This window comes from Phyllobates terribilis, unplaced genomic scaffold (genome assembly GCF_046119375.1).
Source record: "Phyllobates terribilis strain yellow unplaced genomic scaffold, ASM4611937v1 Scaffold_335__1_contigs__length_2066515, whole genome shotgun sequence".
Taxonomy (NCBI): Eukaryota; Metazoa; Chordata; class Amphibia; order Anura; family Dendrobatidae; genus Phyllobates; species Phyllobates terribilis.
The window spans coordinates 468,564-525,657 of record NW_027363095.1 but is presented as its reverse complement, the minus strand read 5'-3'; the positions used below and the strand labels follow the sequence as shown (position 1 = coordinate 525,657).

General features: G+C 44.8%; 2 protein-coding genes across 4 annotated transcripts in view; both read left to right on the top strand.

Annotated features, from left to right (window-relative positions):
• Positions 1-18,729: 18,729 nt before the first annotated feature.
• Positions 18,730-42,730, top strand: LOC141221828 (uncharacterized). Its single transcript, XM_073666594.1, has 5 exons — positions 18,730-18,794; positions 33,129-33,489; positions 33,573-33,670; positions 33,868-33,958; positions 36,985-42,730. The coding sequence occupies exons 2-5, from the start codon at positions 33,405-33,407 to the stop codon at positions 37,326-37,328; spliced, it is 618 nt and encodes a 205-aa protein (XP_073522695.1). The 5' UTR covers positions 18,730-18,794; positions 33,129-33,404; the 3' UTR covers positions 37,329-42,730.
• Positions 42,731-52,670: 9,940 nt separating this feature from the next.
• LOC141221821 (uncharacterized) overlaps positions 52,671-57,094 on the top strand; it is an 11,127-nt gene continuing 6,703 nt past the window's right edge. Inside the window, exons 1-6 of one of the 3 annotated variants that reach the window (XM_073666586.1) lie at positions 52,671-53,032; positions 53,245-53,394; positions 53,524-53,703; positions 53,787-53,910; positions 53,994-54,091; positions 54,294-54,384. In XM_073666586.1, the coding sequence (XP_073522687.1) occupies positions 53,317-53,394; positions 53,524-53,703; positions 53,787-53,910; positions 53,994-54,091; positions 54,294-54,384 (571 nt within the window). In that variant the 5' untranslated portion in view covers positions 52,671-53,032; positions 53,245-53,316. Of the gene's footprint in view, positions 53,102-53,244; positions 53,395-53,523; positions 53,704-53,786; positions 53,911-53,993; positions 54,092-54,293; positions 54,385-57,094 lie in introns of all 3 variants that reach the window. The other 2 variants (XM_073666584.1, XM_073666585.1) reach the window with 2 other exon arrangements.

The following is a 57,094-nucleotide window of genomic DNA, read 5'->3' as shown; positions in this document are numbered from 1 at the left end:
GCGTCCCAGTACTAATGGTGCTGGTGCGGCGAGGAACCACAGAGACGAGCAGTTGCAGTTTTTAATGCTTTACTCACAGTTGTTGTTCAGGTCAATGCTGCAGGCGATGACTGCCCAAGCCGTGCTGCGTCCACCAGGTGAGGGACTCGGTCAACTCCCAGGCAATTCCAGAGTGTGGTTCAGAGCTCCCTTCTTTTCCCTTTCTCTGGCCGTCCCCACCAGTGACCCACCTTTGTCCAGCTTCCTCGGGCCTTCTGTTGGCGAAACCTCTCCCGGTTTCCCTGACCCTATACGGTATGCCTTTCTGGTGGATGTAGTGAGGGGTCGCACCAAGATGTGGTAACAACCTCCGGTCTTTGGCTGAGGAATCTGTTGCCTCCACCAATTTGGGTTCCGGTACCCTGTTCTGCCAACCCGTCACCCGCAATCTCCTGGGTCCTTAGGGTTCCTTCTCCCTTCGTGTCTCTGGGCCTTTCTCTGTGTTCCTGTTCCTTGCTTCCTTTCTTACTGTCCTTTCTGTTCATTCTCCTTTCTCTCTCTCTCAGGCTCCAGCCTCCTGACAAGGCCTGCCTGCAGAGCAGAGCCCATGCAGGGGCTCTGCTTCCTGTCTTCTCCTCTCACTGCACTGGCTGAACTGAACACTGTCCTAAGATGGTGCCCACCTTATATACCTCCTTCTGACACCCGAGCCCAGGTGACTAGCAACCAATGGGCTCCTACCTATGCCCAGAGACCCACCCCTATCTGCTCCTACACCACTGGGTTTTCCTCCCCCTCCCCACTCCAGCCAGGAACAGAAGCTGTCGTGCCTGCACTTCTGTGGGAGCACCGTTGAGCTGTCCCTCGGAAATGGGGTGTGTGTGGTGCATGCAGCCTAACGAGCCCTGGTCCACACTCCATCCTTACCCGGGAGTGGAATATCACACCTCTGGTCTGAGGTGCAATACCTCTGTAGCAGCCAAGCCCTCGGGGTGCTACACAGGATGTCCCCCCCTCTCTTTATAATGCCCCATGCAGGATGTTCCCCACCTTATAATGCCCCATGCATGCTGTCACCCCTCCTCTTTGTAATGCCCCATGCAGGATGTCCCCCCCTCCTCTTTATAATGCCCCATGCAGGATGTCCCCCCCTCCTCTTTATAATGCCCCATGCAGGATGTCCCCCCTTCTCTTTATACTGCCCCATGCCTCCATACATTAAAAAAAAAAAAAATCAAATACTCACCTCCCTTCTCCTCACCTGCTACCTGCTGCCCGCTGCTCGGGTCCGAACTCCAGCGTTGTCGGCGTCTTCCCGCTCAGCGCTCCCTGTGACGGCTCAGGGGAGGGCCCGGTGTAAAGGCGTCACCGCGCCCTCTGACCTGAGACGTCACAGGGAGCGCAGAGCAGGAAGACTGCTGATCTGCGGAGGCACGGGGAGAGGTAAGTATCCAGCTGCCGGGGCCCTGAGCAAGCGGCGGAGAAGGGCGAGCGCTGACACCGCTCTCCTCCGCCCATAGCCCAGCGGGGTGCGCGACCGCCAGTGGGCCCCTTTGCCTGCTCAGGGCCCCGGCATTTCCCCGGGTGCTGACGCCGGCCCTGCCCCCGGCGTGTTAGGAGCAGACGGGGTCTTTGTCCCTGGAGCTTCTCCGCTCGGTATAATGAGACTCTGATCTTGTTCTTATAAAGAGGGTTGGAGTAAAATAGAAGCTGCCTGAATATGAGGACCTTGTCTGATCTCTATGTCCTTGTGTACAGAGCTATGGAGATAGCGCTATTCTCTGTATAATAGATGTGATGTCGCTGGAGCCCTAATATTCCTCTACAGGGGTCTCTGTAGAGATAATCTTACCCCAGCATTATGGATTGGGAGACGGAGAAAAAGGGATTAGGGGCATTTTATTGTAATTTCCCCTTAAAATTAAAACTGTAATAAAAAATAACTGATTATAGAAAGTGTTTCGTTTTCCCACCATGTTGTCTGTAGAAGTACAGAGCCGAGGCTGAAGATACTTTATCTCCAGAAGTCTACAAAAGAGGGAGGATTGGCAACTCTGAATGTCCTTGTCTATTTTGGGATTGGGAGTTAGGAAAAGGGGCAGGAGGACATTTTGGGATTTGTTTTGGGGGCAAGAGATGCAATATTTGTCCATATAGTGTAAATATATGAATACAGTTCGGTCCAGAAATATTTGGACAGTGACTGAATCTTTGTGATTTCAGCTCTGCAGGCCATCTGGATTGAAAATAAAACAACTGAGAGAATAAACAAAAATATCCTGTGAAACATTTAGGAATTATAATCATTTTTCTCCTCGTTTCAGGGACTCAGAAGTAATTGTAGAAATTAACTTCACCATGAATGTTCACGTTTAATACTTTGTAGAGAATCCTTTGCAGCAATGACGGCCTGAAGTCTGGAAGCCATGATGGGGTTGAGATCTCGTGACTGACGCGGCCATTGCAGAATATTCCACTTCTTTACAGTAAAAAATTCCTGTGTTGCTTTCGCACTATGTTTTGGGTCATTGTCCATCTGTATTGTGAAGCGGCGATCATGTGACTGCTGTCCATGTGATCTTCTTCTCCTCCCAGCCACATGACCGTGACTATAATGATGTGATTGTACATCACTTCCCATTATGCCACCACATTACTCATTATCATGTGATTTTTTTTTATGTGCTAATTACGTCAGCACTTCCAGTATTGGCGCGTCAGGGTGAAATGACTACTTCCTCCGATGTGTTGGTCACATCACTGGCCACATGAAAGCGGCATCATCAGTCATGCGCATTGTCACCTTGTTTTCAGTGTGCGGACCATCTGATGATAGCATCTGAAGTCACAACAGCTTCTTGAATGATGTTCCATTCATTTTGTATGTGAAGGAATCCACATGTGTTACAACTGTTTTGATTGGGTCCTACATGTAAATAGCCTGGTTGTTCAGTCCACCATCAACCCATGACAAAGCCAGGTGCAAAACGCGCGTCGGGTGCGTTTTTTTCGTTTGGACTGATGAGGTTACTTTATGCCACTGTGCATTTCTTACACTTTAATATTAATATAATATAATGATGGTCTGCTTCACCTCCATTGAGAGCTCTTTTCTGTGTTATGTGTTCACAACAACAGTTTCCAAATACAAATGCCACACCTGGAATCAGCTCCAGAGTCCAGACCTTTTTACCTGCTTAATTGATGATGGATTAATGAGGGAAGAGCCCATAAAGCCAATGAAAGAGCTTTTGAGATACTTGTTCAATTTCTTTTGGTCCCTTGTAAAAGATACTGCTCCGTATTAAAGAGCTGTAATTCCTAAACCCTTACTCAATAGGATGTGAATACCCTCAAATTAAGGCTACGGCCCCACTATCAGTTTTTGTTCAGTATTCGGTCAGTATTTTTTCTCAGGAGTGGGAGCTAAAACCAGGTGAGGAATAATCAGAGAAACGGTATAATAGAAACAAGTCACCAATTCTGCATTTATCACCCACTCCTGGTTTTGGCTCCCACTCCTGAGAAAAAATACTGACCAAATACTGATAGTGGGGCCGTGGCCTTAAGTGGAGAGTCAACACTCTAACCCCATCCAGCGGTCAGCGCTCATAGCCAGTGAGCATTTCTGCTACACACAGACGACATGATGATCGCAATTTCTAGTCTCCTATAGAGACTATTGAAGTGTAAAGTAAAAAAGATGTTTTTAAAAATATTACAAAAATATAAAAGTTTAAATCTCCCCCTTTCGCCTTATTCAAAACAAAACAATAACAAAAAAAAACAAATATACACATATTTGGTATCTCCGCGTTCAGAGTTGCCCAATATATAAATATATAAAAAGAATTAATCCGATTGGTAAACGGCGTGAGTAGAAAAAAATCAAAATGCCAGAATTACGTTTTTTTGGTTGCCGCAACATTGCAATGAAATGCAATAACGGGTGATCTAAACATCGTAACTACCCCAAAATGGTATCAGTAAAAATGTTTGGTGCACAAAAGAATAACCCCTTACCCGGCCACAGATCCTGAAAAATTGAGACGCCATCAGTCTCGGAAAATGGCAACTTTTTTTTTCACCACTTTGGATTTTTTTTCATCACTTAAATAAAAAAGAACCTGTACATGTTTGGTATCTACGAACTCGTAATGACCTGGAGAATAATAATGGCAGGTCAGTTTTACCATGTAGTGAACATGGTAAAAAATATAATAAATTCTGAAATTGCACTTTTTTTGCAATTTCACCACCCTGAATTTTTTTCCCATTTTCCAGCACACGTTTGGTAAACCCAATGGTGTCGTTTAAAAGTACAACTCATCCTGCAAAAAACAAGCCCTCACATGGCCATATTGACGGGAAAATCAAAAAGTTATGAGAAGAAGGGAAGCGAGAAACGAAAACGCAAAAATTGAGAAACTCAAAAGGGGTAAAGGGGTTAATATAAAATATTTCTAAAAAAAAAAAAATATATAGAAAAAAGTTAGAAAATATATATATTTTTTATTTCTTTCACATAGGCATGTAAGAAAACTAGCGTATGGATCTTTTCCAGCCTGGGTGCCGGGTTATCTGACCCATCCATCCGGTGTTGTTCATATGGTGCGAAATCCCTTCCCAGATTCCCTGAATTCCTACATGGGATGTAAATTCCCTCACAACCGACCCGCTGAATTCACGGCTTATCAATGAACATTTACATTTTGTTCATATTTATCTAGAACTTTGGTTTTACTAATTATGTCGGAAAGCTGTTTAAATGGTTAACATTTCTGATGAATTGTATCATTTACTTTAGTTAAATGTACAATAAAGATTTTTGGCAATGTTCACACTCTGCATCTGAGGCTGAATGGTCCACAATGTACAGTATATAATCAATGTCTTATAGCATTTTATAGAGAAATTCATAAACATTTAGATATATATACAGTGAGGGAAATAAGTATTTGATCCCTTGCTGTTTTTGTAAGTTTGCCCACTGACAAAGACATGAACAGTCTATAATTTTAAGGGTAGGACGGATGGACTCTAGATGCCTGGTTCCCACCGTGAAGCATGGAGGAGGAGGTGTGATGGTGTGGGGGTGCTTTGCTGGTGACACTGTTGGGGATTTATTCAAAATTGAAGGCATACTGAACCAGCATGGCTACCACAGCATCTTGCAGCGGCATGCTATTCCATCCGGTTTGCGTTTAGTTGGACCATCATTTATTTTTCAACAGGACAATGACCCCAAACACACCTCCAGGCTGTGTAAGGGCTATTTGACCAAGAAAGAGAGTGATGGGGTGCTACGTCAGATGACCTGGCCTCCACAGTCACCAGACCTGAACCCAATCGAGATGGTTTGGGGTGAGCTGGACCGCAGAGTGAAGGCAAAAGGGCCAACAAGTGCTAAGCATCTCTGGGAACTCCTTCAAGATTGTTGGAAGACCATTTCCGGTGACTACCTCTTGAAGCTCATCAAGAGAATGCCAAGAGTGTGCAAAGCAGTCATCAAAGCAAAAGGTGGCTACTTTGAAGAACTTAGAATATAAGACATATTTTCAGTTGTTTCACACTTTTTTGTTAAGTATATAATTCCACATGTGTTAATTCATAGTTTTGATGCCTTCAGTGTGAATGTACAATTTTCATAGTCATGAAAATACAGAAAAATCTTTAAATGAGGTGTGTCCAAACTTTTGGTCTGTACTGTATATATATATATATATATATATATATATATATATATATATATTGATTCACAATCAGTGTTGCTTCATAACTGGACAGGTAGATTTCACAGAAGTGTTATTGACTTGGAGTTACATTATGTTGTTTAAGTGTTCCCATTATTTTTTTGAGCAGTGTGTATATATATATATATATATATATATATATATATACATATATATACAGTATATATGTATATATATATATATATATATATATTATATATGTATATACACTGCTCAAAAAAATAAAGGGAACAATTAAACGACACAATGTAACTCCAAGTCAATAACACTTCTGTGAAATCTACCTGTCCAGTTATGAAGCAACATTGATTGTGAATCAATTTCTTCTGCTGTTGCGCAAATAGAACTGACAACTGGTAGAAATGATAGGCAATTAGCAAGATACCCCCTATAGAGGAGTGGTTCTGCAGGTGGTGACCACAGACCATTTCTCTGATCTCATCCTTTTTGGCTGTTGTTTTGGTCACTTTTTCATTTTGCCATTTGCCAGTAGCATGAGGCGGTGTCTACAGTACAACCCACAGAAGTTGCTCAGGTAGTGCAGATCATCCAGGATGGCACATCAGTACGAGCTGTGGCAAGAAGGGTAGCTGTGTCTGTCAGCGTAGTGTCCAGAGCATGGAGCAGATACCAGGAGATGTGGAGGGAGCCATAGGAGGGCAACAACCCAGCAGCAGGACCGTTACCTCCTTTGTGCAAGGAGGAACAGGAGGAGCACTGCCAGAGACCTGCAAAATGACCTCCAGCAGGCCACAAATGTGCATGCGTCTGAACAAACGGTTAGAAACCAACTCCATGAGGGTGGTATGAGGGGCCCAACGTCCACAGATGGGGGTTGTGCTCACAGCCCACCACCGTGCAGGATGCTTGGCATTTGACACAGAACACCAGGATTGGTAAAGTACATGTGACAGATGTGACAGAGTCTGGAGACGCCGTGGAGAGCGATCTGCTGCCTGCAACATCCTTCAGCATGACCGGTTTGGCAGTGGGTCAGTAATGGTGTGGAGTGGCATTTCTTTGGAGGGCCGCACAGCCCTCCATATGCTCGCCAGAGGTAGCCTGACTGCCATTAGGTACCGAGATGAGATCCTCAGACCCCTTGTGAGACCATATGCTGGTGCGGTTGGCCCTGGGTTCCTCCTAATGCAGGACAATGTCAGACCTCATGTGGCTGGAGTGTGTCAGCAGTTCCTGCAAGATGAAGGCATTGAAGCTATGGACTGGCCCGCCCATTCCCAGACCTGAATCCGATTGAGCACATCTGGGACATCATGTCTCGCTCCATCCACCAACGTCACGTTGCACCACAGACTGTCCAGGAATTGGCGGATGCTTTAGTCCAGGTCTCGGAGGAGATCCCACAGGAGACCATCCACAACCTCATCAGGAGCATGCCCAGGCATTGTAGGGAGGTCATACAGGCACGTGGAGGCCACACACAATGCTGAGCCTCATTTTGACTTGTTTTAAGGACATTACATCAAAGTTGGATTAGCCTGTAGTGTGTTTTTCCACTTTAATTTTGGGGGTGACTCCAAATCCAGGCCACCATTGGTTAATAAATTTGATTTCCATTAATGATTTTAGTGTGAATTTGTTGTCAGCACATTCAACTTTGTGCAGAACAAAGTATTCAATGAGAATATTTCATTCATTCAGATCTAGGATGTGTTATTTGAGTGTTCCCTTTATTTTTTTGAGCAGTGTGTGTGTGTGTATATATATATATATATATATATATATATATATTTATATATATATATAGTGTGGAGACACGAGGGTCAGTGGGTGCTGGCCCGGCTGTCTTTAGAAAACCATATGCACCAGGGATCATCCCACTGAATGCCCGCTCTCCTTTCCCGTGGGCAGTACGCTACTCAGACCAAACAGTGTGAGGGTAACAAGGTGTGGCAATAATTTATTGCACCAACACCAGCCAGTCACATACAGTACAACCCCAGCAACTACATGAAATAATGCAGATGGCATAGGCTCACCTTTCCGCTGGCTGTCAGCAGCTGTGACTTCGGAGCATCCAGGGCCGACTACCCCAAGTTTTGGCCGCCAACCACAGAGAGAAGGTAGCCGCAAGCTTAGGAAGCTGAGCGAGTGAAGTGAGTTACATGGCCAGGTGACCTGATTGTCCTAACCTGGATTCTCCAAGCATCTTTGAGGGTTCAGTGATGGTCAGTAGAGCAGATCTGTGTTCCTCTAGCTTGTCAGTGGCTTGCTGTAGAGTGTGTGGAATAAGTGGCAGATCCTAATTTTCTAGGTCACTACTTGTATTCAGCGATTTTTTCTACAGGATTGGGAAAAGGTCCTCTCTAATTGCTTCAGTGTTCATAGTTTGTCCTTCAATATTTGCAGGACAACAACCTTGAATGCACATAGATAATACAATAGGTAGACAGCAAAACTAACAATGATCAGTTGTTCTATGAAACTATCAAAATGGCCAGAAAAAGAGAACTTTCATGTGAAACTCAAAAGTCTATTCTTGTTCTTAGAAATGAAGGCTATTCCATGCGAGAAATTGCCAAGAAACTGAAGATTTCCTACAACAGTGTGTACTACTCCCTTCAGAGGAGAGCACAAACAGGCTCTAACCAGAGTAAAAAGAGAAGTGGGAAGCCCCTCTGTACAACTGAGCAACAAGACAAGTACATTAGAGTCTCTAGTTTGAGAAATCGACGCCTCACAGCTCCTCAACTGGCAGCTTCATTAAATAGTGCACGTAAAACGCCAGTGTCAACGTCTACAGTGAAGAGGCGACTCCGGGATGCTGGCCTTCAGGGCAAAGTGGCAAAAAAAAAGCCATATCTGACACTGGCTAATAAAAGGAAAAGATTACTATGGGCAAAAGAACACAGACATTGGACAGAGGAAGATTGGAAAAAAGTTTTATGGACAGACGAATCAAAGTTTGAGGTGTTTGGATCACACAGAAGAACATTTGTGAGATGTAGAACAACTGAAAAGATGCTAGAAGAGTGCCTGACGTCATCTGTCAAGCATGGTGGCAGTAATGTGATGGTATGGGGTTGCTTTGGTGCTAGTAAAGTGAGAGATTTGTACAAGGTAAATAGGCTATCACTCCATTTTGCAACGCCATGCCATACCCTGTGGACAGTGCTTGATTGGAGCCAATTTCATCCTACAACAGGACAATGACCCAAAGCACACTTCCAAATTATGCATGAACTATTTAGGGAAGAAGCAGGCAGCTGGTATTCTATCTGTAATAGAGGGGCCAGCGCAGTCACCAGATCTCAACCCCATTGAGCTGTTGTGGGAGCAGCTTGACCGTATGGTGCGCAAAAAGTGCCCATCAAGCCAATCCAACTTGTGGGAGGGGCTTCAGGAAGCATGAGGGGAAATTTCTCAAGATTACCTCAGCAAATTAACAGCTAGAATGCCAAAGGTCTGCAATGCTTGAATTGTTGCAAAGGGAGTTTAAGGAGAAAATTATTTAAGTTTTAAGGAGAAAATTATTCTTTCAAATAAAAATCATTATTTCTAGCCTTGTCAATGTCTGGACTATATTTTCTAATCATTTTGCAACTCATTTGATAAATAAAAGTATAAGTTTTCATGGAAAACACAAAATTGGCTGGGTGACCCCAAACTTTTGAACGGTAGTGTACATCTATACACCGCGTGCAGAATTATTAGGCAAATGCGTATTTTGATCACTTTGATACTTTTTATACTCCAAGCTGCATAGGCTTGAGAGCCAACTACCAATTAAGTAAATCTGGTGATGTGCATCTCTGTAATGAGGAGGGGTGTTGACTAATGACATCAACACCCTATATAAGGTGTGCTTAATTATTAGGCAACTTCCTTTCCTTTGGCAAAATGGGTCAGAAGAGAGATTTGACGGGCTCTGAAAAGTCCAAAATTGTGAGATATCTTGCAGAGGGATGCAGTAGTCTTGAAATTTCCAAACTTTTGAAGCGTGATCACCGAACAATCAAGCGTTTCATCGCAAATAGCCAACTGGGTCGCAAGAAGCGTGTTGGCCAAAAAAGGCGCAAAATAACTGCCCATGAATTGAGGAAAATCAAGCGTGAAGCTGCCAAGATGCCATTCGCCACCAGTTTTTCCATATTTCAGAGCTGCAATGTTGCTGGAGTATCAAAAAGCACAAGGTGAGTGATACTCAGGGACATGGCCTAGGTAAGGAAGGCTGAAAAACTACCACATTTGAACAAGAAACATAAGATAAAACGTCAAGAATGGGACAAGAAATATCTTGAGACTGATTTTTCAAAGGTTTTATGGACTGATGAAATGAGAGTGACTCTTGATGGGCCAGATGGATGGGCCAGAGGCTGGATCAGTAAAGGGCAGAGAGCTCCACTCCGACTCAGACAGCAGCAAGGTGGAGGTGGGGTACTGGCAGGGCCGGCTCCAGGTTTTTCTGGGCCCCGGGCGAAAGAGTCTCAGTGGGCCCCTTTAATACATACCACGATTCATGATGCACAGATACTGCAGAGAAATATATATATATAAAGTACAATGCAAAGATTTCACTTCTTACATGAGCGATATCTATTGTAAATTCTACAATAGCTCAGAAACCGGCGAATGGCTCCACACAGAATACTGGCCCCCATATAAGGCCCCATACGGAATACTGGCCCCCATATAAGGCTCCATACGGAATACTGGCCCCCATATAAGGCCCCATACGGAATACTGGCCCCCATATAAGGCTACATACGGAATACTGGCCCCCATATAAGGCTCCATACGGAATACTGGCCCCCATATAAGGCTCCATACGGAATACTGGCCCCCATATAAGGCTCCATGCGGAATACTGGCCCCCATATAAGGCTCCATCCGGAATACTGGCCCCCATATAAGGCTCCATACGAATACTGGCCCCCATATAAGGCTCCATACGGAATACTGGCCTCCATATAAGGCTCCATACGGAATACTGGCCCCCATATAAGGCTCAATACAGAATACTGACCCCATATAACGCTCCATACAGGATACTGGTCCCCTTATAAAGCTCCATACAGGATACTGGTCCCCTTATAACGCTCCATACAGGATACTGGCCCCCATATAATGCTCCATGCAGGCTGTTACCCCCCACATAATGCCCCATACAGGCTGCCCCCCCCCCTTATAATGTTCCATGCAGGCTGTTCCCCCCACATAAAGCACTATGCAGGCTGTCTTCCCCCCCTTATAATGCCCCATGCAGGCTGTTCCCCCCCTTATAATGCCCCATGCAGGGTGTCACCCCCCCCTTTATAATGCCCCATGCAGGATGTCACCCCCCCATATTATGCCCCATGCAGGATGTCACCCCCCATATTATGCCCCATGCCTCCATACATTAAAAAAAAAAATCAAATACTCACCTCACTCCTCACCTGCTGCAGCTGCTCGGGTCCGTACTCCAGCGTCGCCGGTATCTTCCCGCTCTGCGCTCCCTGCGACGGCTCAGGGGAGGGCGCAGTGTAAAGACGTCACCGCACCCTCTGACCTGAGACGTCACAGGGAGCGCAGAGCAGGAAGACAGCGGATCTGCGGAGGCATGGGTAGAGGTAAGTATCCGGCTGCCGGGGCCCTGAGCAAGCGGGAGAGAAGGGCGGGCGCTGACACCACTCTCCTCCGCCCATATCCCGGCGGGGTGCGCGTTCGCCAGTGGGCCCCTCTGCCTGCTCAGGGCCCCGGCAGTTGCCCGGGTGCGCCGGGTGCTGACGCCGGCCCTGGGTACTGGTATGGGCTGGTATCATCAAAGATGAACTTGTGGGACCTTTTCAGGTTGAGGATGGAGTGAAGCTCAACGCCCAGACCTACTGCCAGTTTCTGGAAGACAACTTCTTCAAGCAGTGGTACAGGAAGAAGTTGGTATCGTTCAAGAAAAACATGATTTTCATGCAGGACAATGCTCCATCACATGCATCCAACTACTCCACAGTGGCCAGTAAAGGTCTAAAAGAAGAAAAAATAATGACATGGCCCCCTTGTTCACCTGATCTGAACCCCATAGAGAACCTGTGGTCCATCATAAAATGTGAGATCTGCAGGGAGGGAAAACAGTACACCTCTTGGAACAGTGCCTGGGAGGCTGTGGTGGCTGCTGCACGCAATGTTGATCGAAAACAGATCAAGCAACTGACAGAATCTATGGATGGAAGGCTGTTGAGTGTCATCAAAAAGAAAGGTGGCTATATTCATCATTCATTTTTTTTGTTTTTGTTTTTGCATGTCAGAAATGTTTATTTCTAAATTTTGTGCACTGACATTGGTTTACATGGTGAAAATAAACAAGTGAGATGGGATTATATTTGGTTTTTATTAAGTTGCCTAATAATTCTGCACAGTAATAGTTACCTGCACAAACAGATACCCTCCTAAGATAGCCAAATCGAAAAAAAGCCCACTCCAACTTCCAAAAATATTAAGCTTGGATATTTATGAGTCTTTTGGGTTGATTGAGAACATAGTTGTTGATCAATAATAAAAATAATCCTCTAAAATACAACTTGCCTAATAATTCTGCACACAGTGTAGATATAGACATAAAGTTCAAATGAAAAGACAATTTGAGGTATAAATTTCCACAATAACACAAGTGTTGTGTGTATAAAGTCTTATTGTGAAGGATGTGTTCTTGTTAATCTCTGAGACTATAGGAGCAGAACAGAATCTTCAGGCCGGAGTCACACTACACGTAGACAAAATTGTCCCAATCCTCACTGATGAGAGTCGCACGAGTGTTCTCCGTATGGTAATCCATGTGTAATGCTATTACAATGCGATGATGTGATATATTGTCACCCATCATCAGTATGCAACACGTTTTTTTTTCTCTGCAACTAATTCTCCAATCATTTACAGGACCATTTATTTTCTATGCTACAGAATGATGATAATGTATCCATAAAAATCGGATGCCACATGGATGGTCCGTGTGGCGTCCGATTGTTTCTCGCACCCATAGGCTTGTATTAGCGAGTCTTGCACGATATACGCGTGCAATCACAGCACGCACTCCGAATACGCCTGAGAAACAAAACGGTGATCTGAGCTGCCCCATAGAATAACACTGGGCCGAGTGTGGTGCGATGTTTTATGTGTTATACGGTAGTGTGACTCCGGCCTTACCTGACACATCTGCTTCTAGAAGGATGTGACATGGAAGGAGGAAGAGCAGCACAATCCTTTAGTTGTGGATGAAGGACTTGTACAGGCAACCATCTAAACACTGATAAAGAGAACAAGTAATGGGAGCATCTCTCCAGGGAAAGTTGCCGACAATGTCTGACTGTATTCACACAGATACATAGGACTATATTCACACAGATACAGAAGACTTTATTCACACAGCTACAGAGGACTTTATTCACACAGATACATAGGACTTTATTCACACAGATACTGTTGTGCTCAAAAGTTTACATACCCCGTAGAATCTTTGCTTTCTTGGCCTTGTTTCAGAGAATATGAATGATAACAGAAAAACCTTTTCTCCATTTATTGTCAAACTACTGTGTTTTCTCTGTTTAAATCTTAAAGACAACCAAAAACATCCAAATGATTCTGATCAAAAGTTCACATACCCCAGTTCTTAATACTGTGCATTGCCCCCTCTAACATTAATGACAGCATGAAGTCTTTTGTGGTAGTTGTGGATGAGGTTCTTTATTTTCTCATATGGTAAAGCTGCCCATTCTTCTTGGCTAAAAGCCTCCAGTTCCTGTAAATTCCGGGGCTGTCTAGCATGAACTGCGCTCTTGAGATCTCCCCAGAGTCCCTCAATGATATTGAGGTCAGGAGACTGAGATGGCCACTCCAGAACCTTCTATTTGTTCTGCTGTAGTGAATGACAGGTCGACTTGGCCTTGTGTTTTTGGTCGTTGTCATGTTGGAACGTCCAAGTACGTCCCATGCACAGCTTCCGGGCTGATGAGTGCAAATTTGCCTCCAGTATTTGCTGATAACATGCTGCATTCATCTTTACTTCAACTTTTACCAAGTTTCCTGTGCCTTTGTAGCTCACACATCCCCAAAACATGTGATCCACCTTCGTGCTTTACAGTAGGAATGGTGTTTCTTTCATCATAGGCCTTGTTGACCTCTCTCCAAATGTAACATTTATGGTTGTGGCCAAAAAGTTCAATTTTGGTCTCATCACTCCAAATTACCTTGTTCCAGAAGTTTTGAGGCTTGTCTCTGTGCTGTTTGGCATATTGCATGCGAGATACTTTGTTGCATTTGTGCAGTAATGGCTTTCTCCTGGCAACTCTAACATGCAGCCCATTTTTCTTCAAGTGCCTCCTTATTGTGCATCTTGGAGCAGCCTCACCGCTAGTTTTCAGAGAGTCCTGAATTTCAGCTGATGTTATTTCTGAGTTTTTCTTTGCATCCATAACAATTTTCCTGGCAGTTGTGGCCGAAATTTTCGTTGGTCTACCTGACCGTGATTTGGTTTTTACAGAGCCCCTGATTTTCCATTTGTTAATCACATTTTGAACGCTGCTGACTGGCATTATCAATTCCTTAGATATCTTTTTGTATCGCTTTCCTGTGTAATACAGTTCAACTACCTTTTCCCGTAGATCTGTTCACAATTCTTTTGCCTTCCCCATGACTCACAATCCAGAAACGTCAGTGGCTGGATGAAAGATGCAAGAATCTGTCTGGATCCCAGATACCCACTCAGCTTTTATGCACACACACTGATTACAAGCAAACAGGTCACAGGTGAGGATATTACCTTTAGTAGCCATTCAAACCCATTTGTGTCAAATTCTGTGTATGTTATCAGGCTAAAATCACCAGGGTATGTGATGTCTGCTATTTCAACTTTCTTCTCTGCTAGATACCTAAAACTTAATATGGATAAAACTAAATTCATCATCTTTCCACCATCTCGCTCAACCCCCCATCTGACCTATCCATCAAAGTCAATGGCTGTCCACTCTCCCCAGTCCGCAAGCTCGCTGCCTTAGGGTAACCCTTGACTCTGATCTCTCCTTCAAACCTCATATCCAAGCCCTTTCCACTTCCTGCTGACTCCAGCTCAAAAATGTTTCCCAGATTCGCACATTCCCCAACCCTCTGTCAATCCCTTCATATATGACATATATGTCAGCACTGTAAAAACACTTCTGAACGTTCCATAAACGGGAAGTTTCAGCACTGAAATTTCAAGGCAGAGAAAAGGTGTATAGACCTATTCGGGGGGGGGGGGGGTAGAGACCATAGACACAAACTGCTAAATAGGAAATCATATTGGATTTTTATGTTAGAAACCCGAGTACCCTTTGGATTGAATCTCAGGCAGGATCTAATACTACAATATTAATAACAGTTATGTTTACAGCTTCGACATGGTATATCGCTCGTTTTTATATTTATTCTGTATTTGTATCACAAATATTTTTATTTTTTCTACATGCCAATGATACTATCTCCCGCATCCGCGCATTCCTCAGCAAACACTCTGCAAAAACACTAGTGCATGCCCTCATCATCTCCCGCCTTGACTACTGCAACCTCCTGCTCTGTAGCCTCCCTTCCAACATTCTCGCGCCACTCCAATCTATCCTAAACTCTGCTGCTCGACTAATCCACCTCTCCCCCCGCTATTCCCCGGCCTTTTCCCTTCACTGGCTCCCCATTGCCCAGAGACTCCAGTTCAAAACCCTAACCATGGCATATAAAGCCATCCACAACCTGTCTCCTCTATACATCTGTGACTTAGCCTCCCGGTACTTACCTGCACGCAACCTCCGATCCTCACAAGATCTCCTTCCCTACTCCCCTCTTATCTCCTCTTCCCAACAATCGTATGCAAGATTTCTCTTGTGCATCTCATTATCATTTGGTACCATTGCCCTTAAACTAAATGACTTGGGTCAAACGTTTGGGATATCCTTCCACAAGCTTCTCACAATAGTTGGTTGGAATTTGGGCTCATTCCTCCTGACAAAACTGGTGTAACTGATCCAGGTTTGTAGGTCGCCTTACTAGCACCTGCCTTTTCAGCTTTGCCCATAAATTTTCAATAGGATTGAGATCAGGGCTTTGGGTCATTGTCTACTTGGAAGACCCATTTACGCTCAAGCTTTAACTTCCTGGCTGATGTTTTGAGATGTTGCTTCAGTATTGCCACGTAATCTTCTTTTCTCATTCTATCATCTATTTTGTGAAGTGCACCAGTCCCTCCTGCAGCAAAATAACCCTACAGCATGATGCTGCCACCTCCGTGTTTCACAGTTGGGATGGTGTTCTTAGGCTTCCAAGCTTCTCCCTTTTTCCTCCAAATGTAACGATGGTCATTGACGCGCCCCCTGGGCCATATGTGTGTGGGGATACCCGGAACCGGACCTTTTGTGGATGCTGGGGGTTGTAGTCTCCGTGGCGGTGACCCGGTCCGTGCCCAGGGTGGTCAAACCAAATGGCAGTCTATATGCTGAATGTCCGACTACGCCACCCGTGGATTGCGGTCAGAGTGACCCGCCGCTGCAGGGCAGACCGCTGAGGCTGGTGTTGTGGGTGCAGCTGAGGGTAGTATGACTCCCCACAGGAGGAGTATAGCCTCAGGGCAGTAAATAGGGATGTTGGTGGTGATGGTGCGCGGGAGCAGCAGTAACCACACGGAGTCTGTCATGAAATTCAGGGTCTTTACTGTTGGTGGTATTAAGGGACCCGTCCGGAATACAGGTTAACAATGGAGGCATGGTCAGTCTGAGAGCAACTGGGAAATCCCGCTGGTCAGGGGAAGTTTGTAGGCCTACCGTGCTGACTTCACTCTTTCTGGCTACCCTGCTGTAGTCGTGTAGGTAGCCCATGTCTCTGAGTGTACCGTGTTGTTCTCACCCGTATGACTGGCGACTCGAGCCTTCCGTACTTCTCACCCCTCCGGGGTAGTAGTGGTCCCTCTCGTGTGGCTGAGCCTCCGGGCTTCCTTGGGCCAGAGGACTTGAAGTCCCCTGCGTGGTTTTCTGCTGCTGGGCTTATAACCCTCACAGCCTCGGACTCCAGTGTCCGGCTTTGTACGTCTCTAGCCAGTATGAGCTCTGCTAGCTCCCCTCCTGGCCTCGTGTTCCTCCTCTGCCTACAGGGACTCCTCAGCCTGCTGCTGACCTGTCCCTATCTGCAACTTCACTGGAGCTTGTCTCTAACTGGTCTCTCTAACCACGCCCCAGATCCAGTTTATAAAGGGCAGGTTTCTCCCCTCCCTGGACTGAGGCAGGAGGTGTTGCATGCTAATTGCACATGCTCTCAGACATGACATTGCTGCCACTGTGGCGACCAGACCTGGGGTGCCACATCATTATGCCCAAAAATTCTATTTTAGTTTGATCAGACCACAGAACATGTCTCTAAAAATTAAAGGAGTTGTCCAGCACTTTTCACTGTGGACCAAATATCCCGCAATGTATTTACCCTGTTCAGATAAGGGTTTTTGTAAGGGTTTTGCTCACAGGCATCATGTGACCCCAGGTTGCATCCGGCTATTCCTTCCACTGATGTCACATCAAGTGAGGCGCGACATCAGTGACGTGGTCCCCGCGGTGGATGCTGGGCTGTGGGCAGGGTTACACCAAACGTCACACCCAGCATCCACCGCGCGCTTTCCCAATGAATGAGGAGAGGGAAATCATGCGGTAGATGCTGGGTGTAACACACTGGGTAACCCTGCCCACAGCCCATCACTCACTGTGGAGCGCAGCACTGAGTCACGCCCGGAACTTGATGTGACATCAGCGGTCAACAGTGGAGAGGTCAACAAGGCCTATGAAGGACAACAAAGGATATTTACAAAAACCCTTATCTGAACAGGGTAATTATATTGGGGGGCATTTGAGCCATAGTAAAAAGTACTTGCCAACTTCTTTTAGGTCTTCGCTCCGTACACCTCGTACACATACGGCTCCGCTCCGTACACTTCGTACACATGCGGCTCAGCTCCGTACACCTCGTACATACACGGCTCTGCTTCGTACACCTCGTACACACACAGCTCCACTCTGTACACCTCGTACACACGTGGCTCCGCTCCGTACACCTCGTACACACACGGCTCTGCTCCGTACACCTCGTACACACGCGACTCAGCTCCGTACACCTCGTACATACACGGCTCTGCTTCGTACACCTCGTACACACACAGCTCCACTCTGTACGCCTCGTACACACGCGGCTCCGCCCCGTACACGCGCGGCTCCGCTCCGTACACCTCGTACACGCACGGCTCCGCGCCGTACACCTCGTACACGCACGGCTCTGCTCCGTACACTTCGTACATGCGCGGCTCTCCTCCGTACACCTCGTACACGCGCGGCTCCGCTCCGTACACCTCGTACACGCGCGGCTCCGCTCCGTACACCTCGTACACGCGCGGCTCCGCTCCGTACACCTCGTACACGCGCGGCTCCGCTCCGTACACCTCGTACACGCGCGGCTCCGCTCCGTACACCTCGTACACGTGCGGCTCCGCTCCGTACACCTCGTACACGCGCGGCTCCGCTCCGTACACCTTGTACACGTGCGGCTCCGCTCCGTACACCTCGCTCCGCTCCGTACACCTCGTACACGCGCGGCTCCGCTCCGTACACCTCTTACACGCGCGGCTCCGCTCCGTACACCGCGTACACGCGCGGCTCCGCTCCGCACACCTCGTACACGCGCGGCTCCGCTCCGTACACCTCGTACACGCGCGGCTCCGCTCCGTACACCTCGTACACGCGCGGCTCTGCTCCGTACACCTCGTACACACGCGGCTCTGCTCCGTACACCTCGTACACACGCGGCTCTGCTCCGTACACCTCGTACACACGCGGCTCCGCTCCGTACACCTCTTACACACACGGCTCTGCTACATCCACACTGTAAACCCCTCCTGACCCCACACATAAACTTCAGCTCATCCAGCACCATGACAACCAGCACAGCAGAGTCCTGCATCCACTGAGGCCCCTGATCATGTGACCCCTGACTCCTCCCCTCCTGTGACCTCATCACAGCTCCTGTGCGCACAGAGCAGCCATATATGTGGTGGCGGCTCTGCAGGTGGAGGTATGTGGAGACCCCATTACTGGGCGCAGGGGGCATTAACCCCTTCAGTACGGAGACTCTTTTGGGGTCTTGTGTTGCCCCTTTATAAGAATCATAAGGTTTTTGTTCTGTTTCCTGTAATAGATACATACGACCCAACTATGGAGACAGGAAGGGAGGAAACGTATTGTTCTCATAGTACAGGACCCCTTTACTGGCCGCACAGTGTAATGCCCCCATTATGCCCCTTATGCAGGATGTATGATGCCCCCACACAGTGTAATGCCCCCATTATGCCCCTTATGCAGTATGTATGATGCCCCCACACAGTGTAATGCCCCCATTATGCCCCTTATGCAGGATGTATGATGCCCCCACAGTGTAATGCCCCCATTATGCCCCTTATGCAGGATGTATGATGCCCCCACACAGTGTAATGCCCCTTATGCAGGATGTATGATGCACCCACACAGTGTAATGCCCCCATTATGCCCCTTATGCAGGATGTATGATGCCCCCACAGTGTAATGCCCCCGTTATGCCCCTTATGCAGGATGTATGATGCCCCCACAGTGTAATGCCCCCATTATGCCCCTTATACAGTATGTATGATACCCCCACACAGTGTAATGCCCCCATTATGCTCCTTATGCAGGATGTATGATGCCCCCACACAGTGTAATGCCCCCATTATGCCCCTTATGCAGGATGTATGATGCCCCCACACAGTGTAATGCCCCCCATTATGCCCCTTATGCAGGATGTATGATGCCCCCACACAGTGTAATGCCCCCATTATGCCCCTTATGCAGGATGTATGATGCCCCCACACAGTGTAATGCCCCCCATTATGCCCCTTATGCAGGATGTATGATGCCCCCACACAGTGTAATGCCCCCATTATGCCCCTTATGCAGGATGTATGATGCCCCCACAGTGTAATGCCCCCATTATGCCCCTTATGCAGGATGTATGATGCCCCCACACAGTGTAATGCCCCCATTATGCCCCTTATGCAGTATGTATGATGCCCCCACACAGTGTAATGCCCCCATTATGCCCCTTATGCAGGATGTATGATGCCCCCACAGTGTAATGCCCCCATTATGCCCCTTATGCAGGATGTATGATGCCCCCACACAGTGTAATGCCCCTTATGCAGGATGTATGATGCACCCACACAGTGTAATGCCCCCATTATGCCCCTTATGCAGGATGTATGATGCCCCCACAGTGTAATGCCCCCGTTATGCCCCTTATGCAGGATGTATGATGCCCCCACAGTGTAATGCCCCCATTATGCCCCTTATACAGTATGTATGATACCCCCACACAGTGTAATGCCCCCATTATGCTCCTTATGCAGGATGTATGATGCCCCCACACAGTGTAATGCCCCCATTATGCCCCTTATGCAGGATATATGATGCCCCCACACAGTGTAATGCCCCCCATTATGCCCCTTATGCAGGATGTATGATGCCCCCACACAGTGTAATGCCCCCATTATGCCCCTTATGCAGGATGTATGATGCCCCCACACAGTGTAATGCCCCCCATTATGCCCCTTATGCAGGATGTATGATGCCCCCACACAGTGTAATGCCCCCATTATGCCCCTTATGCAGGATGTATAATGCCCCCATTATGCCCCTTATGCAGGATGTATGATGCCCCCCACACAGTGTAATGCCCCCATTATGCCCCTTATGCCGGATGTATGATGCCCCACACAGTGTAATGCCCCCATTATGCCCCTTATGCAGGATGTATGATGCCCCCACACAGTGTAATTCCCCCATTATGCCCCTTATGCAGGATGTATGATGCCCCCACACAGTGTAATGCCCCCATTATGCCCCTTATGCAGGATGTATGATGCCCCCACACAGTGTAATGCCCCCATTATGCCCCTTATGCAGGATGTATGATGCCCCCACACAGTGTAATGCCCCCATTATGCCCCTTATGCAGGATGTATGATGCCCCCACACAGTGTAATGCCCCCATTATGCCCCTTATGCAGGATGTATGATGCCCCCACACAGTGTAATGCCCCCATTATGCCCCTTATGCAGGATGTATGATGCCCCCATTATGCCCCTTATGCAGGATGTATGATGCCCCCCACACAGTATAATGCCCCCATTATGCCCCTTATGTAGTATGTATGATGCCCCCACACAGTGTAATGCCCCCATTATGCCCCTTATGCAGGATGTATGATGCCCCCACACAGTGTTATGCCCCCATTATTCCCCTTATGCAGGATGTATGATGCCCCCACACAGTGTAATGCCCCCATTATTCCCCTTATGCAGGATGTATGATGCCCCCACACAGTGTAATGCCCCCATTATGCCCCTTATGCAGTATGTATGATGCCCTCACACAGTGTAATGCCCCCATTATGCCCCTTATGCTGGATGTATGATGCCCCCACACAGTGTAATGCCCCCATTATTCCCCTTATGCAGGATGTATGATGCCCCCACACAGTGTAATGCCCCTTATGCAGTATGTATGATGCCCTCACACAGTGTAATGCCCCCATTATGCCCCTTATGCAGGATGTATGATGCCCCCACACAGTGTAATGCCCCCATTATTCCTCTTATGCAGGATGTATGATGCCCCCACACAGTGTAATGCCCCTTATGCAGTATGTATGATGCCCTCACACAGTGTAATGCCCCCATTATGGCCCTTATGCAGTATGTATGATGCCCCACACAGTGTAATGCCTCCATTATGCCCCTTATGCAGTATGTATGATGCCCCCACACAGTGTAATGCCCCCATTATGCTCCTTATGCAGTATGTATGATGCCCCCACACAGTGTAATGCCCCCATTATGCCCCTTATGCAGGATATATGATGCCCCCACACAGTGTAATGCCCCCATTATGCCCCTTATGCAGTATGTATGATGCCCCACACAGTGTAATGCCTCCATTATGCCCCTTATGCAGTATGTATGATGCCCCCACACAGTGTAATGCCCCCATTATGCCCCTTATGCAGTATGTATGATGCCCCCGCACAGTTTAATGCCCCCATTATGCCCCTTATGCAGGATGTATGATGCCCCCTCACAGTGTAATGCCCCCATTATGCCCCTTATGCAGTATGGATGATGCCCCCACACAGTATAATGTTCCCACAGTACCGCCTGAGGTCCTGCAGTTGGAATAAGTCCTGAGGTTTTACAGTTGGAATAATCCCTCTGGAGTTGGTTTTCCCTCTGCCTGCTCCCCTCCATGTATACCCTCGAGCATGTATCTTACTAGATATCGAGGCTTTGTACAGTAATATATCGCATGAGCATGATATCAGTGGAGTAAGATGTTTATTGAAATCGAGATCAATAGAGTGTAGCAGACATAATGACTTCATGGACGATCTTCTAAAATTCATTCTTACTCATAACGTCTTTCTTTTTGACAGGAAGTACTTAAACGAGCCCAGGGGTACTGCGATGGGGAGACCCTGTACCCCCTCATCTGCTAATCTATTCCTGGGCTGGTGGGAGGAAACCAAAATACTCAGGGATGATTATAAGTGGTGGCAACCATATATTGGGGCATGATATAGATATATTGACAGCATTTTTATCATCTGGTCAAGGACGAGTGAACTATTTCTTGAATTTGTCAGGGAACTCAATATCCATAGAGTGGGCCTTAGATTTATATCAGAGTTTAATTATTACTAGTTGCCTTTCCTTGATGTACCAATCAAGAAAGTACGGGATGGGAGCCAGGGCTGTGGAGTCGGTAAACCAAACCTTCGACTACTACTCCTCAATTTCCATGACACAGTCTCCGACTTCACGACTCCGACTCCCTCATACATGGCTCATGTTTAAGTGATAAATTTACAGTAGGACACATTTTTCTCAGCTAAAAGGCTAGACTCTTAGATCAGGAATAGGAAAGACATTTCATAACTTTCCCAAATTCTAATGAAAAAATATTCCTCACAAACTGCATTGAACTACTGTACCCAATTTATTATATATTTTAGGCGTCTGAGTGGGTCCATTTTATACCGACTCCAACTCCGACTCCACCAAAATGGGCACTGACTCCGACTCCACAGCCCTGGTTTGGACCCTAGGGACACTCATCTACCATAAACTATTAAAGTGCGATAGCCACCACTGCATCCTACTAAAAAAAAAAAAACAATATCCAAGGGCCAATGTTTACAGTTGAGAAGAAACTGCTCTAATGTCACAGATATTAATATACAGGTAATAGACATGAAGATTATGAAAAAGGTACCCACAGTACATTTTGGATTCCGCACGATTGTTTGCAGAAAAACAGGAGAGAGAGACACTCCTACATACCTAACCAAGACACCAAGAAAAATATGGGATAACACAAGTAATAGGAACTTGTGACAATCAGAGTGACCATATCTTTAATATCCTCAGAAAACACTAGGATGTACTTGTGGCCAACCTGGACCTGATAGTGCTGTGTGATCTACTCCTACAATAACTTTCAGAAAGGGTTGGTCAATTAGGGACCGTTTAGTGCATAGTTTCTAAAAAAAAAAAAAACTGCACCCAAGGGGACATGGCTGGATAGAAGAATCTGTGGTTTCTTTAGATGTGTAGAAAGTTGTACATGTAATTGGACTTTTATATATGGCCACATGCACCTGTCCCCTACATTATGTAAGCGCGACCAAGAGGCAGTCTAAGTGGAGTGTGGAGGGGGCATTTGGGCGAAATACGCCATGGTTGGGTGTCACGGGTGTGTCAGAGGTGACAGACAGTCGCCCTGTAGGGGTTTGCAGGAGATCTCCACGTTTGGCAATGCAGACAGCTGCCTAGATGGGAGGCTGTGTTTAGGACCCAGATTCTACCTCCATTTAGTCTGGGTGTATATATACACCTGGTGTGTCTATGTTGGCATCGCCGGGTATACTCATTTCTATTTGGAACTTGGCTGAAGCAGCATCACGTCCTCTTTGGAGTCTTAAGGCCGTGTGCCCTGTTGGAGTTTCTTCTAAAGCGAAATTGTAATTCCCCTATGTTGTCTTTCCCTTTTGTCTTTAGAGTGGTTGCGGAGGTTGACTAGTGCTCATCTCCTTCCACCTCCAGCTATAGCCTTACGACAGGGATAGTTGGGCGAGGCATGTGATGGGTGACAGCTGCGGAGGCTGTATAGAGACGTTAGGGGGAGACAGGGTGATGCTAGTCCAGATTAGGAGGTCACCTCTTCCCCCTTTTCCCTAGTGTCTGGGCTCCCTTTCCCTTTCTCCTCTGTGTTGCACTTACACCTGGCGTGACTCTGTGTTGCACTCACACCTGGCGTGACATCGTGACACCCCATTAGTGAGACACATGAACAGTGCACATTGAGGTGAAACAAGAGACATCTCCTTTTGCATCATTGAGGTGGTTAAACCCAATGTGAGAGGTGGTGATCTCAATAGATGTATCCTCAAAAAGGAAAGTGAGTGGATTTCCAGACTGGATTCACTAGGCCCTAAGAGACTGAATGAGCAAATTTCCTATGCCTGTTTTGTATGAATACAGACCCATTCCGGATTACATTTTAGGATTTTATACTCTACCCATTGCTACTCAGTTCCCTGTGAACGAGGTTCACATATTGTTTTACTTCATCAAGAGATCTGAGCTTCTATATCAGAATTATTACTTATATCCCAATTATACTATTTAGTAACTAACAAGTGTGGTGTTCCTTGTGTATCTCTAATTATGCAATAGGGGTCAAATATGACCATTTAGGAGTATACTGTGGGCCACCATCCCATATATTTTGTAGTGGTAAAGTAGATCCACATGCCGATTGCATGATGGGAGGATGTGCAATACTTGTTTTTAGTCTCCCATGATACTGATCTCAGAGAGAGGATTTATTTGTTGGTGGAATGCAATCCAATACCATATGCGCTCTGGTGTGGAACACAGACATCTGGGCATGCACATTTGTGGACAATGATCCTAGATGGAATGATAACTACGGGCATGCGCAGTCACAGGTACGAGTTTCACGGCGGCAATCAGTTTATCTGGTGTTTCAGCATAAAGCACGTCACTTCCGGACATGCACACTAGGTGATGGACATTATCGAACCTCTAGCTCATGAGAAGTAGCGTAGGCGCAGTATATTATTGAAGACAGACTCTATTCTGTATATCCTGTGACAATTCACCTCCAGGAATGGGAATGAGCCTCATAGTCTGGGAGGGGTTTTGGATGAAGTGGGATATTTAAACATGGACACCTGGCTATTAGGCACACTATGCTGAACATCATGAATTATCATCCCTCTATCAAGCCTCCTAATGAACCTGTTGGGAAAATGCGTTGAGGCGGATTATTGAAACATTCTCTGAGTACCATACCCTTTCCTTTATACATATTGTAAGGGTTTTACTCACTGGGGCACAATGGGAGGAAAACAGGAGGCATGTTCCTTTAAAATTTCATGTGGGTTTATTACTTCATAAACCCAGAAGCCAAACAGAAAAGCAAATAGCCTTTAGATCAGGCAAAGAAAGTAAATGTCCTTAGCGGGTCTCTGCTCAGCCAGGCCTGTGTGGAACACAAGCTGGGGTAGCGTCTAGTGTCCTGGCTTGGTCTGAAGACAAACATACACAGGAGGCCTTCTACCTCCAAACACACAGACCATGTGCCAAACAACAGCCTTCATTTTATAGGCTGTTAACCACACCCAGAGGTGAGGTATGTGGGGAGCTGGACCCGCCCATTCTCTCCTAGCTAACCGTAACCCTGCTCCCAGGTGCACCAAACGATCCTCTTAGTGCTTATGTGCCCTAGAGAAACACACCGGGTTACATCACAGAGACCAGCCATCTCTGTGACACATACCTCCCATTGACTACGCGACCATTAGCCACCTTACATACCCCCCCCCCCCTCTGCCTAAAGCCGTGGGCTTGACACCTTTTACTACCAGACAGGGGATTCTCGAGAGAGCATGGGCATTATCATGTAGCTTCTCTGCTCTATGTTCTACAGGGAAGTAGGAGTCCTGTAGGGCTAAAAACCCGAGGGTGACTCTGGCATTTTTTCACTTTTTTCCCTCATCCATCTGAGTGGAGCATAGTCGGATAATAATCTAAATTTTCGACCTAACAGTACGGTAAGGTGTCCACTGCACACTTTAGGACCGGTTGCCTACACAACCGGTTGCCTACACAGTTTCATCTTTTGAAAGGACGTCTCCGCCTCTGCAGTCCACTTGGCCTTGGCTGATTTTGTCCCTTTAAGGAGGTCAGTCAGGGGTGCGGCCATCATGGCGAAGTTTGGGATGAATTTCCTGTAGTATCCCACCACGATTCCCAGGAAGGCTCTGACTTGCTTTTTCGACACCAGTCTCAGACAATTTTGGATTGCTTCTACTTTAGTATTTTGGGGTTTTATCTCGACTCTACCCACTACATATCCGAAGTACTTGGATTCTTATTTCCCCATGACACATTTCTTCGAGTTTATTGAAAACCCCACCTTCCTCAGAGCATCAAACACAGCCTGAATCTTTTCCAGATGACTCTCCCAGTCTGGACTGAAGATAATAATATTGTCCAGGTATGTTGTGGCATATTTCTTATGGGATCAAGGATGCAATCCATAGCTCTCTGGAATTTTTCAGGGGCCCCCTGCAGTCCAAACGGCATCCGGGCATACTGGAAGCATCCGTCTAGCGTAGAAAACGCAGTCTTCTCTTTGGCTACCTGTGCCATGGGGATCTGCCAATATCCCTTCGTCAGATCCAAGGTGGTTATGTGCCCTGCTTCCCCAAGCCTCTTGATCAGCTTGACGACGCGTGGCATGGGATATGCATCAAATTTGGAGACCTCATTCAACTTCCGATAGTCGTTGCAGAATCTCCACTCACCATTGGGATTTGGGACCAAGACGATCAGGCTCGACCAACTGCTCTTGGATTCTTCAATGACACTGAGCTTCAGCATACAAGCTACCTCTTTGGATATCAACTCTTGTCGGGCCTCAGGTATCAGATAGGGCTTCAAGTTCACCCGCACATGTGGCTCCGTCAGAACCTTGTGTTCTATGACCCTTGTGCAGCACGACAATTCCGAGAACAGATCCCTGTTCTTCTGCATCAACTCCCGACACAGCTGTTTACACCTTGTAGTTCACTTCACCCACTCTATCCACCATCTTATACGGCCCTTGCCACTTGGCCAAGAACTTACTTTCCACCGTAGGAATTAGCATGAGGACTCCGGTCTCCCGGATTGAATTGCCTCACTCTGGCTGACCGGTTGTAGACTCTGGCATGAGCTTCTTGTGCCTGGAGGAGATGTTCTTTTACGATGGGCATCACATTCACAATCCTCTCCTGCATCAGAGCAACGTGCTCGATGATGCTCCGGTGGGGCGTGAATTCGGCTTCCCAGATTTCCTTTGTGACATCCAGAAGACCCCGCGAATGTCGGCCATACAGAAGTTCGATTGGCGAGAACCCTATAGAGGCCTGTGAAACCTTTCGGTTGGAGAACAACAGATACGGTAGGAGACAGTCCCAGTCTCTACTGTCCCTTTCTATGTCCTTCCTCAGTATGCTCTTCAGAGTCTTGTTAAACCTTTCGACTAGGCTATCTGTCTGAGGATGGTATACTGAAGTCCTCAGTTGGGAGATTTGGAGGGTTTTGCATAACTCCCTCATCACCTTACCCATATAGGGAGTTCCCTGGTCGGTGAGTATCTCCCTTTGGCAAGCCTGTTGGGGAAAAAACGTGGACCAACTCACGGGATATATTCTTTGCGGAGGAGTTTCTCAGTGGAATCACTTCAGGATAGCGTTTGGCATAGTCCAGGATAACCAATATAAATTGATGCCCACGAGCAGATTCAACCAGGGGACTGACCAAGTCCATAGCAATTCTCTCGAACGGCACTTCAATAATGGGCAATGGCACAAGGGGACTTCAAAAGTGAGAGGTGGGGTCGGTTAACTGGCACGTAGTGCAAGACCTACAATACTTAAATATTTCCCGGTGACATCCGGGCCAATAGAACCTTTGTAAAAGATAATGCCTTACCAACAATGCAGCAAGCCTCCATGATAAAGGCGGGGCCAGCACATGTGCAAAATACTGATGCAGACAGCCACTCACTAACCTACCAATTCATGGAGGGGGTGGCTGTCTAGTATTATACATGCCCACCGATGGAGTCTGCATAGGGCGCCAGTCACACAGGTATGTACGATGCACAGTTTCTGGCTTGAAGCTTGTTGATGACACCCATACTATTAGATCAGGCGGGCTGCCCAGCACTATATACGTGCACCCCCACAAGACAGATGCCCCAATTCACCCAGCCAACACTAAAGAGGCCTGGCCGCATCCTGCAAAAAAAATGTGCAAAAAAGATGAAAAATAGTGTAGAAGATAAATACACCACATGAGGTATTGGTCGATATTTTGGCCAAAATACACAAGCTCGCAACCCAAACGTCAAGGGTCCTCATACTTGCGAGTCCTAACACTAAACATTAAAAATGTTGAACATTGGACATAATTTCAAAAAACATCACAGTAAGGCTGTATGCCCACTATGCGTTTTTTAAGCGTTTCCACAGTGGCAATTCCGCTGCAGAAACGCTTAAAAAACGCTTGGTAGAAGGCCTGCCATGTTCCCCAATGATAATCCCATGTGCTGTGCACATGCTGCGGAAATTTCCGCTGCGGATTATCATTGCGGAAAAATCCGCAGCACTACCAATTATTTTGCGGAAGCGCGGCGTTTTCACCGCCATTGACTTGCATTGGAACGCATGGAATCCGCATCATTGCATCTGCAGATGAGGAATGCGTTTCAATGTGCGGATGGTACCCGGGTTTGGAGAAGAGGAGACTCTCCTCCGGACCCGGGTACCATAGAACCTGTAAAAAAAGAATAAAATAAAAAATATACATTATACTTACCTTCTGATGGCCCCCGGAGTCCTTAGCGATGCGTCTCGGCTTGCTGGCAGCTCGCGATGGTCTGAAAAGGACCTGCCATGACGTCAATTAGTCATGTGACGGGTCACGAGACCGCTGACGTTGGCAAGTCCTTTAGTCTACCGCGAGCTGCCGGCAAGCTAGGACGCATCAGATAAAGACACCGGGGCCCATCAGAAGGTAAGTATATATTTATTTTTTACCATTCTTTCGGTCACACTATATAAATCCATGCCGGTTGCATGGATTTATATAGTGTGACCAAGTTGTCAAGCACTTTCCAAGTGATGCTAAAAATCGCTTGGAAAGCGCTTGACAACCCGCATGCGGAAATGCATGTGAAGAACGCTTCACTTCCGTACAATCTGCATGCGTTTTTTCTGCCACGGAGATGCAGAAACGCTCAGGAAAAAATCCAGAGCATTTCTGCGTCGTGGGCACATAGCCTAAAAGATAATGCCTTACCAACACCAGGTCAGATTACCAATGCACTGCAGGATGCAGCAAGCCTCAATGATAAAGGCGGGGCCAGCACATGTGCAAAATACTGATGCAGACAGCCACTCACTAAACTACCATTTCATGGAGTGAGTGGCTGTGTAGTTTATACATGCACACCGATGGAGTCTGCATAGGGCGCCAGTCATACATGTGCTGGCCCTGCCTTTATCATGCAGGCTTGCTGCATCCTGCAGTGCATTGGCAATCTGACCTGGTGTTGGTAAGGTATTGTCTTTTATTGTGATGTTTTTTGAAATTATGTCCAATGTTCACCAATAGAACCTTTGCACGATCCGTTCCTGCGTTTTTTCCACTCCCAGATGTCCCCCCAAGACATGTGAATGGGCCATGTCGAACATCTTCCGTCTAAAGGGGCCCGGCACTATTAACTGCTCCACACTCTCCTCCCTCACTTTCTTGACCCGGTACAACAACTCCTTACTCATCATAAAATGGGGAAACCTTGTGTCAGCCCCCGACTCCTGTGCAACCCCATTTATAATAGTGACATTATTAAAGGCTTCCTTCAGAGTTAGGTCCCTATGTTGGGCAGACCCAAAATTCTCGCTCGTCACCCTTAACTCTGGAATGGAAGACTCAGGGGGCACTACCTCCTCATCCCCCACAAGGACACAAAAAGGAAACCTGTCTGACTCTGGGTGTGGTGATACCTCATTAGGGTTAATTTTTTTCTTATCTGAGCCAGCGAACCCAGAACCCTTCCCCCACAGATCCCAAAATAAGCAAAAGTCCCAGCCTATAAGAATAGGGTGCAACAAGTCCTGAACGATGCCGACCTCGTGGGACATTTCAATGTCCACTCTGGCCCGTAGTGTAGTCTTTAGCATCACCATGAATGCACTGAATGCCGACTTTTTTTCCCCGGGATAATTTGGAGAGGAAGGGTGGCCCTCATAAGAGTCACCAGGCTCCCGGAGTCTAGCAGTGCCGGTACTTCCCATCTATTCACCTTCACGTGACATGCTTGTGGCCCCTCGCTGGGTGGACAGTTCACACTGCAGGCGGGATAAGCATAATATGAACAATGTTGTCCTATGCTGCAGTCCATCGACTCAAGGGTCAGCGGACAACGGGCGGCTATATGGCCTGGGCCGTGGCACCTCCAGCAAACAACATCACCTGTATGGACCTTGGGCACCACCTCCCTCGTCCATTTGGACCTTGGAAGTCCTACCACCTTTTGGGCCTCCACCCCCTGTTGGGAACTCCAGCATGTAATGGGCTGCCTTCCCAAGGAACCTTCAACCCCCTGGTATCTCTCGATCAGTCCGACCAGTTCATCAGCATACCGGGGATCACCCTGGGCAACCCAAGGCTGTATGGGCCTCGGCAGGGAGTGCACAAACTGGTCCATCACCACCCACTCTACCATCTGCGCAGGCATTGAGGACTCTGGCTGCAGCCACTTCTGGACCAGGTGCAGCAGGTCAAACATTTGGGACGGAGGTGGTTTGTTCTGGTGATACGAACCCGCTGTCCCCTGATAGTCATTGTCAACCTCAAGCATGCGAGAATCTCACTTTTTAGCTTGCCATACTCTTTGGCATCCTGCAAAGCTAAATCATAGTACGCTTACTAGGCGTACTTCTGGGGCTCTCCAAGTCAAGTATGGCGACAGTACCTCTGCCCACTGCTCTTGTGGAAATTTCTCCATCTCGGTCACCCTTTGAAACACCATCAGGAAGGTCTCCACGTCATCCCCCGGGGTCATTTTCTGCAAAGCCCGTCATACCGCCTTCCGGACATGGGAGTCATCAGTCGGACCTGGGGTTGGAGTGCTCGTACTGTCCTGGATGGCGGTTGCCAGAAGCTGCATCTGCTGATGTTGTTCCTGCTAGTGGTGCTGGATCTGCTGTAACTACAGCCTGTTGGTCTCCTGTTGATGCTGCTGCGACTGGACCAGGTGTTTCAGCAGGTCCTCCATTTCGTCTGGCGATGCTTGCTGGCTTGCGACAGACTTCACCCAGGGCATGCAGTCCATCCTGTAGCACTCGCACGTCTCTGCTGGGAACGCTGCCTGCAAGTCTAACACTAATTGTGGAGGTTTTACTCACTTGGGTATGACCAGAGGAAAACAGGAGGCATGTTCCTTTAAAAGTTCATGTGGGTTTATTGCTTCATAATCCCAGAAGCCAAACAGAAAAGAAAATAGCCTTTAGATCAGGCAAGCAAAGTAAATGTCCTTAGCAGGTCTCTGCTCAGCCAGGCTTGTGTGGCACACAAGCTGGGGTAGCGTCTAGTGTCGTGGCTTGGTCTGAAGACAAACATACACAGGAGGCCTTCTCCCTCCAAACACACAGACCATGTGCCAAACAACAGCCTCTATTTTATAGGCTGTTAACCACACCCAGAGGTGAGGTATGTGGGTAGCTGGACCCACCCATTCTCTCCTAGCTACCCGTAACCCGGCTCCCAGGTGCACCAACCGATCCTCTTAGTGCTTATCTGCCCTAGAGAAACACTCCGGGTTACATCACAGAGACCAGCCATCTCTGTGACACATACCTCCCATTGACTATGCAACCATTAACCACCTTAGAATACCTTGATACATATCTGGTTTTATGATTACCCCACGGCTGATGAAAGGGAATCTGTCACCCCCTGGGACTTATCTGACCTCTAATATTGGCATACAGGTGATAGAAATGTGAATCTATGCATACCTGTATGCCTCATATTAGAGGTCTGTTTGCTGTGAAATGTTTTTTTATTCAGTGAAGATTCTGATGCTTGCTGGCCGTGGGGAGTGGATTCCCTTTAATAAATACTCACTTAGCCCCATTCTTCATGCAGATACTAATAAATACAGGACCTATGAGATTTTACCATAGTTAGGGGTGTATCATCCATAGCAGCAGCCCACAGGGCCACTATGGTGCCGGTGAAAAAAAACAGAATTTGAGCTTGGTTTAAGTTGGTATCCATGCAGCACATAAATGCATGTTTACTATGGCCATAAATCAGAAAAAAACCTATAAGAAGAAAAATGATCATAAACCCTGCTGTAAATAAATAAAAAACAAAAGTGCATTTAAATTAAATAGGGTTCTTAGTAACACTGTTTTTGATCAAAAATAGCATGAAAGCTATCCCACCATGGTAAAATGAACCCATTCGGGATAGTCCTACTCTGTTTAATATTAAAAACCTTACCGTATATCAAAGCCTCAAACTTCTGTGTGTGAATCAGACATGAGATCTAACGTGATAGAAGATTACAGTCCGGGGAAGACGGGAAACATTCATATAGACGGCCGGTGGTGATGTAGTCAGTGATGAACTCTGGCTAAATATGTTTTTAGAGCCGTAGTAGAAGATGAAGATGTCGTCCTCCTCCTCATGAAGTAGTTATTTCTCATGTCACGTGTAATGAATATATCCTGCAGTATTGCTAATGCCGATTGCCGTGTCGATAAATGAGACGAGAATTAGCTTTATGGAAGATGAGTCTTTGAGAAACGTGTTCAGCTGCAGACTCCAAGGAAGAAACTGCTTGTTGTATGTGGCCTAAAATATATAGGTTTTATTACTAGATGTAAAGCAGAAAACTAAATACTGTAAAATAATATATCTCCTCATATGTTTCCCCTTATTATCTCCAGTAATTGTATTATTACACAATATCAGATCCTCTCAGTGAAGATCTTCTATTTAAGAGAATTTTCCTTATGGACCCATCAAAGACGGATATAGACAGAGACAAGATGGCAGAGAGGATATTACACCTCACCCTAGAGATCCTCTTCCGTCTTATCTATGGGAATAACAGATGGACAGAACTGGAGAGGTGAGGACTCTGGAAATGTCTGTAGTGAGATTTATTTATATGTCTTTCCATAACCAGGATTACAAAGTAGTGAAGAAGACCTCTAGTGAGCGCTGTCAGGTCCATGTGTCTGAGGGATGGGAAAGACCCCTGAGCTCAATCACAGGACCTCCATCTCACCCCTTCATACATGAGGACATCAATGACCAGAAGATCCTAGAACTCACCTACAAGATGATTGAGCTGCTGACTGGAGAGGTGACACTGCTGGGACATTATACTGTAATGCTATGAAAGGATCTGGGGGGATGACGGTATCATTGTGTGTGTCAGGATGTCGCTGTCTATTTCTCCATGGAGGAGTGGGAGTATTTAGAAGGACACAAAGATTTGTACAAAGATGTCATGATGGAGGTTCCCCAGCCCCTCACATCACCAGGTAATAGACAGGACTAAATACACACAGCCTATAATTATCTGTATGTAAAGAATAAATTCAGTCCCTGTGTGTGTTTCTTCCAGATCTATCCAGTAAGAGGACAACACCGGAGAGATGTCCCCATCCTTTTCTTCTACAGGATTGTAAACAAGAAGATCCCAATGTTCCTCAGGATCATCAGGTAGATGGAGAGAAGGTGTCATGAGATCTCCCCTATGATGTGTAGACGGCTGTGAAGGTCTTGTGTTCAGTCTTGTTTTATCCACCAGTATTATGTGTTTTATACTTGTGTAATGAGAACGGTGGAGATGGCAGGATTAGAGTTGATCATAGATGTGACTTGTCATCTGTTTGTGACTTTTACAATATTTGTTTCAGGGTGAAGATCTGACTCATATTAATACTACAGAGACATATGTGAGGGGTGATGTGCGGTGTAAAGAGGAGATTCCCACATATGACTACCCAGGTGAGTAGTAACCACTAAATGCAGAGAAGTCACCGGCTGTGGCTGCTTTATCGGTTGCGTAGTCCGGCCGTATCACAATCGAGTGATCACCATTTTGCCTTTAGACCACAACATTCTCTTCCACCCAAAACTGTTCAAATGATTTTGGGCATTGAAACCCTTTTCCATAGAACTTACAACCTGGAGGATCCACCTACTCCCTGTGATTAGGAGACGCTGACCGTTACCTGCCCAGATCTGTAAACAACAAAGCCAGAAAATCACTTGAAAAAAATATTATGATGGGCCTGTAAGAGAAAGCGGAGGGTAATGATCTATTTGCTTCCTAGATCCCTGATATCTTATTGGATGAATCTATCTTCTCTCCCTTCTGTGCTGCTGAATGTGCTCATATGGTCCCTACAAGACCAGGTCCAGTCTTTCTGGCCAAACTTTACTTTTATGATTGACAACATTAAATGTGCAGTGAGGCCAAGTGTGAATTTCTGTACAATAACAGCAGAGTTTCCCTTTATCCTGACTTTTCAATTTCTTTTAAAACCGACTAACTTCAAACCAGATTGTGATAAACTATACAAAAATATTACACCTGTGACATGACATATCTCTAAGCTAAACACCTCAGCTCTGCACTATTATAAAAAGTTCTCTTTGAACGTCTAATATTTCTTCTTGAAACTCATCTGACAGAAAATATTGGCCCTTACGATAGTTTAGATTGCCAAGAGCCACCGAGCCCCATACTCTAATTACCCCAGAGAGGTTTCACCACTAGTTACTCACTACTTACTGATGAAGACTGTTGAGTTTGATCATGTTGTTATTGTCTATACTCACAGTTTTGACTATAGTAGTTAGTGCCCAAAATACTCTGATTTAACCCCTTCTTGCAGCCAGTTTTGTGTTCCTATCTGAGCTCATTTTTCAAATCTGACGTGTGCCACTTTATATGGTGATAACTTTGGAATTCTTCACAAAGGATAATAGGAAACAAATGGACCTTACAAATTATATTCCAAATTCTCTTGAATCTGACAATACCCTATATACGATTGTACACTACTGTCTGGGCACATGGCAGGTTAAAAAGGGAAGAAGCGCCATTTGGCTATTTGAATGCAGATCTTGCTGGGATGGTGTGCAGACACACAATGTATTGGGGACACTGTTCGTTGTCACCTGGCATCTCAAAAGATGGCTACCACAAACAGGCTTGGCACTATCTACTCCATTTTCCAGATCCCAGGGTTTGCCTTGCTCATCATCCTTTTAACCCCTCTACATGGATCTGGACTTACACAGAGACCCCTAGGCTTGGGCCACAGTGTTACCTAATGTTCTGTGGTGTGAGATGGCAAGAAGAATAGTCAGATAGCCGGGTCAGAACATGGAGGTCAGAGAAAATATAAAATCACACAAAAGTAGTCAGTAAACGGGCCGAGGTCACAACAGGAAACAAATACACAATTCGGGAGCTGAGCACAGAGGCCTGAACCAGAGGAGAACAAGGCTGTATCTGGCAGCTTCCGGCAATATGCTTCCAGCTTTAGTAGGGTGTGGTGCTCTCTAAATGGCTGAAGCAGGGAGCAGATTACTCCAGCTGGACAGCATACTCCCCCATACTGCCAGACTGGATAGTACTACTGGTCCCAGGCACTCTAATCTTACTGGCTGGACAGAGCCTGCGCCACCCAGAGCTTCTGGTTCTGATGTCTCCTCCATCACCAGCGCCGCCTGCAGGATGAATAAGGCGGCGCCTGGTGACAGAAGCAGACGTCCCAAGAGCAGATCCCAGAGGAGATGGGACCCACAATTTGCAGAAGCCCTAATGTGACCAAATTGCAGAAAACCAGAACAGTAGAAATCCCCAAAAAGTGACTCCATTTTGGAAATTATAACCCTCAGTGAAATAATCTATAGGAGTAGTGACTATTTTGACTCCACAGGCACTTTCTGGAAATTAGCACGCAGTGGATGTTGGAGAGTGAAAATTACAAATATATAATTTTATTACCCAACATATAGTGCCCAGATTGTGCTCCAGGAGACACACACCGTAAATTAAGTGGGTTCTTCTCACTATAGTAATGCCGAATACATGGATGATAAATGTGGTTTGGGCGCACTGCAAAGCTCAGAAGTGAGGGGGAGATCTGACTTTGGAACAGCGGATATTGCTGGATTGGTTTATGGAAGCCATGTTGCTTTTCAAAAGCCTTTGAGCCACTAATAATGTGGAAACCTCTGGTTTTCCATTGACAGATGATGACCCTGACTGGGGACTTGATTTTTGTGAGATGAGTAGAAGTTTTTATTGATATTATTTTTGCCTACATAACATTGTTTGTTAATTCTGCCTCCCAAATATGGAATAAAAAGCCACCAAACAGTTGAACACTACGATCCACTGGCTCATCCTATGAGGTTTTCTATTAGACTGTGAACTGTTATTGTCTTGATGAATAATGACGGCTAACATAGGGCAAAATTAAAAAAAATCACAGAAAAAGATACAGCCTTACTAACACAAATCATATAACAAATGCACTAGCAGGATGCCGCAGACCCCCATGATAAAGGTGGGGGCTGCACAGTTGCAAAATACTGGTGGAGCAACCACTCACAATCGTACCAATTCATGGAGGGGGTGGTTGCCTAGTATTAAAGATGCACACAGATGAAGCTTGCATAGGACGCCAGTCACACAGGTGGGTTTGATGCACAGTGTCTGGCTTAGGATAGTGATGATGCCCATACGATTAGATCAGGAGGGCTGCCCAGCACTATATAAGTGCACCCCACATGGACAGACACCCCATTACACCCAACCAACACTAAAATGCTAATGCATTTGTTATCTGATTTGGTGTTGGTAAGGCTGATTTTTTCTGTGATCTGTTTTCTTGGTAGATAATGATACTTTTACATAAAGTACATTTTTACGGAGAGTTTAAGTAGAAACATTCAACAATATAAATTTTAAGGATATGTTATTCATAAATAATAATTGGTTTTATTCTTGGCAGATGACTGTACCAGGAGATCAGAGAGACAGCTGACATCTTCAATTTTTAAATCAGATGATCTTGAGATCAAACAAGATACAGTTGAAGTGAATGCCATTACTCCAGATATCCCATCATCCCTTCACAGCAAAGATCTGTCATCTGATCATTTGAAACAGGTCCTGTCTTCTGATTCATTGCCGACTACTAAGGAAAATCAAAGTCACAAAATAAGCATTAAAAAACAAATTGCTCCTAAAGCAAAGAAGCCATTTTCATGTTCAGAATATGGAAATAGTTTTTCCCTCGAAAAGTCTTTTCTTAACCATCAAAGCATTCACACAGCAGAAAATAGATTTTTTTGATTCAAGTGTGGGAAATTTTTTAACCAGAAATCAAATCTTGTTAATCACCAGAGAAGTCACACAGGGGAGAAGCCTTTTTCCTGCTCAGAATGTGGAAAATGTTTTACAGAGAAATCAAGTTTTATCAGACATCAGAGAACTCACACAGGGGAGAAGCCTTTTTCCTGTTCAGAATGTGGAAAATGTTTTAGCTGCAAATCAGATTTTGTTAAGCACCAGAGAATTCACACAGGGGAGAAGCCTTTTTCCTGTTCAGAATGTAGAAAATGTTTTAGCCGGAAAACAGATTTGGTTGAGCACAAGAGAATTCACACAGGGGAGAAGCCTTTTTTCTGTTCAGAATGTGGAAAATATTTTAGCTGGAAATCAGGTTTTGTTGCGCACTAGAGAATTCACAGAGGGGAGAAGCCTTTTTCCTGTTCAGAATGTGGAAAATGTTTTAGCCAGAAACCAGGTTTGGTTAAGCACCAGAGAACTCACACAGGGGAAAAGCCTTTTTGCTGTTCAGAATGTGGGAAATGTTTTAGCCAGAAATCAGATTTGGTTATACACCAGAGAACTCACACAGGGGAGAAACCTTTTTCCTGTTCAGAATGTGGGAAATGTTCTATCCAGAAATCAGATTTGGTTAAGCACAAGAGAATTCACACAGGGGAGAAGCCTTTTTCCTGTTCAGAATGTGGAAAATGTTTTAGCCAGAAATCAGATTTGGTTATACACCAGAGAAATCACACAGGGGAGAAGCCTTTTTCCTGTTCAGAATGTGGGAAATGTTTTATCCAGAAATCAGATTTGCTTAAGCACAAGAGAATTCACACAGGGGAGAAACCTTTTTCCTGTTCAGAATGTGGGAAATGTTTTGTGAAGAAATCATCACTTCTTAGTCACCAGAGAACTCACACAGATGAGAAGCCATTTTCATGTTCTTAATGCGGGAAATGTTTTACACGGAAATCAACCCTTAACAAACTTCAGAGAAGTCACACAGGGGAGAAGACTTTTTCATTTTTAACCGAAAATTATATCTTCATAAAGGGGTTGTCCACTACTAGGACAACTCCTTCTCATTCCTCATGTTTGGCCTTTTTAAAATAAAAACACTCATACGCACTTCCTGTTCTGGCGCCGTTCCATTGGTGTCACAACTCGCGTTTCCGTAAGGATGTTACATCACACAATCCTGCTCCCAATCAACACCACCTTCAGACGTATTGTACATCAACAGGAAGGACATGGCCTGTACATAGCACCAAGAGAATGCACACACTGAAAGCCCTCTCTTGAGACAGTGTTCCTGGGTGAATTATAAGCAATTTACAGCCTCAAACATGACTTTCGATATGGGAAAGAAAGAAGAGATCAGAGGTTAATCTGAGGTCCTCCACCTCTGTCAGCATGTCTGGTATGCAGCGTTTCTTATGGAAGGTCTTATCTTCTTGCTCCGGAGCCATTACTGCCTCACCTCAGCGTGGAAAAAGAAGCCGCCTTAACCCTCATGATGCGAGACAGCTCCAGTCTGTAAGTCCTGCACCAACTTCTCTCTTAATGTAAGCCTCACAAGAAAACAGGTTCACAAATCTCCCTGTACTCTCACCAAAGCCCACATACTGAGCAGTGCTTGCTTCACAGGGACATTTACCCCCCCAGCCACAGGTTATTCTGATATGGGGAACAACATATCTTGTTTGTATATCAGATTGCGTCTATCCCTACTAAAGAAGATATGGAGCAATATATTCAGAGGCTGGAAACCACATACAATACTGAAATACGTCCCCTCACTTCTATCCTGTCACATCTTACTGACAAGGTACAGAGATTACAGGATAATGTCGTCCAAGTTAGAGGCCATCATAATGCTCAGAAACTAACACTGGATCTTCACAGCCAGTAAATAAACCACCTGTTTAATATGGTTGATGATCAAGAAAATCACAATAATATCTGGATAAGGGGTATACCTGAAAGCATCAATGCACAAGTGATTATGCCAACACTGTGATCATTATTCAATAATATCCTTGGTGATTATATTGATAAGGATGTGGAGATTTAAAAGGCGCACCGCACAATAGGCAATCATGGCCCAGATCCTGAGCGTCCAAGGGACATTATCTCTCGCATACATTTTTTCAATGTAAAAGAGGCCATTGTGAGGAAAGCAGAGGAGTTGGGTCCTGGTGATTTCAATGGAAAATGCATATAATTGCTCACAGATCTATCCTGAATGACACTTGCTAAAAGAAGGGTATTGAAACCACTACTTGATGCCATCCGGGAAAATGGCCTGATGTACTCCTGGGGGTACCCATTCCAGCTGTATATTTTCAAAGATCCAAGCAACATGAGACCTATTTGTGATGCCCTGGACATTCCATATATCTGACTGGCCACCTGCTCCACCATTGCCACAGAGAGTTCCAGCACGTCACAGAAGGTGTTCAATGGATCAGGAACTTGATGGTGATGCAGCCAAATGGGAAAGGAACCTGCCAATCGTATGAGCTCCTGAAATGAATCTGGTCTTCCCTGATGAGAGACAGTTTGCAGATGCTTACTTATTTCTTTAAGCATATAATTAGATACATCTAAATAGAGCATTAGGTGCCACTCTTCCACTATATAGAATGTCTAAGTTCATATAAGATCTTAGACAAGCATATAAGTTGAGTTCACATGATACTACTGTAATATCAGGCTGTATTACTTTACTTGCTTTATATTACATGGTTCCACGGAATAGGAATCCTAGAACTGAAAGTTTGACTTATGCCTGTAAAGACAACCCCCAGTTAGGGACTTGCATTGGGATCTGCTTGTTTCGCAATTTCCTACTGTTTCGATATATTCATAATCTATACTTCTTAGACACTGAGAGGTAGACGTTACTATCTACCGTCTATACTTCCTCTTTTCTCTTAATCTTTCTCTCTTCCATTCCCCCTTTTTTTCATATAATATGGCACAACTCAAACCTTGCGCATTGAATGTCAGAGGACTTAATGTTCCAGAGAAAGGAGCTCAAGTGTTTTATCGTAGGCATAAACAGCACGTACATTTTCTCTTTCTTCAGGAGTCACACTTTAGAGGCGATCATATACTGTACCTCAGATTACTAATAGATATTATTCATCTTGGCATCCCAGAAAAATGCTGTTTTGAAGTCTAAGGTGCTGAGTATAGGCCGGCACAGATCACTGCTGCATACTATTGTAGAAACACTGTCTGACACGGAGAGGAGGTTCGTGTTTGTTAAGATCTCCGTCTACTCCAAAATTTTGACTTTAGAAAACTTCTATCTCCCTAATTGTGACCAAATTAAGACATGCCATCATTACTTAAACCAAAATATTTTGCGGAGGACCTTATCATCATTGGAGGTGACATTAATTTTGTCTTGGATCCTTCTTTAGACGCGTCCCGGAGCTGGTGTCACCAATCTAAAACACAAACAAAAGCTTTGCTAAACGTGCTGCGGTCTCAACCGGGCGATGTATGGAGGATACTACATCCAGACGTAAAGGATTATACCCATTATTCTCCTTTACACAATATGCATAGCCATATAGGCCTTTTCTTAATTAGCCATCACTTGCCTACATGGCAACCTGCATGTCAGGTAGGAACTACTGTATGGTCAGATCATGCTCCTGTATATTGTATCTGACTATGCTGGACTCCACCAAGGCTTCAGATGTTGGAACCTAAATGATAATCTGCTGAAAGACTCACTCTGTGCTCAGACCTTCTTGATACTATAGACTCATTCACAAATGAGTATGATGAAACTGGCTTACTATTTCAATGGGAAGCACTGAAATGCGTTCTCGGGGATACTAATAAAACATAGATAAAGGCTAAAAAAAGAGAGCAGCTAAAGTGCCCATTTGTTTGAGTGGATTGATCTCGACAAACAAAATAAACAATCTGTTTCCCTCCAGGTATACGCAGACCTGCTTAATGCTAGAATGGAGCTAAAGTAGTTTCATGGATGGGGTACTCGCAAATATTGTGTAATTTCAGGGCATCTACTTATGGAAGGAACCAAGTGAAAGCTTCCATTCTCGGTACTAGATATGGGGCCTCCTCGACAAAATGACCTAAAATGTGCTACACTAAAGTTATTATATAAGGTGTGGGATAGGGGTAAAAATATTCTGTGAATTGGAAAGTACACAAACTATAATCCTTTATGGCACAACTATAACTTACCAGAACTACATAAACTAAAAAATGTTATTGAATGGGAGGATAGGAGTATATGTTTGGTATCAGAACTCCTGAGGGATGGATTATTCAAGACGTTTGAACAAATAAAGGCAGATTTTAACTTTCCGCATAGAGTGTTTTATCAATATCTGCAAATATATATTGCATATAGTACACAACTAGAATAAACGCCATACTGATTGACATCACCCAATAGATACCTTTACTACATCGTTGGATACAAAAGGTCTAATATCCCTTATTTATAGGCAGTTACTGGCCCTACATTTGGATAATATTGATAGTTAAGACAAAATGGGAGGAGGATGTGGGTCCTTTATCTGAGGAGCAATGGGGGAAATACTGGATTTGACACAGAAACTTTCATTGTCAGAGTCACAAAGATTGTCCCGAATTCTTCTCATTCATAGAGTATATAGATCCCCAAGTATTTTATTTAAAATTGAAATACAAACGAATGAAACATGTCCTAGATGTGGTCAAAAGGACGCCCACCTGATGCATATGACGTGGAAATGTGTAAATATTGGCGACTACTGGAAGGGGGTGATCATTCTTGTACTATCTGTATTTGGGATACAACTTCAGTTGGAACCTAAAATCTGTATCCTAGGACTCCTGGGAGAGGACGTAGACCCAGACTCCATATGGCAGTAGGTAGCTCAAGAATATTATTCTAAGCCAGAAAGTTGTTGGCACTACATTGGATAGACAATTCTCCCCCTATAATAACAGAACTAAAATCCAGGATAAATAACACTCTATGGTTGGAAAGGGGATATTATATTAAAGGAACACTCTGAAGAAATTCATACACATATGGGAGCAATGGTTAATTACCCCAGGTATTGCTTCAAAAATACAATACTGGACCATTTGTACATATCCCTGCAGTAAACCAGGAATTTATATCCTTATACCTAAGGTGTCAGCAAATAATAATGGTCTCAGTCCACACAATTGTCCCTTCTTAGAGATATTCTTTTTCTTTTGATGTCCCAATAGTGAAAATAAGCCGTCAGGAAGTATTCAGATATTTATGTACAAATGTAAAATTACTATTCCAAAACACTGTACTATAGAGCGATATTGGGATTTATATCATTGTAAACCGGTTCTTGTATTGTTTACTGGTTTTTCTTTCTTTTTATTTTTATGTCACAAAGTTTATATGACAAAAACAAAATGTTGGTAATTGTTTCTTTTGTTAAATAAAAATGATCTGATTGAAAAAAAGAAAGGAGCGAAGGTCTTTACTAGATCAAAAGTATAGAAAATATCAAGATCGCATGTGAAGGTACTCGTATGAATTCACAGATAAATGTGGTCTCTCAATGACAAGGAGGTTACATCCACGGATGCAAAGGACATACGGCTCTGGCAAAGATTAAGAGACCACTGAACAGTTTTCTATTGGAAAGAATGGAAAGACTGGTGGAAAGCATGGCAAGACGAATGAAAGCTGTGATTAAAAATCATGGTTAGTCCACCAAATATTGATTTCACATTTAAAACATGAGTAATTTGAGGTCTGAAAGCACTGTGTTTCTTTTTTAGTATTTTGACGCTTTATCATTGTTACAACTCTACTGTTAGGTTTTTTTTAGTTTGCTGGTCACATGACCAGTTTTGCCTATTTAATCCGGCTCCGCCCTCCTGGCATTGCTGGACTTCATTGTATTTACTACTGTTGAGCTAGCTAGGTGCTCTGTTGCCGTTCTCTGTTAGTTTTTCTAGGTCTTTTGACCTCTATGCTTTTAGTTGTGTGTTTGTCTTTGACTGCTACGATTTCTGCTAGGAGGTGTCCAACTTATCCCAGTCCCTAGTTCTTGTAGGGATCCCTCCCTCACATCTATAGGTCTTCGTTCAGACTAGCCGAGGACTTTAGCGGGTCTGATCGCAGGATCAGGTTCCCCGTTACATCGTAGGGATCTAGTTTAGTTCTATTGTAGGGACAGATCTCCTGTCTTTCCTTAGTTTCTGTAGCAGATCATAACAGTAAGGCCAGCCATATAAAAAAAGAAAAAAAAATTTCTCTAAGGAAAGACCTCCAGTTTTCCATCATGATCTCGGTGCCAGATTTGGCTCAACGCTTGCAGGGACTCTCTCTGGAGGTGACCAAGCTCCAACAACACGTGAGTAGCTGTTCTGGAGCGCATTTTGTGGAACCAAAGGTACGTCTGCCTGATCTATTTTTTGGTGAACAGCAAGATTTTTTTTCTTTTTAAAAATGCTTGTCTATTATATTTTCGTTTGAGACCCGGATCCTCTGGTGATGAATCACAGCGCATAGGGTTCATAATGTCACTTTTGCGCAAAGATCCTCAGGGATGGGCCTTCTCTCTCCAACCTAGTGATCCGTGCTTTAGTTCAGTGGATAGTTTTTTTTCTGCTTTGGGTTTGTTGTACGATGATCCTGATCGTGTCTCATCTGCTGAGTCTGAATTAAGACGTTTGAGGCAGGGATCAGGTAATGTGGAAAAATATTGTTCTCACTTCCGTCGGTGGTCTGCCCAGGTGGGGTGGAACGATTCAGCTTTGAAAAGCTTGTTTCTTGCAGGGCTAGGTGAAAGGGTTAAGGATTTACTGATTGCTTATCCCACACCTGGAAACTTGCAGGAGGCAATGCAATTAGCTATACGGGTGGACAGGAGACTGCGTGCAAGGGTTAATGAGAGCAAATCCTCTGCTATGTCAGCTTCGAGTCCTGAGAGGTTCAGTTCTGACAATGGTGAGCCAATGGAAATTGGGGCGATGGCACCCCGCTCTCAAGAAAAAGACCGCAGACTTTCTGAAGGCTTGTGTTTCTATTGCGGAAATTCTGGTCATTTTATTAAGAGCTGTGTGCTTCGTATGAAGAAAGAAAAAAAAAAATGGTCAGTCATGCCCGTATTGCCTGTTTAAATTCTAAGGGAGTATTCCTATCTGCCACTACTGCTGCTCAGGATGAATTAATTGAATTTCGGGTATTTGTGGATTGTGGATCTACTCTGAATGTGATTAATGGGGGATTCTTGGAAAAACTTAGATTAGAACCTAAAACTTTGTCATCCCCTATTGCTGTGGTTTCTGTCGATGGCTCTCCCTTGAAGAGTGTTACTCACAAGGTCTGTGAATTTCCCCTCACTATTAATGGTATTCATCAAGAGAATTTGGATTTGGTGGTATTGGATAATTTGCCTTCTCCAGTAATATTGGGGTTACCCTGGTTAAAATTGCACAATCCTGTACTGGATTGGTCTACCAATGAAATTAAGTCCTGGAGCCCTAAGTGTTATGACAAGTGTTGTAACGGGCGCATTGCTGCTGTGGATAGAGGGGAATTGCCTGTACCTATTCAGGATTTTTGGAGAGTTTTTTCTGAGGAGGAGTCGCAGGTTTTGCCTCCCCATAGAGACTATGATTGTACCATTGAATTTGTCCCTGGAGCGACTCTTCCTAACAGTCGTTTATTTAATCTTACTATTCCTGAGAGAAAGGCTTTGGAGGAATACATACAGACAAGCTTGGCCGCTGGTCACATTAGGCCTTCCAAGTCTCCTGTGGCTGTTGGATTTTTTTTTGTAAAAAAAAAAGATGGCGGTTTACGTCCTTGTCTGGACTTTCGTGAGACTAATAAAATTACTGTATGCAATCCTTACCCACGGCCATTGATTCCTGATTTATTTAACTAGTTAGTGGGGGCCAAGTGCTTCTCTAAAATTGATCTCTGGGGGGCATACAATTTGTTGCACATGAAGGAGGGTGATGAATGGAAGACTGCTTTTAACACTCCTGTGGGTCATTTTGAGAATCTGGTTATGCCTTTTGGTCTCACCAATGCTCCAGCATTTTTTCAGAATCTTATTAATGATATCCTTAGACCTTTAATCGGCAAAAATGTGGTTGTGTATTTGGATGACATTTTGATTTATTCGCCGGATCTGGAGTCTCATTGGCGGAGCGAACGTGAGGTATTACGGTTATTAATGGACAATTCGCTTTTTGCTAAGCTGGAGAAATGTGAGTTTGCTGTACAGAGAATTAGTTTTTTGGGCTACATTATCTCCAGTGAAGGTTTTGAGATGGACCCGGTTAAAGTTCAAGCTGTGCAGGAATGGCCTAGGCCTATTGGTTTGAAATCGATACAGAGGTTTTTGGGTTTCGCCAATTATTACAGAAAATTCATAAAAAAAATTTCTATTATTGTCAAACCGCTGACCGATCTCACCAGGAAAGGTGCTAATGCGGTTCAGTGGACTACTGAGGCCATTGAAGTTTTTGTGTTTTTAAAGGAGAGGTTCAACTCTGCTCCCATCCTTATGCAGCCTGATGTGACTAAGCCGTTTTTGGTTGAGGTTGATGCTTCTTCGGTGGGGGTTGGTGCGGTGTTGTCTCAGGAAAACAAGGATGGAGTACATCCCTGTGCCTTTTTTTCAAAAAAATTTTCCGAGACTGAACTTAATTACGATATTGGTAATCGGGAATTGCTGGCGATTTAAACTCGCATTTGAACACTGGCGTCACCTCTTGGAAGGTGCTGATTTTCCCATTCAGGTTTTCACTGATCATAAAAATCTGATCTATCTTGATGCTGCCAAGCGCTTGAGTGCCCGTCAGGCTAGGTGGGCACTTTTTTTCTCGCGGTTTAATTTTTCCGTTACTTACATCCCAGGTACCAAGAATGTTAAAGCGGATGCTTTGTCTCGCAGCTTTTCTCCCATGGTCGGTGTTGAGGAGGAAGAGGAGACCATTTTACAAGAAGGTGTTGTGATTGCTGCTTTGGACTCCGTTTTGGAGGATGAGATTCTTAAAGCACAGGAGAATGCCCCATCTAACACTCCCCATGGGAGGTTGTTTGTGCCTAGGACCTTTAGGAGAGATTTGTTGAGTGTCATGAGTCTCGGTTGGCAGGTCATCCAGGAATTTCTGAGACCAAGAGACTTGTGGGTCGCAGTTTTTGGTGGCCTGGATGGCAGAAGGAAGTCATTAAGTGGGTGCGCCAATGTACTGTGTGTGCAAGATCCAAGTCTTCGCATGCTCCTGCTGCGGGGTTGCTTTGCCCTCTGGAGGTTCCTAGTGCACCTTGGACACATCTGGCTATGGACTTTATTACTGACCTTCCTCCCTCTGAAGGTTTCACGGTCATCTGGGTGGTCGTGGACCGTTTTAGCAAGATGTGTCACTTGGTTCCCTTCATCAAACTGCCTTGCGCTAAGACACTCGCTAAGGCCTTTGTCAAGGAAATTGTCAGACTACATGGTGTTCCTACTGACATTGTTTCTGATAGGGGACCTCAGTTCGTGGCTCGTTTTTGGCGTGCCTTTTGTGACAGGTTGGGAGTTCATTTGTCGTTTTCATCCGGATATCATCCTGAGTCTAATGGCCAGACAGAAAGGAAGAACCAGGATGTTGAGCAGTTCTTGCGTTGTTTTGTGGCAGACAATCAAGAGGGGTGGTCTGAGTTTCTGCCACTTGCTGAATTTGCTCTTAACAACCATACATCCTCTTCTGCTGGGTGTTCGCCTTTTTTTTGTTGTTCTGGGAGACATCCGTCTTTTGGGTCATTCTCCAAATTGGTTTCGGCTGTGCCTGAGGAGGAGAGTTTTTCCGGTGATTTGGAGAGAGTTTGGACGGATGTGCGTGGTAATCTTCAGGAGGCTAACAAAAAATCTAAGAGGTACTTTGATAGGAAACGGCAAGAGGTTTTGTTTGCTGTTGGTGACATGGTTTGGTTGTCCTCTAAGAATCTGCGATTGAGGATTCCTTCTAAAAAATTAGGTCCCAAGTTCGTAGGGCCCTTTAAGGTGCTTCAGATAGTTAACCAATCTGCTGTTAGGCTGGAGGTTCCTACGTCCTGGAGGATTAATCCGGTGTTTCATGTTTCTCTGTTGAAAAAAGCTGATGTGTCGGATGGTGACGCCTCTGCCACTGTTCCTCCGGTGGTGGAGGACGGGGAATATGAAATTTCCCGCATCCTAAATTCTAGACGGTATAGAGGGAGTTTGCAGTATCTCGTCGCTTGGAAGGGTTTCGGACCTGAGGATAACTCATGGGTGGGGGCGGATGATGTTTCTGCTTCCAGACTTGTCCGAGCGTTTCACAGGAGGTTTCCTGGTAAGCCTGGGCCTAGGGGATCCGGAGGATCCTCTTAGAAGAGGGGGTACTGTTACAACTCTCCTGTTAGGTTTTTTTTAGTTTGCTGGTCACATGACCAGTTTTGCCTATTTAATCCGGCTCCGCCCTCCTGGCATTGCTGGACTTCATTGTATTTACTACTGTTGAGCTAGCTTGGTGCTCTGTTGCCGTTCTCTGTTAGTTTTTCTAGGTCTTCTGAGCTCTATGCTTTTTGTTGTGTGTTTGTCTTTGACTGCTACGATTTCTGCTAGGAGGTGTCCAACTTATCCCAGTCCCTAGTTCTTGTAGGGATCCCTCCCTCACATCTATAGGTCTTCGTTCAGACTAGCCGAGGACTTTAGCGGGTCTGATCGCAGGATCAGGTTCCCCGTTACATCGTAGGGATCTAGTTTAGTTCTATTGTAGGGACAGATCTCCTGTCTTTCCTTAGTTTCTGTAGCAGATCATAACAATCATTTGCTGCAAATAAATGCAACATTTTTAGCTTTGAATTTCAGAGACATGTTGTCAGTAGTTTATAGACTAAAACAACAATGTACATTTTACTCTATAATATACCTATAAAGAGAAAAATCAGAGAAACTGAAAACTTTGCAGTGGTCTCTTAATTTTTGCCAGAGCTGTATGTATCCAAAACAAAAGGAGCACCGCTGCTATAAATTCATAACCCCACTGACATAGCTGACGCATTTCATTGCTGTTATAGCTCACTACATTATATTCATGGAAAATACCACGACATGCCACCTAATTTTCTTGAAACAAAAATTGACAAATATATTAAGGACACTGCCGTTCCTTCCTTACAGACCCCTGAGCAGGAACAACAGATAGGACAGGCCATTAAATCATTCCCTATCGGGAAGAGCCCTGGGCCAGATGGATTCAATAATAGATTTTATAACATGTTTCCACCTCTGTTATTACCATTAGTGTTCAATAATATCTCAGAAGACTCCCCCTTTGCCCCCCAATCACTTGAGGCTCACATAACAGTTTTATCAAAGCCTGGAAAAGAACTAAATGCCCTAATGTTCATCCAATTTCATTAATTAATGTAGATGTCAAAATATTCTCTAATATAATTGCATCATGGCTTTCCCACTACCTACCCTCAATTGTTAGCAACGATCAGGCTTTGTTAAGGGTAGAGAAGTGCGTGATAATACAAATAAAACGTTGTTAGTTTCACGTGCAAAAAAACGGGATCCCAATGTGATTTGTTTCTGTGGACGCTGAAAAAGTGTTTGACAGAATGCACTGGACTTTCTTGAAGAGCACCTTACCACAAATTGGGTTAGGCTCTTTCTTGTTATCTAAAATTCTATCCTTCTACACTGACCCTAAAGCGATAGGGTAAACGGCCTTCTATATGACAAATTTTCTATTAAAAATTAGATAAAGCAAGAGTGTCCCTTATCACCTCTCCTATACATATTGGTGATGGAACATTTCTCAGTAGCATTACAAAAAAATCCTGATATTAGTGGAGTTACTATAGGCTCACATCACTATAAACTAGCTCTATACGCAGATGACTTGTTGCTCTATTTTGAAACCCAATTATCTCATTTCCTTCTATACTAAAGGAATCATTTCCTTCTATACTAAAGGAATTTGAAGAATTTGGCCAAGTAAGCGATTTTAAAGTCAACTACTCTAAATCAGAAGCAATAACATAAGACAACAGCTAATTTTTAACTTTCCCTTTAAGTGACAGAAAGACACACCTAAGTACCTCGGTACACAAATTCCAGGCAACATGGATGATCTGTATAGCTTAAATTATATCACTGTCCTTGAACAAACTCTTCAAAATTTAATGAATTATAAATTCAAACCCTTGTCCTGGTTTGGTTGTATTTATGTGATAAAATGGACATTTTGCCAAAACTTCTTTATATATTCCAGACCTTTCCTGTCTGCGTTCCTCAGACCTTTTTCTCCCATCTCGACAACGCTATTAGGTAGTATGGGGAACGTCGAGGTCTAGGATAAGTTTTAAAATATTGTGATGTTCCAAAAATAAAAGGGGGTACTAGTATGCCCGTTCTAAAAAAATTACCATCAATCTTTGATTCTTATGAGAGCAGTGGACTTGTTCACGTCTGTGGAACATAACCAATGGGTGAAACTGGAAGAGGACCTCTATCCGTGGATACTCACATCTCTACCTTGGATTGACTAAATACATGTACAAACTAAACAATTACCAATACCCATTCAGCACATTTTGAAAACATGGGATCAAGTCTTAATCTCTTCATCTATACCAGGTAGGTTGGGTCCATTAACGCCCTTGTTTGGCAACCCAGATTTTCCCTCTGCTTCAGGTACGGACTCATTTCTAATCTGGGACTGATCTGATGGGATTAGATTGAGACACGTTCTCATGGGATCAGTCTCTTTTCCTTCCTTTATAGAACTTCGTGGCTCCTTTCCAATTAGGAGTCTATCCTGCCTGGCTTATTTCCAGCTCTGGTCATTTAAAAATTCTCACATGTTACTAGTATAAAAGATGAACTCACTCCGTTTGAACCCATAATCACTAAAGTAGGTCCTTGTACTAAACTTCTATCTTGCATACACAAAGCAACACAAATGGAAACCAGCGATGACCCTCTACCCTTTACTGTGGTTGGGAGAAGGAATTGGGTAGTCAAATTTCAGAGAAGGATAGGCAAAAAACATACATAATGCTGGAAATGTCACTGACTGCGGAGACGTCTCCATGTAGCGTCTTCACTCCGGATATCACTGTACAGGAGCCGCACCGTTCACACTGTGCATCCACTGAGGCCCCTGATCATGTGACCCCTGACTCCTCCCCTCCTGTGACCTCATCAAAGGTCCTGTACGCACAGAGCAGCCATATACAGTCATATGAAAAAGTTTGGGCACCCCTATTAATCTTAAGCTTAATGTTTTATAAAAATTGGTGTTTTTGCAACAGCTATTTCAGTTTGATATATGTAATAACTGTTGGACACAGTAATGTTTCTGCCTTGAAATGAGGTTTATTGTACTAACAGAAAATGTGCAATCTGCATTCAAACAAAATTTGACAGGTGCATAAGTATGGGCACCCATATCATTTTCTTGTTTTAAATACTCCTACCTACTTTTTACTGACTTACTAAAGCCCTTTCTTTGGTTTTGTAACCTCATTGAGCTTTGAACTTCAGAGCCAGGTGTATGCAATCATGAGAAAAGCTACTTAAAGTGGCCACTTGCAAGTTGTTCTCCTGTTTGAATCTCCTCTGAAGAGTGGCATCATGGGCTCCTCAAAACAACTGTCAAATGATCTGAAAACAAAGATTATTCAACATAATTGTTCAGGGGAAGAATACAAAAAGCTGTCTCAGAGATTTAACCTGTCAGTTTCCACTGTGAGGAACATAGTAAGGAAATGGAAGAACATAGGGACAGTTCTTGTTAAGGCCAGAAGTGTCAGGACAAGAAAAACATCAGAAAGGCAGAGAAGAAGAATGGTGAGATCAGTCAAGGACAATCCTCAGACCACCTCCAGAGAGCTGCAGCATCAACTTGCTGCAGATGGTGTCACTGTGCATCGGTCAACTATACAACGCACTTTGCACAAGGAGAAGCTGTATGGGAGAGTGATGCGAAAGAAGCCGTTTCTGCAAGTACGCACAAACAGAGTCGGCTGAGGTATGCAAAAGCACATTTGAAGAAGCCTATTTCTTTTTGGAAGAAGGTCCTGTGGACTGATGAAACCAAGATTGAGTTGTTTGGTCATACAAAAAGGCATTATGCATGGTGGCAAAAAAACACAGCATTCCAAGAAAAACACTTGCTACCCACAGTAAAATTTGGTGGAGGTTCCATCATGCTTTGGGGCTGTGTGGTCAATGCCAGCACTGGGAATCTTGTTAAAGTTGAGGGACGCATGGATTCCACTCAGTATCAGCAGATTCTTGGCAATAGTGTTCAAGAATCAGTGATAAAGTTGAAGTTACGCAGTGGATGGATCTTTCAGCAAGACAATGATCCAAAACACCGCTCCAAATCTACTCAGGCATTCATGCAGAGGAACAATTACAATGTTCTGGAATGGCCATCCCAGTCCCCAGACCTGAATATCATTGAACATCTGTGGGATCATTTGAAGAGGCTGTCCATGCTCGGCGACCATCAAACTTAACTGAACTGGAATTGTTTTGTAAAGAGGAATGGTCAAAAATACCTTCATCCAGGATCCAGGAACTCATTAAAAGCTACAGGAAGCGACTAGAGGCTGTTATTTTTGCAAAAGGAGGATCTACTAAATATTAATGTCACTTTTCTGGTGAGGTGCCCATACTTATGCACCTGTCAAATTTTGTTTGAATGCAGATTGCACATTTTCTGTTAGTACAATAAACCTCATTTCAAGGCAGAAACATTACTGTGTCCAACAGTTATTACATATATCAAACTGAAATAGCTGTTGCAAAAACACCAATTTTTATAAAACATTAAGCTTAAGATTAATAGGGGTGCCCAAACTTTTTCATATGACTGTATGTGGTGGCGGCTCTGCAGGTGGAGGTATGTGGAGATCCCCCATTACTGGGCACAGGGGCATTAACCCCTTCAGCACGGAGACTCTTTTGGGGTCTCTGTGTGGTGTGAACAATGAGGTAACAGCTGTGGACAGAATGCGGCTTAGCTGGTTCCCGTCCACATTAGATACATTCAGACGACTACAGGATGAAGGACAGAAGCCCAGAGAAGTCCTCACACAAGGCCATTATTCCTCTCCTAGTTCCAGCACAGTAATGTAGATAGTAGTGATAACCGTCCACATATTCTCTTTATACCCTCCGGTGCGATGGATTTACCCTCAGTGTCCAGGAAGCTTCACGGTTCAGCAATGCTTCTCTGCCATCTCCCCTCCACCTGAACGTTTTACCCTTTCAGTGCCACAAAACTGAAAGTTCTTTCAGTCACCATTGTGCTCTGTTAGGAAATGTGTGGAAACGTTGGAGGGGTTAATGGCCGCGGGATTATTGGGGTCTCCTATGTGCTCATTAATTCTCTGCCTTATTTACGGGAGGAGCAGCCGACCTATCTGACATTACATCCCAGACACTGAATACAATATACCACAAATTCACTGCTGCAGGTGATACATTGTGTAATGAAATGTTTTATTTAATGTGATTAAATCTATTTCTTGTGTTTGGCATATTTACATGGTGGACATTTATCAATGCCGCATTTGTGAAAACCCAGAGGTGTAAGCCAGGTTCTCTTATGTGTTTCTCTTACGATTAATTTAGGAGACAGGAGTTGTGAAAGGGTCGGGGCCGAAAACAAACAACCATCTCATAAAACCATCAAACCACCATCTTGTGAGAAACGGATTCAGCTGCAGATTCCGAGGAAGAAACTGCTTGTTGTCTGTGGCCTAAAATATATAGGTTTTATTACTAGATGTAAAGAAGAAAACTAAATACTGTAAAACAATAAATCTCCTCATATGTTTCCCCTTATTATCTCCAGTAATTGTATTATTACACAGGATTTTTATGATGTTACATCGGCTCATCTTCTTCTCATTCAGCTCTCTACAATATCAGATCCTCCCAGTGAAGAACTTCTATATAAGAGAATTTTCTTGATTTACCAATCCAAGATGGATATGAACAGAGACAAGATGGCGGAGAGGATATTACACCTCACCCTAGAGATCATCTTCCGGCTTACTGGAGAGGTGAGAGATTCTGATGACGTCACATTACATCATTCTTATCTATGGGAATAACAGATGTACAGAACTGGAGAGGTGAGGACTCTGGAAATGTCTGGAGTGAGATTTATTAATGTGTCTCTCCATAACCAGGATTATACAGTAGTGAAGAAGACCTCTAGAGAGCGCTGTGAGGACCCTGTGTCTGAGGGATGGGGAAGACCCCTGAGCCCAATCACAGGACCTCCATCTCACCCCTTCATACATGATGACATCAATGACCAGAAGATCCTAGAACTCGCCTACAAGATGATTGAGCTGCTGACTGGAGAGGTGACACTGCTGGGAATGCTGGGATATTATACAGTAATGCTATGAAAGGATCGGGGGGATGACGGTATCATTGTATGTTTCAGGTTCCTATAAGGTATCAGGATTTCGCTGTCTATTTCTCCATGGCGGATTGGGAGTATTTAGAAGGACACAAAGATGTGTACAAGGACGTCATGATGGAAGTTCCCCAGCCCCTCACATCACCAGGTAATAGACAGGACTAAATACACACTGCCTATAATTATCTGTATGTAAAGAATGAATTCAGTCCCTGTATGTGTTTCCTCCAGATCTATCCAGTAAGAGGACAACACCAGAGATATGTCCCCATCCTCTTCTTCCACAGGACTGTAAACAAGAAGACCCTAATGTTCCTCAGGATCATCAGGTAGATGGAGAGAAGGTGTCATGAGATCTCCCCTATGATGTGTAGATGGCTGTGACGGTCTTGTGTTCAGTCTTGTTTTATCCACCAGTATTATATGTTTTATACTTGTGTAATGAATGAGAACAGTGGAGATGGCTGGATTAGAGTTGATCATAAATTTGACTTCTCCATCTGTCTGTGACTTTTACAATATTTGTTTCAGGGTGAAGATCTGACCCATATTAATACTACAGAGACATATGTGAGGGGTGATGAGCGGTGTAAAGAGGAGATTCCTACATATGACTACCCAGGTGAGTAGTAACCACTAAATGCAGAGAAGTCACAGATTCTTCTCAGTCACTGGCTGTGGCTGCTTTATCGGTGGTGTAGTCCGGCCGTATCACAATCATGCGATCACCATTTTACTTCTAGACCACAACATTCTCCTCCATCCAAAACTGTTTAAATGACTTTGGGCATTGAAAGCCCTTTTCTATAGAACTTACAACCGGAAGGATCCACCTACCCCTTGAGATTAGGAGATGCTGACTCTTACCTGCCCAGATCTTTAAACTATAAAGCCAAATGACAGCGTACATAGAATGTGCTGACAAGTTAGAAAATCATATGAAGAATAATATTATGATGGGCCTGTAAGAGAAAGCGGAGGGTAATGATGCTGTTGGCTTCCTAGAACCCTGATATCTTATTGGATGAATCTACCTTCTCTCCCTTCTGTGCTGCTGAATGTGCTCATATGGTTCCTACAAGACCAGGTCCAGTCTTTCTGGAAAAATTTCATTTTTATGATCGACAACATTAAATGTGCAGTGAGGACCAAGTGTGAATTTCTGTACAATAACAGAGATTCCCTTTATCCTGACTTTTAAATTTCTTTTAAAACCGACTAACTTCAAAGAGGATTATGATAAACTACATAAAAAAGCATTACCCCTGTGCCATGATATATCTCTGTGATGCTGAGTCACTTTTCATGGCCAAGCCGTGAGACAGGATAGTCAAGGAGTCCTGTAACATCCCTGGCAGCGTGCTTGCATGGTTTACCACCTCCCACCATGCAAGACCGCAATCTTAGCTATCAGTCCAGGCTGCACACTTTGCTCCAGTGCCTGCTGTTTGCATGTCTCTTGTCTGATTGCTTAGGGCGGCGGCGCTGTTGCTTTCTGATTCTTATAGTTGCAGTGTGCACACTCCTAATGCGTCCCCAACCTATTGCTGTGAGTCACTGGATACTTAAACCCCCTCCACCTAGTAGGAGGTGCCTGAGCAACACTTTCATTCAGTGTGTTCTGTGCAACTGAGTTGCCAGGTCTTGTCCTGTATCTTGTCTGTTTCTGCCACCCTGGGGGCTGTATACCCAGGCCTGTTACCTGTGACTTCTAGTCAGTTTCCGCCATCCTGGGGGCTGAGTTCCCAGGCTCGTTCCTGTATCTTGTTCCTGGTTCAGATCCTGTCTGAACAGTTTCCTAGCCTTTTACCTATTTGTCTCTATGTCTGTACCTTCCCTTTTCCTGCAGTGTCTGAACCTGCACCTAACTCCAACTCGTTGTCTCTGTACTTCTGTTTGTGAGTTTTGTGTCCACTCGCTACTTCATTGCAAGTACCTTGTGTGCATCTGGTTCTGCTCGTTCTGTTTCCCTGTCTCCATATCTACTCCTGTGTTCCAGCTATCTTCTTGTGTTTACCAGTCTGTTCCATGTGAACAGAGCCCTGTCCTGTCTACCGCATCTGCGGGTTTTGCTCTGCTCTGCTTGTCTGCCGCATCTGCGGGTTTTGCTCTGCTCTGCTTGTCTACCGCATCTTTGGGTTTTGCTCTGCTTGTCCACCACACCTGCAGTTTTGCTCTGCTCTGCTTGTCCACCGCACCTGCGGTTTTGCTCTGCTCTGCTTGTCCACTGCACCTGCGGCTTTGCTATGCTCTGCTTGTGCACTGCACCTGCAGTTTTGCTCTGCTCTGCTTGTCCACCGCACCTGCGGTTTTGCTCTGCTCTGCTTGTCCACCGCACCTGCGGTTTTGCTCTGCTCTGCTTGTCTACCGCACCTGCGGGTTTTGCTCTGCTCTGCTTGTCTACCGCATCTGCGGGTTTTGCTCTGCTCCGCTTGTCTACTGCACCTGCGGCTTTTGCTCTGTTCTGCTTGTCTACCGCATCTGCGGCTCTGTTCCTGTATCATAGTCTGTACTGGTTCCTATTTTGCATGCGTTCCTACCTGCCAATACCCACCTGTCTGCATATCAGCTGTGCCTGACAGTACCCACCTGTCTGCATATCAGCTGTGCCTGCCAGTACCCACCTGTCTGTATGCCAGCCTAACCTGCCTGTTCCTGCATTCAACGATGTGGTTCAACAGCTGTGACCGGGGTCTGACCTGGAGTAGCACCTGGTCCTTCTGCTCGGTTCCTCTCTGGTTTACAGAGTCGATTGAGCCGCCGTGCGACCTTGGTCGAACCGGGTTGATACTTAGTCACGCCCCTCCAGGCACTCCTCGGTTCATGATCCAGTGGGATCACTAATCACGCTCACTCCAGTCAGCCCAGGCGTGAGCGTAACAATTCCAAAGTCAAAAGCCAGGAGGGTACATCATAAACAAAAGGAAGAAAGAAAGAAGTAGACAGGTAACGTTCCGTTCATCAGAATACCAGGAGGATAGCGAATCAGAGCATAAGGGGTTAAACATACAGATGGTCAGAACAAGGTCAGGCAACAGAAGATCAATTCACAGAACATAAGGCACAGAGACAAACCTCACACAAGCTGAATGTACATCTGGCCGAAACAGCCCAGTTAAGTAGCCTGGCAATCACCTGGGATAATGAACACTTCGAGATAGCCAGTTCCTTTTAGTCTCAGATTGGACAGCTGAGCTGTCAATCAACACACTGACAGCTCAGCACAACCCTGCACCAGACTGGATGACCGAGTTGTCAGTAACTGCATCCCAGACACACTGAGTGGTAGAACCATGACAGTACCCCCTCTTCTAACGGAGGCCACTGGACCA

Excerpts from the sequence above, each read along its gene's own strand:
- LOC141221828 (XM_073666594.1), top strand. The coding sequence starts at position 33,405 with ATGGAGGAGTGGGAGTATTTAGAAGGACACAAAGATTTGTACAAAGAT. Across the intron at positions 33,490-33,572 it reads CCAGCCCCTCACATCACCAG|ATCTATCCAGTAAGAGGACA; the intron begins GTAATAGACAGG and ends TGTTTCTTCCAG. Across the intron at positions 33,959-36,984 it reads TCCCACATATGACTACCCAG|ATGACTGTACCAGGAGATCA; the intron begins GTGAGTAGTAAC and ends TATTCTTGGCAG.